Here is a 63,471-nt window from a genome sequence, read left to right as displayed (position 1 = left end):
CAGGCCAGAAAGTGATGTCATGAGAGTCCATGCTAATGCTGACTATATTAGCATGCTAACTTTAGTTGAACTCTACAAGCCAGGTTCTGGGGGCGGAGCTTTGTGTAAAGGAGTAAAAAAAATCATTCAAATATTCTTGAACCAGGCTACTTACCTATTAGACTTAATTTTGATAAATTGTACCTTTAAAGAAGTGCTTTATATTCTCTTTCAAAAACAAATACACAAAACCTAGCACTAAAATAATAATAAATCCATTAACAACTCTCAACTTGTGCTATTTTCTTGCTCTACTAACTCGCTGTACTAATTCCTCTCTAACAGAGTGTTAGCTTGATAATATTCTTAGGTGTTTGTAAGCAGTTGCTATCAGAAGTCACGTAATTGATTGAATATAGTGTGCAATTAAAGTGTCATGTGATCTCGATATAAATACACCTGTTCCTGGAAGAATCCAAAGGTTCAAAATGGTAGACTGTGTTAATATAAAAATGATTCTTCCCCAAAATCCTGACTTGAGTCTTTCCTCATTCATTCCACTCACACTAGACTTGAAACTTGACCAAAAGTGTCAAATTTAACCAGTTAAACGGGAGCACAGTACCATAATGTACCAGATTAATAATCTCTTACACAACACGTCACAGTTTGCTTACTGGGAGTCAAACTACAGCTGAATGGAAGTCTGAATTTGTCATTATTATTGAAAAGGATCTTTTTAGAAAAGTGACACTGGACGTGTGAAGTTATCCTTCAGTATCACAGCACTACACTGACCAGGAGATGGCCAGCCGTCATATAAACTGTGTCTGTAATCATATACAACAATGACAATTTCTACACATAATCTTCTGAATCCTGCAGTAGAGTTTCTGATTAGTGTCTTCTGACCGGAAATCCCAGAGATTGCCCCTGAGAGTGTGGGGTCACTGTGGCTTTGCCTCTTAATCGCCGTGTTTCAATAACAAGCCCAGCGTCCTCATGTTTGGGGTCTTTAATCTCATCGTCCATTAGGTCCACCAGTCAACAGCATTATGTAACTGATTTACATTTTGTCCCTCCTCATTTATCTCGTCTTGTTTGCGTTTCTGTCTTTTTTCCCTTCTTCTGTGATGTGGGTTTTTTTTCTACTTATTGGTTGGCTTTGCGTGATTTGTGTTTATTATTCCCCTTATGTATTCGGCCCCTGTGGTTCCTCTTGATGCCGTTTGGGGTCTTTGCTTGTGATTCCTTTGTATATTTCTTTGTATGATCTGTGTTTATTTTTTCTCTATTGCATTTTGTCTCTTTGTTTTCGTCTGTCTCACTGTTGATATTTGTTTTGCTTGTTCTCCTGTGATTGGTGATTTTTTTTTATTTGCTTTGCACAGTGTATGCATTGAACATATACTTCATTTTCCTTTGGTTTTCTTTTTCATTAGCGCCCCCTGGTGCATAGGCTAGTCAATTGCATGTAGCATCTTTGCTCGGTCATGTCTTTTGGCTCCTTACATTTGTTTTTTTTGTTCTTTTGTGATCATTTTTGCTTGTGTGTGTATGTGTACGTATTCATTTGTGTGTATTTCTGCTGTGTGTGCTTGATCCTGCTTAACCTGATCTTGTGTTTCATGTCTGTTTTGATGCCTTTGTGTTGCCTAAAATTTTAATGGTTATTTTCGATAATTTATTACCCCCTGTTTATGGAATCCACGCCTCCTACTTCATGGGATACTTCACACTCCACCAGCATTCGTTGCTTAGTGGCCCAGATCCCTTCCTTTCCATACAGAGCCACTGTAGCGTACTCGGACAGCTCCAATCTTAATCTCAGTTTTTCTTTTCCTTACCTTTCAGCTATACTTATTTCCTTATTTCCTTGTGCTCTGCACAGTTCACAGTTGAAGGGGTACATCCTCATGCAATTACGTTGATTTCTGTTATAGTTTCATATTCCATGTTGATTTTACAACTCAATCAGCAACAACTACAGTTTTCAGAGAAATTGTCCCTTTTTCTGTTTTAGTTTGTTTCCGTTTTCATTTTTGATTTACAGAGAAACACAAGTCTCTATTTTTGCATCTGCTTTTTGACAATAGAATAAAAAAAACACTTGTTTTTCATTTTTCCTGCCTGAATTAACCATTCATGTTTTGTTTTGTTTTTTATTTCTTCTTTATTTCAATAATAAAATATCCAGAAATTACATGGACCATTCTTTAGGTAGATACACCATAAACTATTTTAAGATTTTAAGACGTTTTCTATTCTTCTCTCTTACCATGACAAAGTTTGATTTTGGCTTTAGACCTTTTTTAAGCATTTGAATCTTTGGAACATCATTTTCTGTTCTGCTTTGGGCCTCACATTTGTTGATTGTTATGCTCTCTAATGATATTTACAGTAGCACATCATTTACCCATGGTGCATCACGTAGATTTTCAGTTAAACGGGGAAACTGTCAGGGATGTCTGATCTTGCCTTTATTATTTTTCTTAGCTGCTGAGTTAATAGCTCTTCATATACATAGCTCTTCATATACATAGCTCTTCATATACATAGCGACATAGAGGGTGTAGATATCTTAGGTAGAAAATTAATTCTAAGTCACTTTGCTGATGATACTGTTATATTTCTAAAGCAGAGCGATATGGATCCTGTAGTAACTGATAAGCTAATTAATTTCAAAGGAATTTGGTCTGACCTTAAATATGAAAAAGTGGTGCATTGTATGTGGTTCATAAGGAAAGGAAGGAAAGTGATGATAAATATCGTGGTGTGGTTATAATGAAAAATGTGAACAATAGGGAAAATCTGAACTTTATTCCTGAGGTTAGAAAATGTGTCTAAATCACTCAACCTCTGGCTAACCAGGGACCTGTCTACTACTGCTCATATTCTTTTGACAAAAGCAGAAGGTTCTACTTCTCCAAAAACAGCTAAATCAGCCGATTCCATCTTATCCTTAATCCCTAATAACTATCATGTTTTCCTGTAGGATTTCATTGTTTCCCTCAAAATTTGCTCCCCATATTAATGATCTAATTCTGTTACAATTGATTTATACTTATAATTTAAATAAAATAACAGACTAAGACTAAGAATAATCTTTATTTAGCACTTTTAAAACAAGGTTTACAAAGTGCTTCACATTAAAGTCATTAATAAAAACAATAATAAAAATAATCCAAAAATAAAATATGTGAAAACAGTCAGATAAAATTAAGTAAAATCAGAGAAAAAGTGTAAAAGATAACAGATAAATCTGGCATTTGATTACTGATTAAAAGTGGATTAAAAGTTATACTTTCTATACTGGTCTCTTGCGCCACCCAGTGGTCAGATTGAGAACAATTCAAGCTAAAATTCACTGTGGGCAAGTTTCATCTTTCACAAAGTGCAGTGCTGTGGGAAAGGGATCCGGTTTTAAATCTGTATTTTTAGAACTGATTCAGCACATGATTGTCACTTTAACTCACTTACACACACACACACACACACACATTTAGCTGAGTCACTGTAGATTAATATAAACTTCAGTAAAATGTATGTTTGTTATTATATAATGTTATTGTTATAATCCTCATACATAACATACAGAACCATGTTGAGAACCATGTGAAACTTTTAGGGTGCACCATGTTTGCATTTTTACTTTTCCAAATGGATTTTTCCTTTTTTTTTTTTTAATTTTTAAATTTTTAAATTTTATTTATTTTTTTTTTATTTTGATGTCCCATTTCAGATGATGCTAACACTTACTCTTCTCATTCATTTGGCTGTTATTAGCACTGCCACATTCTTGAAATAAATTCTTTAATAGAAGTTTATTGCTTCTTGATGCTGACATTGGCATCATTGAGGTATTACTCATTTTCATCAGAGATGGCACGATACCACTACGTCTTTTCTGATACCGATACTGAAATTCTGAGTACCAGCCGATATCGGTAGCATCCAATATCTTTTTTTTTTTTACATTAAAAAGCTACTAAGCTTTAAAATGTCATTTTTGAACTTAAGCACTTAAACTACAGGAAAAAATACACAGCTAAAATCCCAACTTACACAAACCACAGCTTTAACACAAATATTACAATTATAATAAATATAATACTGTATATATTTTTTAAAAATCAGTCTCTAACAAGGAAATACAATCAAGTCTCTTTATATATAAACAGTTGCCATTCCAAAAATCTTTTCCATTTGTCACAGAATCAAATCAAATTCATTCTTTTTTTTCCTCGGATATCTGATCCACCTTTTTTTGCTGGTATCAGACCGATGCTGATTCTGGATTCTGGATCAGTGCCATGTCTAGTTTCCATCTTTGGTGCTGCAGTGTACTGCTAATACAGATACAGAAAAAAAAATGTCATATGCACATTGCTTATATAACTTAAAGAGGGAATAAAAGAGTGATCCTGCAGTAACTAATTTTTAAACTCCAGTGTTAATTCCAGTTATCAGAACAGAGACAGTTATTATAACTATAATGATTTGAAAAATGAATAAAAGAAAAAGTGAATTTTTTGTGACCTGAGGGGGAAAAAATCAACTTTAGTCAAGCTTTGCTTCACATTTGAATTCATTTTTGAAGTTTTAGCTCAACTCTATTCTCAGACAGTGTCCTAGCATGAGGATGTGTTTTTGATGAAGACTACAAAGCACTTCTGTAAGTCGCTCTGGATAAAGGCATCTGCTGAACACTGTAAATGTAAATGTTTTAACCATATGTACTAGCTAACACCCTGGAAAGTGTCTCTCCACAAAGCAGTGAAGTTGATTAGAGACTTGAGGACTTCAGAAGGCTGACGTCAGGCTTTTCTAACAGTGTATTCCCATCATGAAGAAACACTGCTGCTTGGTGTTTGAAACACTGATTGTGTTTTAGCAGAGGTGTAAAGAGAACACACTGAGTCTGCTACTGTAGTAATAATCCACTCGAGTAAAAGGAAAAGTAGTCATCAAGAAAATAAATCAAGGTTAAATATGAAAAAAATACTTTCTAAATGACTTTTTTTAAACATGTGACACAACTAATCTGAAAATGTTCTATATCTGAGGAACACATTTTGAACAATGATGTAAACCAACACAGAGAGTTATACTGAAGTGAACACCACCTGCGCCATCAACACTGTATAAAGAAAGGTAACGTTAGCTGGCTTGCTAACTTAGCCAAATGCTGTTGAGTAGCTTGCTAGGTTTGATAGCTAGCTAACTAGCTCATGTTTATTCACACATATTTCTAGCTCTCTAGCAAAGTTTCTGCTTTCACACCATCCTGAGCGTTGCCTGTAGGCTGTAGCAGCACTATTACAGATCTATTTAACACAACAGGCGATCGCTACAGAACATTAAAGTGACATCTTAAGTTAAAACAGAGCTTTCATACTGTAAAGCACCAAAAGATCAGGCTAGCTAATGGTGTACCTGTACATGTTTTCTCAGGTTGGTGTTGTGAAGTGCAGGTCCACAGGTTTTTGATCTTCGCAGGTTACTTTATCGAGATAGCTGATAAACTGGGTCAGCGATGCTCATCTGTCTCCACTGTCTCAGACATTGCTGCTGCTGAATAAACATTCAGTCCCTGAAACTGCTTTCTCACTAGCAATTAAAGCTTTATTATTAACTTTACAGGGTCAGGGGTCCGTTTACAAATGGCGTATATGTGGCGTATGACAAATGGCGTATAATGGCGTATATATGGCGTATGACCATATGTTGTCAATAAACTCTAAAACATAGTGTGGAACTGTTTATATATGTGTTTCTTTATGGCTGTGTCCCTAAATTCAGACTACTATAGAGTACGCAGATGGATCGGTGGTACAGCAGGCAGTGTTGCTGTCTCACAGCTCCAGTTTCAATCCTGAGCTATCTGTATTACTCTTACTCTCTGTGTGGAGTTTCACACAGTCCTCCACATGCCTGTGTGGGTTTTCTCCAGGTTCTCCGGTTTCCTCTGACCTCCCAAAACCTGCCAGTAGGTGGACTTGATACTCTAAATTGACCCTAGCTGTGAATGAGTGTGTGAATGCAGGTGTACACGGTGCTCTGCGAAGGACCGGCTTCCCATCCAGGGTGTATTCACATCCGGCGTTCCCGGGATAGACTCCGGATCCTGGGAGAGATTCCACGACCCCGTACTTACTGAAAGTGAGTGAGTGCATTGTGTGCATGGATGTCTGGCCAAATCAATAATAAAACTTATATGATGAAACATTTAAATATTCAATCAAAAACTATTTTATAAATTCCAAACACTCTATTACCTGAAGCTAGTCGCTTATCTAAGCTGAACATTACGTTTGTTTTATCAGGAATGGGTAGTAGAGGCTCATGCAAGTGCAGATAAGCGTTTAACAAAGTGAAACCCTAACCCTAACCCTAACCCTAACCCAGATGGCATCAATTCAAATCCTGCTCAGTGACCAAAAGTTTAGAGCTAACCCTGAAGTCTGGGCCTTTTACAGTAATAAATGCCTGAGTTTTGGACTTGGTCCAAATAACACAGGGCCTAGTACACACCACACACATACACACACACACACACACACACACTGAGAAGGCCGGGGTATATTTAGCACTTACGGTGGTGTGCTGGAATGGATTAAGTGACATTTCTCATCATCAAGCAGAGAGTCACTGGAGAACCGGAATCACAAGTCCACCCAGTTTACTTTAATTTATTTATTTTAAAAAAATAGAAGTCTATTTCAGATATGAGAGGAAACATGCTGGCTGATGTGGGATGGTGTGTCACACTGATGACACAGATATGAGAGGAAAAACAACTGAGAAACTCTTCTTAATTGGAAGTATAGATAATGTGTTTAAAATCTTACTCAGTTTAAAATAGAAGCCAAAAATCTACTAAAAGTCAAAAAGTTTTAAATGTAGTCACTTATTTAAAAGTACCAATGAAATATTTTTAACTGGTGAAATGAAGCAAATGTCATGTTTTCATGTGAAAAGTAACTTTTTTTACTTATCTAAAAGATGATTTTCGTTGAGGTTGTTTTGTCTCTGTAAGTTTGCTGCTCGTTTACATGACTAGCACTACATCATTAAATATCCTGCAAATAATCAATATTTACCATTAGCTAGAATCTGACTCATTAGCCAGTTAATTACGTTAGCTACTGGATTTGATTCTAGTCTAACAATTAATTAATTTTAGCAGATTAGTGAAACTTACCTCAACATGCTTTTAGATGGAGTTCATGTCTTCTAGGGAGGTTAAAGGAGACGCCTCATTTTATACGAGTCTTTGTTTACTCCAGCGTACTGAAACATGTTACTGAGGTAGGGCCTGGACGCTCATCCTCAACTCCCACACTGCAGTGCGGTGGATTAACCGTCTTCAGACGAACACAGATAGCTACAGCGCTAACTACACTGTGTAGCATGAGAAGGTTTTTGACAGTTTTACAGTCTACATTTGTGAACTTGATTGAACTCTAAACTGAAATGATTGGACGCTATTGGACTGAGCGCGTGTGATTGATAGTGTACAGTCACTGGCTGGATGAGAGAAGAAGAGACCTTCGAGATTTGTAAAGAGTATATTGAAAGTCTAATTAAAAATGTAAAGAGTGAAAAAATGTTTTTTCTTTACAAATGTAATTAAATAAAAGTATTCAATTTCAATAACTGGTCAGTAAAGTATAAATACAACCAAAAGAATACCTAAGTAGAGTAACGAAGCACAATTACTCAGGTATTTTCCACCTACAGGTAAAGTCTTCCAGTGGTTGGATATTAGTCTCACACACTCGTGTGTGTGATATTTCTCTCAGACCTGTCTAGCACTAAGGCTCCATTTCCAGTAAAACGATTGTCTCCGTGCTGTAGCCACATGGAAACTTGCCCCGGTGTGGGTAGAGGCCTCACATTCTTTCTGTGGGGTTCTTTTTTTTCTCTCCTGCTTTCCAAACCCAGGGTCTGATTGGCTTCACAAAACGTTCCGGATGTGGAGTCCAGAGACGTGAACAATAACAGGACAGCTGGATGATTAAAGTGTGGTCCACTGATGCACAGATACAAAAGCCATATATTATGACTATTTTTGCTCCATCATAGAAATTAGTTCCCAAAACAGCCACGGCTGTATGAAGCGTTGTGTGTTGCGTGTAGTTCCATGTAATGAACTATTGCTAGAATTGGAATTTTATGTGACACACACAGCGCAATGTACCAGTGTGGTTATACTAAACTTCATCACTCTTGGAACGCTGCTTGTGCGATTAAATTAGTGGCCCAGAAATAACTGTTGTATAAAATTAGACATGGAGCCATCTAACTTTAGAATCGTCTTTTTGAGTTTAGCTGTACAGTTACATCTGGATTGTTCTTTGTACTTTGCTCAAGACAGATTTTCACACACATGAAACATTCTCTAATACATCTCTCACCCAAACACACATCAAACTAGCTTTGTACAGAGGAGATCGTGGACTGTATTCAACCCCTTTAAAAGACATCGGATTTGTCTGGATTACAAATGACACTTACACAGATTTTTCAGTCAGTGCTTTTTTTTTAAATTGCAAACCAATATGCGCTTAAAGTAAACTTTCAAGGTTATCTGTCAGCAGATCCTTTAAAAAAAAAGGAAAAATATTGCTCCAGGTTCTTCAGATTGGTTGGTTGTTGTTTTTTTTAATTGCAATTTTCAAACAGTGCTACAGAATCTCAGTGCAATTCAGATCTGGACTTTGACTTGGACACTGAAGAACATTCACCTTTTTGTCTTTTACCGCTCCTTCATCACTTTGGTCTTATGTTTGGGACTATTGTCCTGCTGAAAGGTGAAGTTTCTTCTTCAAGTATCTGCCTGTACTTTGCTCCATCCATTCACACTTCACTTTTGATAAGAAGACCAGGTTCTGAGGATCAAAAATGTTCCCAGACCATGATGCTACCACCACCGTATTTCACTGTAGAGATAGTGTCAGTTGAGGTGCGTTGGGTTTGCACCACACATAGCACTTTGAAACTTGCCCAAATACAGTATCTTGGTCTTGGTCTTGATCTCATTACACCATAAACCTTACCTATGTACTCTTGTGCATATGGACAATAACCTGGTGTATTGCACTAGTCTGCTGTCTTGCTGATGTTACTGTCCTTCATTATACATCATGCTGCTTATTCTATCTTTGCATATTTTTCATATACTGCACTTGTACTTCTGTATTTTGCACGCTCTTTAAACCCACATATCGTGCTGCTACATTTATTTTGTATATTCGTTATTCTGATAGTGCTAGCTTCTGTCATATTTATAGTTATTTTTCTACTTTACTATTCTTAATAACAAACTGCCCTAATGTTTACATTTCCCTGCGCAGGCTGAATATAGTTTGGCTTTATGGCGGTGCAACTCCAGTGTCTCTGGCTCGGTTCTGAGCTCGGGTTACTGTGCATGTTCTCCCTGTGTTCACATGGGTTTCATCTGGGTTCTCTGGTTTCCTCCCTAACATGCAGGTAGGTGGTTTGGCTACTCTAAAATTGCCCTTAGTGTGTGTGTGTGTGTGTGTGTGTGCATGATACCCTGCTATGTCCTGGAGTCCCATCCTGGGAGAATTGTCCCACTTTGTCCCCGCAGTAGACTCCAGTGCCACCTTGACCCTGACCAGGATAAAGTGCTTACTGAAGATGAATGAATGAACAGATTAATAAAAGTTGAGCTTGTTTTATCTCAGTGTGTTTGACCACATGATGAATGTACAATACTGTGCAAAATCTTAGGCACAAAGAAATGCTGTAAAGCAAAGATGCCTTCAAAAAATAATGAAATGAAACACTTTCTACATAATAAAATATACAAAAAGAGCAGTAAACAGCAAAAAACTAAACAAAGTCTATATTTAGTGTGACAACATTTTGTCTTTAAAAACGCATCAGTTTTTCTAGTAATCCTGGACAATCTGCTAGAGGAGATTCTCTTCCTGACACTTTGTCACACTGCTTCTGGTTTTTGCAGTTAATCCCTGAGAGAAAATCAGAAATTCATTTATTTTCTGAACATTTATTAACAGTGATCAGTAGTCAGTTTTTACTGACCCAATAATGTACAAGTCATAAAACAAACATCTTGGACAACATCTGTAGTTTATAAAATAGGGTGAACTAAGACTCTTGCATGGTGCTGAATATTGGAAATGATGTGGAGATTGGTGTACACACTGGATGATGGGAAAGTAATCAGAAACTATGAGTAATGTTACGCAGATTTTGACCGAATCGTTCCATTTTCTTTAATCTGAGAGAGAATGAAATGTGTTTGGTGTATTTCCTCCGTTTCACTGGTCAATGATCCTTTTTTGCGCGTTTTGCGCACACCGGAGGATTTGGGTCAGCGCTCTGCGTAATCAAATCAGAAGAGAAGGGCGGCGTTACGGTGAACACACACACACACACACACACACACAGAGAGAGAGAGAGAGAGAGCCCTGGGAGGGAACCGGAACCGGTGTGTTTCAGAAGGAGAGCCACTGTGCCAGGGGTTCTGGACTGACTCTGCGGAATGATGGAGGGTCTCATTACGGTCCTCGCACCGTCGCCATCGCCCTTTGAGCTCGAGCAGCCGAGTTACGACGCTTTAAAGCGGCTTTACTGCAGGAACGGAGGGCAGTTTTTACGCGTGTTAGCCGGCGGAGCGGTGGACGGCGTCCGGCAGGAGAGCGACGCGTACAGTAAGAGCAGAACATTCAGCTAGAATGAGACACGAACAACAACTAAACTACATCATTAACACTAACACAAGGCTTCATATTACACAACAACATGTCCAGTGGTGGATTAACACCTAGTGTCCTGTGTGTATCCATCTCCTGTTCATCATCTCAGTGTGTTCATGAGAATCTGAGCTCTTTACTGTCTACACTGTCAGGAAATCAGCTTCTAAACTCCACCTTTAGCTGTCACTGAGGTGCTGCTCTGATCTTCTCCTCATTCAGTGTGTAACCTCTCTTTCACCTGGGAAGGTCAATAACCTACTGTGTACCTTTATAAATGATTTAAATCAATTCCATTCCATTTAAAACTTTCAACAACGAACACTATCATAAAGCAGTTTTACAGAAATCTGGGAGGAGATTCAGATTTAATCTACATAACTAAACTTTATAATAACTTTATATAGAACTTTAGAGTTTCATAACTGCTGAATGTAAAATGTTAGATCATGGATCATAGCTGTGTCATTTCAGACTTTAACATTTCACATCATTCATTTTCTGATGAATTGAACTTTTGTTAACCTTGGAATATTGTGATTTGTGTTGTGAAAGGATTGATTTATTTATGGACTACTGTTGTACTTTTAATTAGCTTTTAGAGTAAAGCTATAAACATATACAATATGCACATTCCTAAAAGTGTTCACCAATAATGTGATTCTTCCACGTCTGTGTCTGCATTTATGTGTTTGGTCACACCATCTTAATTTATGATAATAATAATAATAATAATAATCGTCACATCATCACAGGTTACTACCCATTTACAGTCGTGATCACAGCTTTCTAATGTGTCATATCTACAAAATGGGTTCCGTTTTGAATAAAAGTAAAGAGACAGAGGCTAACAGAGCATGCTACAGCGTACAGCTCTAAGAGTCACCTCTTGATAAATCATTTGTTTGCTACACTTTTATTCCTCACAGCTGTGCTAAAGGTGAAAGCAGTGAGCACAGGTGTGGTGATCATCAGAGGTCACGAGGCGGGGCGTTACCTGGCCATGGACAGAAGCGGAAAGCTTTATGGCACTGTGAGTTTGGGCATGAGTTGCATTCACACTGATTTCAAGCTAAACAACAATAAACTGAACTGACGTGTGTCATATGTGTATAATTGTAACAGGGCGGTTCCTTTAAAACCCACACTGCAATGCTAAACAGGCAATTTCCAGTAAGCATAGTAGACCACAGAGACAGTAAAATGATGCAATATGCAACGTTCAAACTTGTTTTAATGATTCCCTGACTTGTAAGGCATCCATGTAGATGAAGTTTAAGCCACACACTTCACTTATCTGTCTTTCTGAATTTACGTCCCAGTCCCTGCTGAATGACGAGTGCTATTTCAAAGAGAAGATGGAGGAGAACCACTACAACACGTACAGTTCACACAAACATCAGGAGCACGGGGTCTGGTACGTGGGCATCAAGAAAAACGGGCAGATGAAAAGAGGTCCTAACACCCACAGAGGCCAGAATGCGATCTACTTCCTGCCTATTCCAGCACAGTGAACAGTGAATGTCATGTATTTTGGAATCTATAAAGTGTGATTAATGTCAAACGACCAAAAACAAACACTTACAAATAAGACTCTTGATAGACTCTAGAGCCAAGTTCAGAGTTTGGGTTTAGAGACCCTTGGTTTATAACTAGCATAACCACGGGGTCCACGATTTTCTAAAAGGTTTGTGCTCTAGAGTATAAAATAGGAAGCTTATCCTGAAAAGAATAATGCTATTTTATTAATTTATTGTTTTGATGTATATATTAATTTAAGTAAATAAAAAATAATAGTAATTTCATGTATAAGCTTACTAAATGACTTTTTGTGTACTATTGTGTATTTTACCTTTGTGCTATTGTGTATTTATCTTGTGATAAAAGTATTTTGACATTAATAAAACTCTTTGTTTGAATTCTTTTTTTTTTTAACTGATCATTCGAAAGATAACATACAACTGGATATGTTTTTGACTTGTGTAACCATAATGACTGAATTACTGAAATAAGTATTCAGATGATATTTAATGAACATACTGTTTAGAAATGGGTTTATTTTGCACCAGTTGTGTTGGCACAAGTAACATTATAATATTTCTTTGAAGAAAGAAATCATTGAAAAGCTAACAGTAGGACATCTTGAGACAATTACAAATAATGGGTGGAAAGTGCAATGGCAGAAAATGTTGTGCTTTCGATTAAATTCTGTTTCCCTTCACAAACATAGTATAAACATTTTGATGTCTAGAAACTGCACACTCACACTTTCACACACTTGTTCATACCTAGGGGTAATTAAGAGATGACAGTCCACCTATTGACATGATTTTGGGAGGTGTTAGGAACCCGGAGGACAGCCACATAGACACGTGGAGAACATGTGAAACTCCACACACAGTAACCCGAGCTCAGGATCCTGGAGCTGTGAGTTTAGCTTGTCAAGCTTGTTAAGATTTTCATACTTAAGTATCATCCATCCTGTTATTATTAATGTATATATTATTTTTGCTAGCAGGGTGTTAAGGTTAAACGGGCTGCATGTTATATATGTTATGACTATATGTTATGCTATACTTTATAGCTGCAAGGAACCTTAGTTTAAATAATAGTCTGTATTACGAGTGTAACAATGTGATGACTTAAAAGGCAACAATCATAAATTTATTTTTATTTATTATAATTAATTATACATTAGTTATTATCGAAAAATGACAGACAACTGGTGTGTAAAAACATATATATATACTTTAAAAACAGTACTTCTCTACATCATCATCATCATCATTCATAATTTAATGCTAGGCCTACTCCAGACTCTGAACAAAGCTGATCACATATCAATATTTTTATTACTAAACTTATAATTAATTAATCATCAGCACAGTTGCTTTGGGAAGTTTGAGTACTATCAGAAGCAACTGGGTTGTTATATAAAGTTTTTAAAATATGTTCTATTATGTACATAAGGACACAATGCTTTCTTTAAATATCCTGACTTTAAAGAAAGGACATAAGGTCAGAGTGCAGGGTCAGCCGTGGCATGGCTGTTAGGGTTAAGGGTCTTACTCAACACACAAGTGTGACTCTGTGGTGGTCCTGAGATTTGAAATCACAGCCCTTTCTTTACGACTGCAGAACCTTAACCACTAAGCTACCTCTGTCCACTCTTAAAAAGTGGTCCACAAGCTATATGATGACATCCGGCCTTTATAGAGGACAAATTCTTCCAGTAAATAAAATAATATAAGCAATAGTCCATTAGATGGCAGTGTTGTATCTGATCAATGCAATTGAAACCTTGATGTTCCAAAAAAATCTTCTCTCTCTTACAGGTAATCATTCAGACTGTTAGTCATCGCTTCAAAAGAGATTTGGGTGCTTCTTCTTCTTCTTCTTCTTCTTCATCTTCTTTCTAATCCATTTTATTATATATTTGTTATAAATTTCATTTAAAAATCCTAAGGCATGTGCATCTATTCAGGAATAAGACAGTCTCTTATCCAGGTGATCTATTTTGAATATTATTTCATTTTGAATTTTGAATATTATTTCGAAATGTCTTCATTTCGGTGATATAATTTAGAGTGAACTATTCAAAATGGCTTCACAATAATCATGTCCTCATTTAAGGTGGTGTGAAGCAGCTGAGGCAAATGGCCAACAGCAGCTGTGACTGTAGGAAATTAGGCCCCCTGCTGTGAACTAGTCACATCGGTGTGCTGAATCACAAGTAGGAGAAGCTCATTCCAAACCCATTAGCAGACATGTGTTGAGTTTTCAGCTTTACAGAGATACAAAAACCCCATAGACTCAAACAGATGTGCAAAATGCATATCCACCCACGCAGACATGAGGGACGACTAAACCATGCACAGATACGCACACACACACACACACACACACACACACTGTTCTGCACTCTGGCCTCCAGCCTCTAGGTCCACAGTCAGAGCAGGAAGAGAGCTATTCACTGTAAACTGAACAAGCAATAGCTTCCTCTGGGAGTCCCCAAACACAGCTGCAGCCAAGATACCAGCACCATAAAACACTTTGACAGACCCGTGTCAGGCCGGAAGACAAATCCCCTGTAAATTGCACAAACACTCCTCTGTTACCTCAGAGCACACACACACACACACACACACACTCACAGAGGCATCCTATAGGTAGAGGACCCTCTGGACCACCATCTCAGACTGAAAACGAAACTCTATCACTATCACACATGCTTGAACTTGTTCACTTCCATTCTGTCCATCCAGGGCTAAGATACATACTACATAACCACGACAATCAAGGTTCGAACTGGACTCATCATGTCCATGCTAACTGCCGCCATTGAGGTTCTGCTAGCTTCCGTTCACCATCAGCCATGTTAGAGTTCTTGGCCAAGCTATCTCTTTAAAGACAGAATGCCATCTGTTCAAGCGCTTACCATCAGCCCAGCTTCTACACAAAGCAGAAGGCTCACTGGAGAGTGAAGGGCAAGCCACTGACAGAACGGAGAAGTCCTCCCAATGTGCCTTGCATGCTTGGAGAAGAATCTACGTCTCTAACTTTAGTGATATATACTGCACAGACACATTCCTGAGATTAATACTGTGCTCTGGAGATACTGTTAAGTCATAATGACTTTTTATAATGTAGTCTAATATGATTAATTTAGCTAGTCAGCGTAAATGCCACCAGATTCCAGGGTTCCTAAGCAGGAATATCATTTAACTATTATATCTCACTATTAGGTCTGAAAAAGTAGTTCAAATGATAATTTTTTATATATAGAAAAACTATTTCCACTATTATATTTTCAGTCAAAAGGCCATTCAGTACTTATTGTTAATAAACTGATGGCAAATAATAATGATTGGGAAAATGTACAGTACATTAATTCCATTTTCAATCAACAGCCCTGCAGTGCGTATTTACACAGATCAGTATTAAACTTCCTTATTACAAAGAAAATATTTACAGATTTCATACTGTTTTTACTGTTGAAGATGTTTGTGTGATTTTCTGTTACATATTTTCACATCATTATTTTCTTTTATTGTTATTATCTATAAATAGCTATTAGCTATTCAGATTTCTAGCAGCTTGATCACATTTTCAGCATGATTTAGTACAAATCACAGCAACGATACAGTTTGTAAAAGAAGCGTGTAGTGACAGAGACAGGCACATACTGTAGTTACTCGATTTTCCTCACATCACACTGAGTACTGGCTCTTTTAGACGGACCTCCGTATGTGGAAGAGCAGTCTGTATTACATCTTAGGGCTGATATCCAGGAAGTCCAGCATGCCTCGTTTATCTTTCCTGTTTTTTAAAACTTTGGCAGGAGAGCAGGACTGGAATATGGCAAACCTTCATTCCTGCTGCAGTCCTGCTTTATTGTCACAGTGCATCCTCAGGATGCTGAAATTATCTACACACACCTAATGACTAAGTCCCTTTTTTTCTACAGGAGCTTGAGTCAGGTCGGAAATGCATACAATCTGTGATGGTGATACACATAGTTTTGGGGCTGATGTGGAAGATGTGTTTAAATTTTTTCCACAGTTTGGCTTGCCTTCACAGCTGTCTCACAGAATCTCACAGTCGTACTGTCCTCGATATAACGTGCAGACGTCGCTTCCTCCTTCACATTCCTGCTATTGTCTGAGATCCCACTGCCTTTCAAACAGCCTATTTTTTAACCTATTGACAAACAAACACTGCACATTCAGAGGCTCTGTTTTCAGCAAATGTTTCACATTCCAACTTGAAGCACTGCGTTTCCTCTCCTTTATGATGTCACTTTTGTACATTTTCTCCTGACAACCCTGCCACCCACCCCTCAAACTTCCTCTTTCCTTCATTCATTCTCTTTTTGGCCACATCCTCTCCTGTGAAAGAGCACGAGAGCTCCTATAATTATCCCTTTTATTCACAGGAACATCTAAATAGGTCACTTTTTTTTGAAGAAGTGACCCATTGTCTCAGTAAGGGGGTGGAGTGGGACTCGGCTTACTCAGTCTCCCACAGAGAGTCCTGAAAACTGACCCTTTCCAATAAGTTGATTTCCCCAATTTCCCCCAATCTCATTTTAATTCACAGAGTTAAAGTGTCTGATGATCGAAGGACTAATTTCAGAGTTTGGGCCAGAGAGACCACAGGCAACAGTGAGCAATTCCCTGAGTATAAGAGACGGCCAAAGCATATCAGGATTAGTTAGTAAGTCTACTTTATTTACCAAAAAAGGAAACAAAAACAGAACCAAATAAAGTCTGCACTGTTCTAGGCCTTTACAGTGATGCTATTACCATCCAGGGCCTCATCCTCATCTATTATGTTTGGGGTTATAATAGAATTGTTTTCTTGTCTTGTCTTGTATTTATACATTAAAGACAACAGATGCTGTTAATACTTATTATTTGCAAAGGGAAAATTGTAATTTTTTATTTTTTTGTGAAGCCTTTCAGCTCCAGGGGCCCCAGTTCGATCCTGAGCTCGTGTTACTGTCTGTGTGGAGTGTCACATGTTTTCTCCGTGTCCGCATGGGTTTCCTCCGGGGTCTCCGGTTTCCTTTCACTGTCCAAAAACATGACAGTAGAAAGACTGGGTGATGGGCTGGCGTCCCATCTAGGGTGTATTCCCATCTCACACCCAGTGCTCCTGGGATACGCTCCTGATCCACCGCCACCCTGACCAGGATAACGCAGTCACCCAATATGAATAAATAACAAAAACGCACAATTTACTAAAAGAACTACATACTGAAAAATACAACCAAATTTAAATTTTAATTCGACTACATCAGGATAACTCTTCTCACATTTCTACCCATGTGAATGTAAACTGCTTTGTCATTGTCTCAGCAGAGGAGTGGGCTGATCCGGAAAGTGTCAGGAATTGTTGGCTTTACATTGCCTCTGGTAGAAACGCTAATGTGATGGAGGCTCGGTTTGGGGCTTGGACGGGCGTGATGAGTGGTGTTTAGTGAGGATTTCAGGCTTGCAGGCTTTCTGCCAGAGTGGGGCTCTTTAAGGAGTCGTCCAGGGAAGACTCTGAGCTTCCGGACGGGAAGTGGCCAGAGAGCTCTAGGCTCAGAGGCAGATCTGCATGAGAGATGACCCTGTATCCTGCGAGCCTGATCTCTTGTTCCCTCTTTGTCCAACTATCTCCTTCCCTATCCTTCCAATCTAGACTTCCCGTCAATGACCTCGCTCCATTTATTCCCTCTCACTATCACGCTCTGTGCAGTCCATCTGAGTCCAGTTTTCTTCACAGCTAAGACCAGACGCAGACAGAGAGCGAGTTACCCATAAAGCCAGATAAAAGAAATTGTTCACTTTTTGCCCTTGTGTTAAGTCTTTTCTTTCCACTTCACTCCACAGCTATAGGAGGAAAGTGGGGGAATGGATTCAGTGTCATGATTTCTAATTGTGGGACACGTTGCAGATGGAAAGGAGCAGTGCCATGGTAGACTAGAGCAGAACAGCAGACCTTGAGGCCCAGCTGGCAGAGACGGACTCACACATCACTGCTCACCCCTTCAATTTGTATGCATAGGCAGTTGAAAGCACATGGGAGTCACATAGATTTTCTTCGTTTGCTCTTAAATCATGGCTAGTTTTTCAGCACGCTTCAGAGTCCATGAAAGGAGAGTGTGGAGCAGTTTGGAGCAAGATAGAAGGCAGAAAATCTGAATTAGTTGTGTCAAAACTGTAAATATGCAACATTGTTAGAAGCCCTGCTAAAACATAAAAGATCACAGTACAAAACTATAATACTTAAAATCATGAATAAAAGTAGTCTGATAGATGAAGCTACAGAAAGCAGGCATAGACAGAATAATGTAAAGCTTATTATTCAGTAATTAAGTGAAACTACTCAAAAAAAATATATGGTTAAAAGTCAAGCATGAGAGTCTAAACCCACCTACAAGTCCTAGAAGATGAGTGAATTAAATGCTTCAATAAAACAGAAGAATAGACAAGAACAACCTCAGCATGGTTATGAAAAGAACAGAAAGACCAAGTTAAACCCAGTTACCGAATTGCCAGTTTATTAGGCACACCAACCTTGTGTATACACTTTTTTTTTGCCATTTTGTGTTATATACACTTACATTGTAGGTCACTTTGTAGGTATACAATTCTCAACTGTAGCTATGCACAATCATAACTGCTTTATCCTGGTCAGGGTTTGCGGTGAGTCTGGAGTGTATCCTGAACACTGGGTGCAAGCCAGGAATACACCCAGGACTCGAGTAAGCGGATAGTTCAAGAATAAAAAAGCTCTGTGGTTCCAATGAATAGAAAAATATTATTGTACACATTTTGGTTCTTTAAGAAACCATAAAATTGTTCATTTTCTCTATGGCAGCACTCTAAAGAACATTTTCAGGCTCCTTTATGTTTAAGAATGTACACTGTACAATCTTTTAAAAAGAGTTTCCTTAAGACAGAGATGTTCACAAGTCACTTTTCACAAGTCTGAGTGAAGTCTCAAGTCTCAGAGTCTGTGCAGTGTGTGTCAGTCTCGGGTCTTCAGTTGTACACTTTTTCTTTAACGCTCTAATCATTAGGTGGAGATTATGATACAATTGCACATAAATATATTGCACAAAAGATATACATACTGCACATAAACACTTAAATCACCAAAAAAATAAATAAATCACCATGGTGCATGTTATACAGCCTTCCTGCTAAATGTCATGAAATTTTTCATGTTCTATAAATAAATAAAAAAACACTTTTATTTGCATGCATGTTTTAAAAGCATAAAAACTAACTTTTCATATCATAACTTCATTTGAAAGCTGTCAGGCTAGAGATATAGATATAGACATAGATAAGATATATAACACACATCTGCTGTCCAGACTAACCAACATTTCAGAGTTTGTTTTAATATCTCTTCATACCACAGTGCAGTTGATTTCTCGAATCTGAAGGTGTTGATTAATTTTCCAGAACAGCAGCTCTGACAGTAGTTCTGTCTGTAACACAAATCACAGGTTTACATTAATGCACTCGTTCTAATACGTTATCGTTTCTATAGTAACAGCTCGTTCACAAGGACTTGTACTACAGATATTCTACATAAACAGATTAAAAATCGTTGAGACATTTATTTTACATTTATAAAAGTCTGCAGATTCAGTGCTTTCTAACTGTAATGTCTTCAGGACAGAGAAATTTACACTTTGCAGTTTTTCAGCAACATGAATGACTTTATAGCTGCTATAATATAAGTGAGAACAGGAACTAACTTGGAAATCTCATGGTTATTGCACGACATAAACTACTGAAAAGTGTGATGTGTCATTCATTAATAAATTAAAAATTGTAATTGTTGTCAAATGGCTGTGGTATAAGTAAAAATAACACACAATGGGCCGCTTGGCATTGGGCCATATCACGCGACCTCGACATGGATTATTTTCGTATAACAGCATGGCCCATCATGTGTTATTCCTCACTTAGAAAACATTTTTCTCCATTTGAGATCACCATTGAGAACCTGACACCAGACTAATAGTTGTCTTTATTAACCAATTTGTTTGGGACAAAACCTAAGTACTTTAAACCATTCCATATGTCAATGAATCCTAAGATCCTGCACCTCAACCCGGATACAGCACGACTGAACCTAAGCATCAGAACAATATTCTCTGCCTAATAAAAATCTCAAGTATTGCTGCATTACTAAAAAAGTAGTATTCAACGCCAACAGCGTGCATAGGGATGGCTCTGATTCCGACAAGTCTAGTCCTTCTTCTTACTAATTTGTTTGACTCTTAAAATGTACTTCAAACAGGAAGGAAGCTATTGAAGAAAAACTATTTCGGATGTCTGACCTTGCTGTGACCTTCACCCTGTCTGGATTGATCCCAAAATCTAATCAGTTCATCTGCTGGTTACAATGAAAATTCCATAGAAATCCTACAAACATTCAACTGCTTGTTCTGGCAAACTCAAGCTAACAATTATCTCGCATGGACCAAGGGGTGGAGGCATAAAAACAGCTCAAACAAAAAAGACAGATCAACACACAGTGTATAAAAGTCTGACTTTACCTTTTTTTTTTTTTGGTTCAAACTAATAATCCTCAGGGGTGGAAAATATCCGAGTAATTTCAAAGTATTGAGTACTTTCAAAATACTTGTTAAAAATCTCAAATGCAATTTTTTTATCTTTTGCTGGATTTGCCAACAGTTTATAAAGAATGAGATGTTTCCTTTGCCTCCCAATATTCAAAACAGCATATCAACCTTGAAAGAGAGAACCGAGAACATCCTACAGAGATAAAGAGTGAATACAGGAGCTTCTGTAAATTTGGAAGTGTTATAAACAGATGATGAGTCAGGTACTCAATCATTATCGATCATATCTGATCTGATAAGAGAATGAAAGGGACGAGGAGGATTTTGTCTACAAGGGACTTCAATCACTGCAGAACTGGAAAAGTAAAGAAATGTGCACTTTTGATTGTTTTGCAAAATCAGTTACTCTGGAACTACAAATTTAAAAACAAAATAATTAGATATTAAGCAATCATATACCTTTAAGACTCCATATATCCTGGAACAAATGCTGGAAAACTGAGATGTGTTGTATTCGTGATTTGAGAATGAGGACATCATTAACTTTTTTAGAAATGTTCTGTGCTGTGTACAATAATTCTGGAGGTGGATGTGTGTGTGTGTGTGTGTGTGTGTGTGTGTGTATGACAAGCACACAGCACTTTTTATAGTTGCTCCCCTACCGTGCCCCTGAGCACAGCGTGTACAGTTACTCACATCCACAGGAAGTTTAGGAATGACATCAGCCTTATCAGCCACGAACCCTCCACTCCCCCTGGACCCTCAATCTGTGGAGAGAGAGAGAGAGAGAGAGAGAGAGAGAGAGAGAGAGAGAGAGAGTTTGGGGGGTTGCACACATGCAAGGAAGGAAGAAAAACATGGAATGTTGTTTTGAATTAGGTAACATGTTAAAGGTTAGTGAGCATCAGACGAATCACACAAACAAAATGTAGTGTGCTTGCATATGAGGCTGCATATATCGTATGTTTCATCATTGCATATAATTCCCCTAAATGGCAAAGCTAAACAAATAGATTAACTTTATAAAACAATTCACCCCAGGATAAGCATAATCCTAAAAAATGCCTACAGGAAATGATCAGGGCAAAAACTCAAAACAGCTCATCTGGATATTTTACATCAAGGTTCAGAGCATAGTACATACCTATGTGTCTTCATACTACATATTAAAGAGATGTTGAAATGGTCTACCATGGAGAAGGAAAGACAGAGAGAGAGAGAGAGAGAGAGAGGAATCTGGTTCACACATGTGGGATATATTACCCATTGCGTCCAGCTGAAGCTCTGTATTATCTGTTTTCCAAATGAGAATTTGAGGTTGGGCTGTAAGCGCTGTCTTCCAGCTGGGCCTAGCAAACAGCCAGGATGAAGTACAGCTCCATTTAGTCTCCAAGTGCTGATATCAGTCTCACACACACACACACACACATATCAGAGAGAGAGAGAGAGAGAGAGAGAGAGAGAGAGAGACGCTTTGGGAAAAGAGAAAGGTAAGCCAGAGTGCATCAACATCCTTTTTCTGCCGATGTCTTGGGATCAGTAAACTTACATGTGTGAAAAGAAAGGCAAAGAGGTGAGAGCAGATACTGGAGGAGAGGAGAGGAGAGGAGAGGCATTTTTCAGTGTGTATTAATCTGTAATTGTTTTTATAATTGACTGAAACAGTGTTATCTTGTTTGTTGTTGCATTACACATAAAAACACTTAAGTAGGAAGAACACATGATACCAGATCGTCAGAAAAAAATCTCAGTAAACACCTGCATTTGGCAAACAAAGGATTTAAGAATAGCCTTAGGTGATTCACTAATAAAGTCTGAACTTGTGAGGTCACTGTTAAAGACACACTGCATCTGTCCACATGAAACAATCAGAGGAAACTGTAGGAGGAATCTGGAGTTGTGTATGAGATATTTTTACAAAAACAGACACCAGTTCCACCTTAAAAAGCAGTAGCCCTATGATCACTATTACATCATGTGGACTTCTTTTACGTCAAATATTAGCAATAGTAATAGGAAATACAATTTCCATTTGAAGAAGGAGTGGATAGAACAATCAGGGACTGAGTCAGGGAGATTTGGAACATGAGACAGGAACAGGGCTGTGGTAGTGACACCCAGTCTATATTTCCTAAGAGATTAGTGTTCTTTAAAAACAGAAGGGAAAAATGTTGTTTCGTGTCTTAAAGTTTCCTGACATGCCTTGGACGTGCACTCTTGAAGAATGAACAACCAAAAACCATTTCCAGGGTTACTGTTGATCACAAGCTATTGATTAATCTAATCTACAAATGAACTAAAGCTCGTTAAAAATGTTAAATGTTTGCAAAAAAAAAAAAAACTGAAACGCTTCCTGAAGTTCTGAGTATGTCTGGATGATAAACGCTGCATCTACGTTCCGCCTTTCAGGCTTCACTTCCTGGCAGTGAGCAGCATGTTCTATAGAACACAGGAAGTCAGCCTGCTGTTCACCGCTGGTACATAACCCCAGGCCCAGAATAGCGGTCACACATTCTGTCCTGCCACCAATAGTGCCTCATGAACATCTAAACAGGCCCGGGAGGGGGTTAGGTTTAGGTATTATTTGAACTCAGCCCTGCTTCTTTTGTGAGCAGCTCATGGCATGAATGGGAGCGATCAGCCAACCATTACAGTCCATAATGCATTTTCTGCCTCATCCACAAGTCTAGAAGCGTGCCTCCGGTCCCTGTTTGGCCCCTCGGTCATCCCCATGCCCCAGTGAGCTGCTGGTCAGCATGGGACGAGAGCCAACATGAGAAAAAGCAGAAAGACATGATGACTTCTTGCAAATTTTGCCAACTTTATCAACAAAATCACATTGTAGAAAACAGTTTCCTTGGGCTTTATTTCTGTGAACTTATGCGACCAGTGTTTTAATTACAATTTGAAAGTAAGCTAACATGACTCAGATAACGCATATCTAATGTTTAGATCTTCAGCTCGCTCGCTATGACGGTGGTGGTTTTCATACACACTTCGTTGTGCACGTGGGTATGTTTGTACCCTTCCACAAGACGAGGCTGCCTTCCGCCTTCCATGTTTAGATTTTCTGCCTCCAGCTTTCCTCTCTGTGGTTCTTACAGGATTAGCATCCACCTTTCGGGGGAAGTTGGCAGGGGGGTTGGGGCAAATTATGTAGAAGGATCATTTTACAGGCCGAAGGGAAGGAGGAAAGGAGCCAGACAAATTACTAAATGAGCCAGCCAAGTAGGGAAGTGCTGAATTCTAATTAGGCCGGTCTCCTCCATTCAGTCCAGGTAAGAGGAGAGAGAATGTGGCCAGCACTGAGGAGCACGGAAAGGGACAGCATCAGGTTGCTCCAACAGATCCCTGGCATCCGTTTTACTCAGAATAAGAATAAACATGCTAAAATTCCCCAGGCTCTTAACTGAACAAATCAAGCAATCTCTCTCCCTTTGATAAAACTGATTTTTAAAAGAAAAAGAAATGTACGGTCCAAATGTGAAAATGAAAAAATTAATTTATTTAGAAATGATGCCTCTACATGAAAGTTATAACCTGTCATCCAAAACATCTTAAAGAGACATGGTCCTCTGCCTTACTTTATTACGTGATTTCATGACAGATCAAAGCAGTTTACAATTAAATCACAGTTAAGAAATTCATTTTTGCTGGGTCTGCTGGAAAGACCTGGCATTCTGAGCAGGAATGTTGCTCTTGAAAAGTAGTTACGACTTAATGAGAATTCCACTTGCAGCAGGAAGGAAGGGCTTAGAATGCATGTCCCTTAGCGAATTGGGCAAATGTTAATTATGATCCTTTTTGCACACATGGAAGGGTCTGGAACAGACTGAGGAGAGAAAGTCAAAACAGAGGGGGGAAAAGAAAAAAGAGATAAAAGCGATGGTACATTATTCAGTATTTTCTTCCCTGAATCAGTGCTTCTAGCTGAAAATATACATTTATGGACTTGGCAGACATTTTTATCCAAAGCAACAGAACATAATCCAAGCACATAGCTGAGCCTTTGGAGGTTAAAAGTTTTGCTCAAGGGCTTAATAGTGGATTTGACCTCACAACCTTCTGGGTTTTAGCACAGAACTTGCCTGAACACTGCCTGAAACGTTAAGCTGGATTGACGCTCATCTCCTTGACTTTACATCTAAATCATTTAATTCTTTTTTTTTCGTTGTCATTTCATGATTTGCTGATAGTTCCAGTCCAGTATGAACTCCAAACAAACAGATGGAATTAGTTTCCTGGGCCTGTTTTTATTAAGGCCTACATGAGTTCTCCAGACATGTATGTCACCGTTTACTTGCAGGCAGTCTCTCTCTCTCTCTCTCTCTCTCTCTCTCTTTTCTTGGATGTGAAGGACACCAGGCCTCCAGAGATCACGTCCCAGTGAGTTCTGCTCCTTTTTTTCATATTATGTCCGGCAGAACTCCTCAAGACAAATGGCTGCCATATGGAGAGAGGAAAAACTCATGGTGCTTTTCCACCGTCAAGCCTGCTGCATGATTCGCCTGGTCCTGCGCTTCCCCAGGGACAAACCCAGGAGATAACACCAGAAAACGAGGCTTCACTTCTTTCCTATTTTAAAAAACAACACAAATTTGTCACAGCAGTTGTACATTTTGTAAGAGGAGTGAGGATGTCATGCTGGTTCATGACTCTGACAAACAATTAGTACAAGTCCTTACTGTAGTCTGTAGTAAGAGCTTTTCAGATAACCAGCGTGTAAGTGTTCTTTAAGAATTACAGGAATACCTTCAAAACAAAAATAAATTAAATGTTTGCCTACCTGGAGCATAATTTTAGAGTTTAGAAAAAAACTACAGACTTTTAAACTTGGTAAAATTTTCTATAACTGATTTATTATTAAGCTTTCTTATCATTTGGACCAACAAAAACATTGTTATAGCAATAAAATAAATCCATAAAGACAATATACAGTAGATATTATACAGTGAAAACATGCACACACACACACGCACACACACACACACACACACTTCCTCTCTGGATCTTCTGATGAATACTATCACTTGTGTGGGCTCCGACAGATGCGCTTTGTGTGCTGCCTTATTGATCCACTCAGTCATATCTTCAGGAAACAATTCAAAGCCGATGACCTCCTGTTTACGAGGCCAAAATGATAACCCTGCATTTGCATTGGCATGGCATGAAGTGCAAAAACTCATAACCTGTCCCTCTTCCCACATGGACTTGTATCCTAAGTGTCCTTTATTGTAATATTTCCTGATATAAAAATGCCTCTCATATCTTGCCCCAAAGGGAGCAGCTGCACTAGCTAATCCCCCCTGGGGCACCCATTTCCCTCCTCCTCCTACCCTCGCTGAATCTCCCCTTCCTTCCTTCCTCCCTCCATCTCTCCTCTAATAGCTCCCTTGTTCCTGCTAGACAAAACTGGCCCTTTGTGGCTGCTCTCAGAGCAACATTAAAAACAGGAATAGGGAAATTGTAAACAGGAGGCTCTTGGCCTACAGGCTGAGGCATACACTAGGCCTCAGAGGCCTACTTCAGTCTAAGCAGAGAAACAGACCCTTGTTGCTAAGGGGATTAAGGGTTGAGGGATTTCAGGAGGCACTGCAGAGGCGCACAGCCACCCCCGGAGGGAGGGCTTTTTGTAAGGAGATACCTGCGTTATATATCACCAAGCGGAAATTAGACCTTTCTATTTATATAATGGCACGGGTGACCCGATACGGTTTCAGCCGTTGCATCAGCTGTTTAGTGGATCGGACTACTGCAGCCTGTGTAACCGATAACAAACTCAGTACTCTGAATTTTCAATGCTGTTCCCTTCTCTTAGCATTAACTGATAGATTTCATGTTATTTTATTGGCATATACTGTACGTGTATCAATAGTGCCTCACTGTTGTTCAACTATGACAGTATTTCAAATACAGAAGCTGTATTCAGTACTTTTTGTAGTGTCAATTATGAATCTGCAGATTTCTTATTTTAGTGATATTGTAAAATGCTCTATGAGAAAAGCATTTCAATGTATGTTTTAGTCTATTCTAATTTTATGAGTCTTAAGCTAATACACAAGCAACCTGTTCCTCCCACACCTTTCCCAGTGTATGTTTATTCAACTTATACTCATCAAGAAGCATGTAAATCTAGATGATTTTGTGTCTAAGATATAGCTCATACAACAAGGTTAAATAAAAGTTTTATTTTATTCTAATACAGCTACAGAAACATCTTTTGGTTGATGTTTACTGACGTTTGCTAGCTTGTAATGTCTGCATTACATTCTATCAAGGCAACATTAAACATTCATATAAGATTTATTTTTGTCAATATAAATTGTTATTCTTGTTTAAACCACTACTTGAAATCATCATTTGGAAATTCATGCACATTTTAATGAGTCCAGTTTCATTCATGTGACCATGCTGAGTTATAGTTATATACAGTATACAGTTACATACAGTCTACATATACTACATGTTAAGTTATAAAATATTCATAGGAGACATTTTCATATTCTTGCGTCTTTAGGGTATGCCTTGAGCAGTTCCATAATTTCCCAGTTTTTAGTATATTATAAAAGCCACCAAAATAAATATATCAGTTCTGCCAAGCCTATGTCAAGCCTAAGAAATTCCTTTAATAAATAACTTCAGTAGCTCAGAAGCAGTCTCTTGCAGTTATATTTCTGATATTATGACCTTCACTAAAAAATCCTTAAACACATTTGTCCTTGAAAAAGACCATTATTGTATTAAACAAAGCTTTATTTCACAATTAAAACATGATGTGTTGTTTATGCCAGATATATATAATGATTTCAGAAGTGTAACTACTGACCAGTAAGAGAATCCATGTTCCCAATAACACAATTACATTAAAATTAAAATAACAACAGATTATATATTTTACAGGGCTGTTTGTTTTTGAGCTCTTAATATCAGAAGGGTTCTAGTTACCAGGCTCAGAGACCCAGAGCTGGTGTCTATGTATAGTGCCTATAATATATATAAATACTGTATATTTCCAAAAATATGGCATGGCATATCTGGGTCTTGTGCACTTTTAAGAATCTTTACATTGTGGTTAGTACTGCTGGAGTGAGCTTTACAGCTTTTAAAGCAATCAGCTAATGAATAAATACAAGTAAGAAAAGGAAGGGTATACAATTATTATTATTATTATTAATATGAACATTATTATCCATATCAATGATTGATGTAAACGTTGTACTTATCTAAATTATAACATACAAACCTACACACAAAAATCAACACAAACTTAAGGACACATGTACCTACTGTGTTTTTTTCAGATGTTTTAGCACATGGTTTCTCAACTGCAGTGGCCATTACGGTCTCTCCTGATCCACTAATCAGCAAAAGATCAAGCCTTTCGTGAGCAGGATCAGGTGGATTTAAGAACATCTGATTTAAAAGAAGAATTTAGACACAGCAAACAATGATGAATGTCCATGTTATCTAAACTCGTTTCGTTTACGACCTCACTCTCTCACTTTCAGTAAGCACTTTATCCTGGACAGGGTCTCGGTGGATCTGGAGTCTATCCTGGGCGTGAAGCAGGAACACACCCTAGACGGGACACCAGTCCATTCCTGGGCACGATTCGCACACACATTCACACTTAAGGTCAAGTTATCTTAGCCAATTCACTTACTGGTATGTTTTTGGAGGTGGGAGAAAATCTGAATTCCTGGAGGACCTAGACCTCAGAGAACCTGAAGCAAACCTGCATGGACAAGGGAAAAACATGCACAGACAGTAACCTGAGCTCAGGTTCGAACCAGGAGCTCTGGAGCTATGATTGGGCAATGCTACCTGCTGCACCACCACACCTCCTGTTTTCTATTACATATTCATTGCAATTATTTGGTAAATTTACAACCTGTGAAGTGTGTGTCTTCTGTGAAGACGAGATTTTTTAATTAAAGGGTAACTTAAGCTTGTGGAAAGGTAGGACACTTTTTAAAAAATATGCTACCATTTGAAGACTCTGAGATGTGTATATTTAGTACATCAACAAGGTGATGGGTAAGTTCATGCAAATGATAACCTCATGCTGAAGATTTAGTGCTTGTGAGAGACAGCAGGTTGGAAAAGGCTTTTCATGAGTGATATTGAATCCCCTTTGAGGCCTTCCTCCCCCCATCCATGTCTCTGTCTCTCTGTCTCTCTCTCTCTCTCTCTCTCTCTCTCTCTCTCTCTCTCTTCCTCTCTCCATATGATTCTGAACTTTCCATCGACTCGTTCTCTCTGTGTGTGCTTTGAACTTCCAGTTGCTCTTTGAAGGAAAGTCATAAAAAGGTCTTTTATTCAAGCCGAGCTGCTTTGATGGGGTTGTCACTTTGTACGGCGCACTGAACCTTCCCAGGGAGACGGCCTTGTGCATCTGAGGAGCCAGACGATCCGGTGGGTCTCCCAAGGCAGAGCCTTGGCACTAATGGACACATAGTGGCCCCTACACACATGCTAGTCATTGCATGCCTTGTTGTGGTTTGGCGTTTTCTTACTCCTCTCTCCTGTTTTCTATTAATGGGCACAGTTTTTCCTGGTTATCATATCACTTTTAATAACATTAGTGCATATGCTTTTCACTATGAAGACTGAACAGAGGAGCAGTGCTTCCTCTGTTTTATTGACTTTCTGCTAAGTCGAACCTGTGTCTTTTTCTGCTGAAGCTTTTTAACCTCAGTGTAAGTAAAGACATGACAAGCAACAGTAAATAAAGCACGAAACTAGACACCTCTTGTTCAACAACATGAACAATGCCAGCAAATTAATCCCAGAAAATGTTTTTACATCTACAACAAAGTACATGCAGTGCCTGAGTGCCCCAGGGCATGGCAAAGAAGCCAAGTGCATGCAAGCTTTTCTTTCTTTCTTTTTTTTACAGAGAGAGTAAGTATAGTCCAGATTGAAACAAAATGAAATGAGTCCCAAGTCAGTTTGGCACAAAGGGGATGCAGGCTAGAGTGGAGCAATGCATAGGAACCGGCACGGAGAGATCTTTCCGGATAGGTTTTCTGTGACTGGGTACACAAAGGTGCCTCGTCGGGCCTGGCCTGGTGCCAACAGCGTAGCGCCACTGTCCCAGGTGTCGAGTGTCGGGGTGCTATTCAGCCCAGGAAGTGTTCCATGTCGCACTGTCCCCAAGTCCATCAAAGGGGCTGCTGTGTGCTCGCCATCAACCTCTACATGGCTTGGTGTTCAGAGGATGATTGGTGGAAAAAAACACAGCCGGTTAATTCTTTTCCCAGGACTGTGGGTATCTGAACTGGATTGGGTCAAAGAGAATTAAATGGGAAATGGAGCTTCTGAAGCCTGGTTGAGTTTCTATTTCAAACCTCTCCCACATTTACAAAAGGAGCGAGAAGGACACCCATCTGGGATTGGAGTTGAGGAGCGCATTGAGGATTTGGACGTTGTATAGCAAGTCTCGAATTTTCCAAAGGCTACTGTAGGAATAGACTTTGTTTCAGCCCTTCATTATCAGTTTATTTCATTCTGGAATGCAACTTATTTTAAAATATTTTCAAAGATCTTACTTTGTTATGTTGTGGTTGTCCTCTGTCTACACCCGGGATCTGATTAGAAACTTACATATTTGTATCAGTTTTATATTATCAAAAACCTACAGCCAAACTACAACAATATATTAATTCAGTCATTCTGGAAAAATTCAACAAGCTGAAGGCAGAGTTGCTGCAACTGACAGAAATTCTATTTAAAGAGAATGCCATGTCAGGGAGAACATCTATCAAACTGAATACTCTGACAGTATCAGCTCTCAATCGTGAATAAAGAGAGTGAATAAATGCACTGAGGACAAAAGGACACTGGGTGACTTCAGCCCACCTCTATCTCCAATTATCATTGAATGGCGAGAGACAGAGACTTAGCATTAAGGATGAATGGGGGAAGGGTGTCTGGAGGAGGAGGGGGCACTTAGGAAAAGGGAGACTACATGTTGTTTCAGGTGGCCTAACTCACAGGCCTCCAGCTGGCCCAGGAAGTGGCCCTTGAGGGCAGTATTGGCAGCTCATTAGCCCAGATCAAAGGCCTGCACTTCCTCCTGGGTAAACTTGCTTTACACTGCACTCTCCACTTAGATCCCCCAGCGCTAATCTGATTGATACACAGACAATATGTCCAATTAACAAAATAGGAGTCTCAGAATTAGACAGCTTGGTTCCTGAGCACACCAGGGAGTTCTTATCAATGTAATAATCATAATATAAAATTAGTAGAAAATGGCCAAATGGTGAGGATATCAGGATCACATCTATTGAACATCCTCTACACTTCTGCTTCCTTTCTTAATTTCCTCCTCATTGACTGACACTCACAGACCTTGTGATCATTAATCATTAATGGCAGGCAACAAAATACCCTGAGTCATGTCCGGAGGCAGACACTCTGTCATCAATCGGAAAATTGCTCTATCGCTGGAAGTGGACTACTTGGTGGCGATGTACGCCTCTTCCCAGCCGTAGCTTATTTTAGGCGTTAGCTTGTCAACAGAGGGTTAGATATTGCTGATCTGAAACGGCCCTCAAATGGCCATGCTGATTCAGGGCTTAAATTAAACCCCTGCTCGGTAGCAACTCTGGGAACCGCTGCTAACGAAGAGCACCTAACTCTTCTGTTCTCCCTGATGCTCCCTGGGACAACACTATGGTCATGCTGCTAAAAGCACATGAGTCACAGGATACACGTAAGATGAAATTAATATCCTCCTCACAACGTTTCCCTGAAAAGCACTGAAATTCTTGTGATGTTGCAAAAGTGTCAAGTGCTTAAACACACAATAAATGCACAGGGAGTCATGAATTTACTAGTGTAGCTATTTTCATAATTATTGTTAAACAGAAGGTAAAGGCCAAAATAAGAGATATAACATATAATTTCAGTTAAAATTAGTACCTAATTAGGACAAATGTGCCTGATTTAATTACAGTAGTCTGCTGAGCTTATTCACGGATTCACTGAAGCTGCTCTATGAGAGGAGCGGCGCGTGGAATGCCCAGAATGCCAGCTGGGTGAATGCTGGGTCCATGTCCCAACAACAGGTCACGCTTCATCACTAGTTTGTCCCACAGGTGAGAGTTCAGGGGCACTCCTGTCAGTTCTCTGAAGAAAGGTCAGGGGTCACCATCTCAGCAAGAGCTCAGCTTTCCCTTCAGTAATGGTGGTGGTGGTGGTGTCTTCTCCTTCTTCTTCCTACATGACTCAGATCACTAGAGGTTTGCATTCTCTGCAAACAAGTTCCTTCCTGTGGACTTGCTGCTTTGGAGCTCAGGGACTAGATCTTCTTCAAAACAGGCACAAACTGCTTTTTCAACCAGGTCACCATTTTAGCCAGGCACGATTTTAGTGCAAATCGAGGAAAAGCAGGTCAGCATGTCAGCATGTGTTACTCTTTAGATGAGGTGAAAACAATTGTAATATTGTAAATAATATGTAGTTAATTAGAGCTCCATTCAGTTGTATATCCAGGCTATTTACATCATTATTTTGCTGATTACCTTTTAAGTGAATAAAGAAACAGCTAAAAGAGAAAACGAGTGAGAGAAAGAGGAAAGATGTCATGCCCAAGCTTGTAAGCACTTAAATGATCTTGCTGACAGAAAAGCATTACATGAATCCTTTCACCAGTTTGACCTGTTAATATGTGTGAGAGCCTGCTGAGGGTCATTTCCATAGTAAAGTGTGACCTGCTGTGTATTGGAGCTGTGAAAGCTCGCTTATTTCCTCTGTGATAATCGTATTTCCAGTTTGCGCTCATTAGCACTGAATGAAAAGCATTATGTTTAAAGAGTAGCCAAGGGGGCTGTTTGCACCTTAGCATCATCCGTCTAGACTACAGCTTCAATCAGAACCGGAAATCACTGTTCTCTACGCTGCCTATGAGGCTAAAATAAAATCATGTATTAGTCACTATAAGTGTGGTTATGTAGGGTTAGAAATAATCTACTCAGACACAGATCCCAGGACCACAGAGGGGGTTTGAATCCCAACTAAAGGTTCATGGATGGTTAATAGCTGTCAAGCAAATATTAAATGAACTTGTCTTTTAGATTGTTTAATCACTTTTTTGCTACCAGCTGCTGTGATGAGAAACAGGATTAACCAATCAGAATCATGCATTTTCTGTTAAAAGGCTAGGAGTCAGTGTGGGCTGTAAGGAGGTTTAGGCTTCTGCAGGAGAAATACAGCAGGTTTTATAATATATAATGCCTATATTACTTTTCAGTGGCACTGTGATAAAGGTGTTGTGTGAATATGGTGAGACTGGTTGGTGGTAGATAGCGCCTTAAATGATTAAAAATAACAAATCTGTGCTCCTGCTGCTGTCTGACATCCAGTAAAAACGCCTGTGGATCAGTATACAGTACAGGTCACGTGGTGATTTTATTTCCTAATGAATTCCTGGCTATGGCGCAGGAGGCAACGTGAATATGAATCGAGGGTTTTGTGAATGAATTTAGCCTTAGTCAGGAAATCGAGGTCCGTGTTGTCATGGAAATGAGCAGGAACGCGGAGGCCGTCAATTAACCTGTGACAGCTTTGGTCCAGGCGCAGGCTGCGGGTTCACCCGCGGGGGCAGGGAGGACAGCAGGGCCGCTCAAAGGAAAAGTCACACTCATTTCCTCCTCGCGGTTTCGTTACAAATCAACAACATCCTGTTCTTTTGTGGATCCCGCATGCCCCGACGCCGCCTGCTCTTTTACTGCTGATCTACAGCTTTCCAGGCTGGTTTTTTGTTGTTGCTGTGATGATAAAACGCACAGGATGCAGTGTGTGCATTCCACAAACGAGGATAAAGTACACGATACACTCGAGCTAAAAATTAATCTGGATCCAGCTAATACAGCGACGACACACACACACACACACACACACACACACACGCTGCGTATCGTCACCATTCTGCATTGCGCGTAGGCAAACCAGTGACTCATGGACACTTGGAATAGATTTGTCAGGTCTTTGGACTCCTTTTTTATTTTCATAACGCGTTACCTCATTCTCCTCTTTCTCACTGTCTTGTTTGATTTTGAATCAAAGCTTCGTGGTTAAACGCCGGTGCGCTTTTTTATACTTATATTTTCATTTCTTCTCAACCAGAGGACACAATAAGAGCGCAGCATTAATGAGTGAAGCACAGCCGCGTTATTCGTGTAATCCACTCTGACATTGCCCTTGGTGACGAAAAGCTCCCCCTCCGCCATCTCTCTCTCTCTCTCTCTCCCTCTCACTCTCTGTCTTTCTCTCTCGCTCTGTCTCTTCCATTCATGAAACGCTCATATGCACGCATGCGCAGTGAAATCCGGAGCTCTCCCATTCATAAAAGTGTAACCCCCACGCATTTGCGTCCGGAGTCGTTATGCCCTCCCATTCACAAAAAAAAAAGCCTCAGCCTGAGCATCTGCGCAGTACGTCTCCTAACCCTCCCATTCATAAAAAGCCATTCCCCCCTTATGTAGTTGCAACATCGTGTCAGAAAGCCCGTGTCGTCTCTGCAGCGCGCACTGCGCTCATGCTGCTCCGGATTTTCAACCTGGGCTTTTTCTGGGCTTTTTGGTTTGTTTTTCTCGGAACTACTGCTTCAGTGTTGGAATATAGCTACTAACTGAACCGCCAGAGTCACCATGCGCTGCTCTCCAAAACAAGTAAGTCTTATTTCTGCTCAATCTAAAACATGCGCCATAAACTGTAAAATCAGACCCTGAGCTTGTTTGGTCCTGTTTTTGTTTCCACTGCAGATTATTTCTTTTTCTGCTCTTTCATGTACCTTGATGTGATTTTTCCAGCGCGCTCAGTGTCGCACTTTGGCAAAACGACGTCTCTGTACTTGCGCGTCGTGTCAATATTTAACTACAGTATAACCACAGTGGCAGGGTCGTGGACTATACAAGCACGGAATACACACACACACACACACACACACACACACACACACGCACACACACAGTGGGTGAAAACGTGAAGTTGAACACCACAGCTCAGATTAAGGTTCGAGATTTCCGCTTTGCGTAAACGGGTCGCGGTGGAGTTGAGGAGTTAAAGCGTGTAGTGGTGGTGGACTGGAGACGTTTGCCAGAGAGACACACTGTTCTCCTTGTAATCTGCTGCAGCTCTCGGATTTACTCCTGATTCTCGATTTTCCCACTGAAATGTAGACTTATGTACACGGAACAAAAGGCAGTGTGGAAAACAGACCCTTTCAGGTCCGTGGTTTCACTCCGCGAATCTGAAACTGAATTCAGCTGTAGTCTATTTTGATGAATTTGTAATGTTTAATTAATTAGCTCATTAATGAATACGAGCCCTGGCCTAGAGTGGAGAGCTCAGTCGGATCCAGTGGCTGCTGTGTGAGTGGCATGAAGCGCAGGAGAGGTAACAGGCAGCTGAACGTGATGCGCAAGGCTCTGGCTTTCTGCATCTGAGTGAAATGCTGCAACAGGTTCCATATTTATTCCCGTGTCTCGTTCATTCCTGAATCTTCGCTCAGGTGTGTAGTCTGGACCTGCTGTATGTTCTCCAGAACAGCGTCTTGCTGCTTTTTCAGCGCTGATGGGAGAGAAGCAGAGCCGTGGGCGGACAGACTGCAGCGGGTTAATGCCTTCAGCATGTTCGGCTGAAACTGTGGATGAGTTTCGTCTCCGCTTCTATATTTATCCTAAACCTTGTCGAGATCTGACATCGCAGTGCTTGTGGATGTTGTACTTTTATTCTCTTGGCATCGACGTAATCGCAGAATCTATTAACCTTGCTCTGGTTGCCATAGTGTTGGCTACAGACGAGTTCCTCGGCAGTAAGTGGGAATAAAATCTGCTGGTCTAATATTTATGTTAAATTTTTATGCTGCATTATTCTGAGATGACCACAAACGTTTTAATCAGATGGTTCCTTTACCCTAAACCCACACAAAGCTCAGAAATGTGATCTTTCTTTTTAAAAACGTTGTTTTTGGTTGTATTGGAGCACACTGTGCAGTTAGTGAACATGGCTGTCTAAAAGTGAGTTAAAATGTAAAATATACAGAGGGGTCAACATGAAGAGTGTGACCTCTATAAAAGCTGAGTGCTGTCCTAATGTCATGCTGGTGTCTTTACAGGGCTAGTAGATGCTGACCTGAGCTCTTTTTGGTGTATGAGGGACACAACCTACAGATGGAGTCGAGGGTTGCTCACCACATTCCTGGAGTCTCTTCGTCCATGATGGTGCAGCCTTTGCTGGACAGCAGGGTCCCTTACGGTCGGCTCCAGCACCCGTTGACCATCTATCCTATTGACCAGATGAAGTCCTTGCATGTGGAGAACGACTACATCGACAGCCCTGCAGTGGTGTCACAGCAGCCACCAAGCCACAAGGTGGCCACCAGGGGGCAGGAGGTCCTGCTTGGAGCTCAACACCATCCTCACCTGTCCCGCTGCGAGGCCCCAGATGCCACCACCCACCCCTGGATCTCCTTCAGCGGCCGACCTAGCTCCATCAGCAGTAGTAGTAGCACCTCTTCCGATCAGCGGTTGCTCGAGCATGCGGCACCCACCCCTTTGGTGGACTCTTATTCCAGCGGTGGAGGCCATGCCAGGATCCTGGGTACAGAGCAGCCAAAGCTTCCAGGGTCCAAACCCCAGCACTCAAAACCAGGGGTAGCCTTGCCGACTGAGAAAAACCATATGCCTTTGTGCGACAAGTGTGGAAAGTGCAGGTGCACGGAGTGTACGCTGCCCCGGACCCTTCCCTCATGTTGGGTGTGCAACCAGGAGTGTTTGTGCTCAGCCCAGAACCTGGTGGACTCAGCCACCTGCATGTGCCTAGTCAAAGGCGTGTTCTACCACTGCACCGAGGATGAGGACGAGGAAGGCTCCTGCGCCGACAAGCCGTGTTCCTGTTCACACTCAAACTGCTGTGCACGCTGGTCCTTCATGGCAGCCATTTCTCTCGTACTGCCATGCCTTATGTGCTATTTGCCTGCCGTGGGTTGTGCCAAGCTCTCACAGAAATGCTACGACAGCCTCAGGCGCCCGGGCTGCAGATGCAAAAGTGCTCAGGCCTGCAAGGTGGCAGAGGCCAAGAACTGTCCTCTGGAGAAGCAGGCCTCGTGATGTCATGTCCAAAAGAAATCTACAAAGAAGGACTTGGTGGACAGAAGGTGGCAGAACCTTCTCCAGTTCTTGCGTATTTCCCCCAAATCATGGTACTTAAAGGGTTCACGCTTGGTCCTTACTGTCGTAGTGTCATGCCACAATGCTCAGTCACGATGTTTGTTAGAATGACTGGCACAAGTCTTAAGTTTAACTACAAAGAGATAAGGCCTATTTTTTCCTGTTTTCTCTGTGGGATCAAAGCATTCTGCTATTTCACCCTCTAGTTAAAACACTTGCCATCACAGAATGCTGCAAAAATGTCTGTTTTCTCCTTTGGTGATTTTGCCTTTGGGTGGCTTGGAACAGTCAAAGTAAATATCACCTATTCAAGAGCATTCTATACTTTGGCAATCCCTCCCCGGATCTGGCACTGAGAAAAGGTTGCAGTGCATTCCAGGCTGATAACACGTTACAATCAAAATAACTAGACTTTATACCTCCATGCCCACTTATAAGCTTGTTATAGAGCTTTTCTTCCCTTTTTTTGAGGTGAGAACAGAAGGCATCATTGTTTTGGTCAAAGGACGTCGAGTTCCTTTGTTACCCAGAAATGCAATTTACTACTTTGGAAAATAAGCAAGAGCCCAGTATTCACCTCTGCAGAATAGCTCGCTGTCCATCATCTTAGGGACAGGTTTGTGGGGTTTTAATGACAAGTGACTTTCACATGTATTCAAATGCATGTCACCATACATGAACTTCCACAATATTTCTTCCAAATATTAGCAGTTTGATTTGTTATAGAAAAGATATCACCTCAGGGAGCACAATTTTCACATATTATGTATAGTATGTAACTACAACATGGTAGTCAATTTAATAGGAAACTGCTACACACAAATGAAACCATTTGATTAAAAACATCCATAAGCTACAGGACAAATGGGTCAGCAGGAGGGTTATCCCAAAATATTAAACTTTCACTAAGACACCTAAAGAACTAATGACAAGCACAGCATTATGTACAAATGCATGTACAATTATTGTAATTAGTGAAATTCTATTAGTTTGCCATGTACCAAACCCCTCCAGGTGTAATCTACTGCTCATAGGATTTGCTATTATGCAGTTTTGTGGTTTGTCTAGAATTAGGCTTACAGATAATTTGCCAAAGGAGTTCTAGTTTGTAAATTTTAGTTTATGTGGGTATAGCTATTTGTGAGCTAACAAACCAATCCCACAGCAAGGTACGATGTGTTTTGATTGCTCGGATTCTTGGACGTGAGGAACGAGTTTTCATATACTAAATTCCCACGCTCATTTATTCAAAACTTTTAACGTTATATATTCAGATGTTTGTACCCATCTTTGTTGCACAAATCAGAAAAGCAGAAGAAAAAAAAAACACTACTGTTCTTAGTCTTGAATGTATAAAGGCTAGGGTTTAAGTCTTTGCAATCTAATTCTTGGATAGGTGCCAAAGTAGAGACGAGCGCGGAGGCTTGCATAGTTGCATAGGTGAAACGTTGCAAATGTATCATTAATATTCTAGAATTAGAACTATGCAGGATACATGCTCTTGTAAATAGTGTCGAGAAACTAGCCGTCTTAAAGATGCATTTCAAATGTCCTAAAGAATTGCATGGTACAATTTAATTACAATTCAGTACAAAAGTATATATAGATGAATATTATATTTTTGGGAGGGCTGGGTGTGGGTGGGGGTCAGAATTATGTGGTTGTGCAGTAGAAGGCAAAGGTCTTTCTATTAAAAGCACTTCATTTAGAAAAGTGTGCCAGGCAATAAAAAATACCTCTGTTTATGCTAACCATGCCTCATTAGCACGAAAGGCATGGCTAAGGTTCCTCTGTGCCCCTGAAACTGTAGATTTAATTGAATCCACTGAAGGAATGCTGTTTCAGCGTAACCTGGTTCCATTTGTACGTGTTTGTTGTGGCCACAGCTCTTTTGCCTTCATCTTAAAATGGTGAAACATCTTCTGTGCTTGATTGACATATACAGCTGCTGTGCATGAACTTGTCTGGGAGGGATACGAAGCCCTCTCAAATAACATTCCATTCCATCTTATTCCAAGATTTCTAGCCTTTTACACCCCTCGTTCCCAAACACACAAAAAAACTGTGTTTGCATTGCTGCAATGTAATTTGACCTTTATAGAAATGATCTTCCTTTCCACAACACCAAGTAGAAGTGTTAAGGATGCTGTGACTATATTTTATTTTATTTTTATTTTTTCGAGGTACACTTTCTTGGCCACTAGTGTTTTCAAATGATTGGTTTTGCCCCAATTAAGCAACCTTCCAAACTGGGCTTGTACTCTCTGCATTTCTTTTGCTTTTGCATTCTTACTGTTGATAAAAGAGCAATGTGCTTTTGTTTTGTTTTAAACATGGCAAAAAAAGGAAAAAAAAATCTCCCACATATTAAAAAAAATGTCCCTTTATAGATATATTTATTTTGAAGTTCTATTTTATATAGTATTTATTTAGATGCCTACTTTTGTGTGTGAATAAAAGCTTATGTCAAAACAGAATGTACAATTGAAATGGAAAAATATATATTGTTAAATATAAAATGTTGTGGCGTCTTTTCTTCATGCTCCATCACACACAGATGTTAGCGAGTATAATTATCTTTAAACACTCCCAGGTTTTTTAAACAGTCCAAGATACGAGATATATTACATTTCAAATCAGTTACGGCTATAGACTAAGAGAAAACATATAATCGTATAATACAACCAGCTGGTCCTTAGCAAATTGACAATGTTTTTGCAGCTTGAAGTTCTGACCACTAAAACTTCTTGGTCTGTTTATAATTAGTACATCATGATGGTGCTTTTCTCAGTCAGTAAAATGGCTTCCAAACTAAAACAATTGGCTCTTTCTGCTGATCAATATTTTAAGTGCACTCGGTTGAGGAAGAAGCCTACAATCCAGTCAGTTAGTGCAGACTTCCCCTCTGTGTTTACGCGGTCACTTTCCTTCCGCTCTGTGTCTGTGTGGTCATGAGCTTCTAGCACAAACCTAGAATTCTGGTGAGCAATACTGTAATCTTAATTATATAAAACATAACTTTGCTACATCTGGATTTTAGGTTTCTCCTAAACATGACTTTTTATTGAATTCAGGATGTGGGCAGACCAAAGGAAATAAGAATTTGTACTGCACTATAATGATATTTCAGATTTTTCACAAGAGAATTTTCTCAATAAAAGACATCACTCTTTAGGATCTATCTGAAACAATTGTTGATTTTACCAAGAAATCATATTCATACGGTTCCCTGCGATGGACTGGCGTTCCAGCCTCGTCTCCAGTGTTCCCTGGATAAGCTCTGGATCCGCTGTGACTCTGTCAAGGATGAAGTGCTTACTGAAGCTAAATGAATGAATTATGGTTGTAGGATATGACAAAGTGACAAAGGGTGCCAAACTCGTAATGGAAGTTTTAACAATGGAAAACGAAAACACATACCTTGTTATTCACGTTCAGATTTGGAGTGGAATAAACAGGAGGTTGTATGTGGGTGGAGTGAACAGGGCTACAGCCTCAAAACAAATTAGTACAGGAAATTTAAATTAGGGTTTGAGTTTCATGTTCACAGCTTTTTTTTTAAATCTAGAAATAGAAATAATGATCTAATAATGATTCCTTATCTTATAGACGTGTACACTGTCCATTACATAACCCCCAATGTTCCAGTGTGACAAAGTAAACATTGCTGCTGATTATTTCCCCATCTCATAGCAGAATGTTCCTGTAGTAAGTTTTTGAACAAATTTTGGCCCACTCCTCTGTGCATAACTGCTTTATCTGTAGTAACAAATAACAAACGTTGGAGACAGTCTCGTTTTGGTCCTTCCAAAATATCTCAGTAGGAAACTAAGTTTGGAATGAGACCAGAATTTTGAAGAAAAAAAAAAAAACTTTTTCAATATCTTATTATGCTCATAAAAATCAAAGTCAGTAACAATTTTCTTCAACATTATAACAAAACACTTAAGCTTGACACGGCTCCATTTTGCCAATCACATTCTGCTCAGCTGCTTTGCTGCTCTACGATGGTGGACCCATGAACACTGGCCTCAGACTTTTGTGTTAAGGCCTTCAGATCCCAGGATGTTGGTGTACAACTTTAAGGTTTTGTAGAGAATTTGCTTTTGCACATTATCCACTCCTAGGATGATTCAATCATGTCCTGCACTTTCACAATTTGGGATAAAAATCATATCTGATTTGGAAGAAGACCATTACACTATAACCAGTGAGACACTTCTACCTTTTGTTTTCTTGTATTTTTCTCACTCCAAAACATTGGCATATAAGCCACCTTTGTCATTCCCTCTTACCTGTGCACCTGACTTCCATAGCTCCGCCCCTGCTGCGCTTCCACTTAACATCCTTACAATGGAGGGAGTCCTCGCTATTCAGCAGCAATGCTTGTCAGTGCCTGAGGCTGTTTTACACACACACACACACACACACACACACACACACACACACACCCTGTCTCCTGCCGAACCTGTTGTCCTGAAATATTCGCCTGCCTCACGTGCATTATAACACAGAGTGTCAACATCACACACTTTTGTACATATCAGTGACAAAAATATGATTCACTGGAAAGCAAATTATGACTCTGTGGTTCAGCTGTTAGCAAATTTCAAACTAAAAATGCATTTGATTGGGCATTAAAGAGACATTAATTATATTTCTCTGCTTTATCCAAGTAGAAACACACTGAAAATACGGTCATTAAACCCAATCTGGCTGCAATCTGCTTGTTTCACTTTTCTGCAGACACAAGCATATTTCTGTTCTAACTCTACACATTCTTTCCAATCACTTACATTACTGGAATATAATCCAACAAGTTATGCTATAAGGAATCAGGAAAATCTTATTTGTTCTTTGGATGCTTCTATTACATTTCAGGGGTTTTTTTAATTTTAAATGTAGGATGCATTAAACCAAATAAACACTGTATAACTTCCCAAATAAAATATGAACAGATTAAGAAAAATAAATATCTGATTGTGAAAGTGCTTTTTGACTGCATTCTCTCTGGCATTTCTAACGTGGTCTGATTCAGAACAATTAGTACCGTATGTAGAAAATCTGAAATTTTACTCCTGCGCCTGGCATCGGGCCTAACCGAGTCATGTGGGCGGCCATTTTGTACAATTTGGACTGCGTGGAAAGCTAGGCCAGCCATTGCATTTCCGAAGTGAACTCATCCATGTTGCCTCGGTTCAAGAAAACGTCTTCACACAGATGACATATTGCAAAACTCCTGAGCACATCTGGTGCTGTACTCATCTCCTCCTCCTCCTCCTCCTCCTCCTCCTCCTCCTCCTTCTTTTCCTCTCCCTCTCCCCCCCCCCTCCTTCTTGTTCCTTCTCTCCAACTGTCTTGAATATGAATGCAATGCACCAGAGAGACAAACACGAGTGCAGCTAAATGATTTGTGAGGCTAGGGGGATTTGGACAGCCAGCTTGTTCAAGAACTGGACTGTGTGTAGTGTGTGTGTGTGTGTGTGTGTGTGTGTGTGTGTGTGTGTGTGTGTGTGTGTGTGTGCGCGTGTGTCTGCACGCACTGGGGATGTGGAGACAGCAAGTGCATGGCTTTTGGAAATGCTATCTTGACATTTCTCCTGCGGTATTGAGAAAGCTTTTCCCCCTGCTCCCAAAAGTAAGTTAAAGTATCAAAAACACCGAGCTCGGGTGGAAATATGGATATCTCTTAGCTATAACAAAGCAAATTGGGTTTTAAAAATATAATAAAAGGTCTAGAAAAGAGGCATAGAATAAGAGACAGAAACACAGAGGCCCAGAAAACAGACTTGACAGTTGGCCAGAAGTTTTAGAGTAAACCAGCTCGACTTCTCTGTTCTCTAAAGTCCATGGCATGCACCCAAACGGCCAACTTTTTAAACAAAGGGACTACTGTCTTGCATCATTTCCCCTCTATGGCACAGCTCTGGAAAAGCACTGCTTATCACAGTTTACTGCCGGTCTATATCAGAGGACTACTCTGTGCTAACACCCGGCCCAAACGAATTCGCAGCGCTCCAAATGCAGCCGGTTGTAAAAAAGGCATAGCAGGGCCGATTTACAGGAGCACTTTTACTCGCACACATAAATATGTCATTTTCTAATGGAAAGATTCCTCTCTGTCACTATCACATGATGAAAGACCCTGCAGTCACCCTGCTCCAGAATTACAAAACTACAAGAAGTCTTTTGACGACAGTGGAATTTGTCACCCGAGAGTTTTCAGCACACAAACACTGGCTTAAAGTTTCAAGGTTGCAGGCCCTTTGCACTGTTATCCCTATTAGAAATCTTCAAACAACAATGTCTTAAAGATAGACGATGCATGCCAAACACACATACTCGAACAGGAAACACACACACACACACGCACTCACACACACATACAGGGCTTGCTTATCATCTCCAGGCTGCGTGAAAAACAGCCCCTTGGCTGAGTCCCCCGAGGTGCCGGAGGAGCCAGAGCCAGCTGAACTTGGCTTCCAATATCACAGGCATGTCACGCCCACTTGGCCTCAGCGGCAGTGCATTCCTGCAGAGCTCATTGTCAAAAGCCAAATGGTTTCTCTGGTGCACAGGCTGACACAACCGCAACGACATTTCATAAATGCGGCAAGCTCACACGGAGGACAGCTGCAATTCACTCAGCCAGTCCTTGTCCTTCCACTGCCTCTTCCTTTCGTAACTTCATACGCAAACAAGTCCAGAACTTTAGATTTTTCAAACAAAAACATGTTCACTGTTACTGCAAGAGGAATCTATTTCAAATCATTTCAAATCAAATTGTTTCTTTCATTAGAGTTCTAATGCTATCATGCTGTCACAAGACGAAATCATATCAGGCAAACATTTGTACACATAAAGAGTTGGCGCTGGACGACTGGTCCGTATCTGGTCAGTGGCAGCTTGATGTAAGTAGCAGTAAATACAAACCATGAACCAAAAGATTGGCGAATGTACACCAGTACATAAGGGATAAGGTTATTTTCGTGATAATTTTGAGATAACAATTTTTGGTTTTCGGTTTTCCAGCTTTTAACTTCTGTCTGTCATAGTTTTTTTTCTCTAGTAAGTTTAAAAACATCGATCCATATTAAAGTAATTTGAATAATTTAAACTTTCTGCTGCCGGTTAACTCTTAACATCATTCTGACAAGTTTAACTTCCCTCCAAAATCCCTACCATTAATCTACAACACAACGATACAACAAGAAGTTCAATACTGTTTTACGTTTTTAATAAACTTAACGTAAGTAGCAAACCATCAATGCTAAACACAGAAGATCCTCTCAAATGTGAAGTTATCAATGTCAGAAGAACAAACAGAATAAAAAAGAGAATTTATCAGCCTAAAAACAGATTTGTTAATAACAACAACAACATTAGAACCATCTAATTTGTAAAACTGACACTATTCAGAGATACACAATATATTAGTATTTGAATCACAAGATTCCTGAAGCCATTGTGTTTTTCCAATCCCATGGTTAAAATAACTTGAATAATACAGTGCTATCTATCTATCTATCTATCTAGCAACACACTGATAAAGTTATTTTTTAAAAGAATGAGAACGACAACACATCACTCAACACGATGTAAGCCAGATGTGATGGCAATGAGAGCACCTAGTGCACAGGAAGTCCACAAATAGCTGGCTGTGCAAGAGGAAATGGGTCATTTATGTACTGTTACACTTCCACAAGGCACTGAGGAAACGCTAGCATGAAGTGCCACTGTACATCTGATAGAGCTGCAGAAATCCCACTCGATGGTGTTGGTGTTGGACCAGTACAGCACTACATTACAATACTGCTTCGTGGCGTATACTAGGGACTTTTGAAAGCTTGGCGGGCATCGGGACCATGATCCCACAGTACACAACAAAAACACTGGAGATTTTTACTTTACTGTGTGTGCGAGCGAGAGGTCAGACTCTGGAGACTGCAAAGACCGTGTTTATTAACATGAAAATGCGGCACTGCGTATCTATCATACTTAGTATCTACCTGATCCAGGTCCCAGTGGTCTGAATCACGCTAGCAGTTTGTTTATGTTTTGGGAAACTAAATTTGAACATATCATGGGCTGCAAACAAAAATCACAACTGTGTGAGCAGGATTAAAAACATCTCTTGTGATGTAGCTGAGGCTGAGGAACTGTCAGAGCCAGAATTCACACACACGCAGGCACTGCTCTCTGGGTGATTTATAGTGTTTTCCAGGGTTTCTGGGAGCAGAGCAGTAGCATTCAATTTAAGTTCAAAATGAAACAAAACAGTTAAGTCAAAAGCATCAGAAATCTAAATACAGTTATGGATATTTGGAGTACTAAAGAGATACAAATAGTGTATCTGCATTATACACACCTAGTGTGTGTGTAGTTTTTAAATATGAAATAGGAAAATGAAAATGACGCAGGAATGACATGTAAATTACTACATTTAGGGACTTGAAGCGTTAACTTGGAAGTGAAATGTAATCCATAATGACATAATGTGACCTTGGTATTAAAACGTTTAGATTGAATAGAAGGTACAACCTTCTAGTCTGCATTTGATGAGTCTGTATTTCATGCTGAACAATGAGGGAAACACAACAGAGTGATCAAACTGTGCTCAGGCTTGGTATTAGGCAATACTGTTCACCAAGTATTTAATATGTTTACAAAGCAAAACTCTGACCATTTGTGGAAGTGGAAAATGGATTAAATGTTATCCTACTGCTGCACGTCTTGAATATGATGTATAAATGTAAAGAAAGAGAGTAGAATGCAGTGTAAGCACTTTCTTAATGTAAGCTTATTTCTACAAGGGTTCAGATGTCATCTTCAACCAAGAAACACCACATATCATCTAAAAAGGCACCAGGTCAGCGCAACAGGAAACTGCTTTTATGCAACAGGTACAAATTCATAGGAAATGAATGAGACAGATTTTTTTTTTCCGAATGCACTCAGCTCTGCAGATAATAGTTCACTGTAAGTCTGCTTCATGGTCACAAACATGCTTTGCTGCAACTCTTGGAAAAAGAATAAGAGGAAAAATGACAAGCAGATAGATCAGCTGTCCTCTTCACTCGAGCTTGGGTGGTTAATAAACAAACCCAGAGCCCATCTGATTAAAGGAACGTCCTGTTATTATATCTCAACTTATAGAGAGAACTAGTGATTTGTTCTGTCCCCGTAACCCCTAACAAGGAAAGAACGACGGCCCAGCTGCAGGAACATAGCTACAACAGCGATAAGAAAGCTGAACTTTGACTTTGAGCAAACGGAACTATGGATTACCACACTTGAGTAAACAGCAGGCGTGCTCGGTCTTGGTTTTACAAACATCCTCTGAGCCATACGTCGGCTTCCTGATTCCTGACACAATATATGAGATACGGCACGATAAAGTCTGAGGAGCTGTCAAGTTCGAATACACTTGTGTTTCTACGATGTCAGCTGTGTCACTGTCAGTGGTGTAAAGAGTAGAAAACACACTGAGATGAGTAAAAGTAAAAGTAAAAATAGTGATCAAGTAAAAGTAAATACTGTAGATAGTCTTCTGAAAAACTACTTGAGTAATTACTTTATAAATTACTTTTTTTTAAATGTCTACATCAGGAAATGTTCTATATCTGAGGAACACATTTTTTTGAACAATGATGTAAACTAACACTGAGCTGTGCTGAAGTGAACAACACCTCCATCATCAACACTATATAAAGAAAGGTAGCTTACATTAGCTGGCTAGCTGGCTAGCTAACTTAGTACTGTTGGGGTTTCAATAGCTTGCTAAATTTGTTAGCTAGCTAGCTCACATGTTTCTAGCTACATAAGTTAGATCTCAAGCAAAAACCCCCCTTACACATTACAGACGATCGCTACAGAACATCGAAGTTACATTTTAAGTTTAAAACAGAGCTTTCATACTGTAAAATAAACTGTAAAAGATCTGGCTAGCTAGGCTAGCTTACTTAGCTAGCTAACAGCTTACTTATAAATGTTTCTACAGGTTCGATGTTAAGCTGTGAAACGCTGAGATCTACTCGGGTTTTGGCTCGGGTAATATAGCTGATAAATTGGGTCAACGTTGCTCATCAGTCTTCACTGTCTCAGACATTTCTGCTGCTGAATAAACATTCGGCGTCTGAAGTGTAGACTTTCTGCAGGCTTTATTTTGCTCAAAAGTTTCATTATTTAAAATGCTGTCTTTTAATTGGCTTACAGTCTCCTGGAGTTAAATGCATTATTATATTTACTCTGTAACAGTGATCAGAAATAAACATAGTGAAGATGGATATTTAAATTTTTTAAAAACTCAAGTAAAAGTTAAAATAATATGATTTAATTATATTCAGAGCTCACACTAGAAGCAATGGTGATGCAGAGACTTCTGAACTAGTGTGGTAAAAGTGGAGATAGTTTTTGCCACCTTGGCGTTAAGAGATATTTGTCGTGTCACACTCGGGCTATAGATTACTGTCTAGAGTAGAGTTTGTGTGAGTTCCTTCCTCTGTATTACTGAACGTTTTCACAGTTCACACTAAAGACACCATTAAAGTGAACACAGCTTTGGCTCTTACTAAAGCTTTTAAATGAAAAAACTTCATAGTCTTAGTAAGATGACTCTATGAACAAAAATTGCACTTAAGTACTCCAGACACTTTTTGAAATAATGGAGTTGAGGTCAAACATGCAATGAATTATTAATACAGAATACAAGAACCAATAAAGTTCACAAATTTCAATACAGGCTATTGAACTTACATCAGCAACTCAAACAGATGATTAAAAATAAACATTTCGCAATCCCCAGAGGCAGGCTGGTCTTCCTGGGAAAACAACAATGTTTGGGACAGCAGTATTCAAAGTAAATGTGTGTGTGTGTGTGTGTGTGTGTGTGTGTGGAAGTAGTGACCTGGTTTAAATCCTGTCTGTTATGGAAGTTTCACTGTAAGGATGTGGAGGGTCACAGAGCTCTGCTTACAACAGGCATCACTCAACACTAACTCCACCAGCCAGGAGCATCGGATATTGGATTAGAGTGTTAATCTCTCCCTCTCTCTTTTCTCACGTTTTTTTCCACTTTCAGCTCCTTCCCTCTGACCAGCTTTGTTCCACCTCACTCGACGGTCAATGCTACGATTGTAAAAGCATATAAATAAATAAAATGTAAAATGTACAGGAAATTACTGGCAGCAGAGTTTACAGTAAATATTTACAGTAATATATTTCCTGTAATTTTTACAGAATGTTTTACAGTGACACTTTTATCTGAAGTGACTTACAGTTGAGGCAGAACGCAGATGAGCAGTCGAAGGTTAAAGGTCTTGTTCAAGGACCAAACTGTGGAAACTTGTCAGTGCTGGAATTTGAATTCACAACCTTCTGATTTGTAGCTCAAAGCCTTAACCACTAACCACCTCCCTGATCCACTTCCCTCTGAATTTCTCACTGAACTAACTCGCACTAAAAGATGAATTTCAGTGTCTTATTAAATCGCATATAAACTTAAACTCAAAGAGGATTTGTGTTATTGTTTGTATAGTAACAGCTCATTCACAGGGACTTGTACAATGGATGCTTCACATAATCTAAGACTAATAATAAACAGATTTTAAGAAGTGTTGGTTTTTTTTACATTTATGGAAGGAGTCTCCAGTGTCAGCATTCTGTAACAGTCAGTAAGTTTCTCAACATGGAGAAAAAAAAGAGAGGCTGATGAGGGAACCACTGTTTATAGCTGCTATAACATAACTGAGAACAGGAACTAACTTGTCTCTTAATGGTCCAGAACATTAAATGTAACCTTGAACAGTTAAAAAGTGTGAGCTGTTGCTGAATAATAAATTAAAAGTTGTAATTGTTAGCAAGTTGCTGTGGTAAGTGGAATAACACACTTTGGACTGTGCTGTGGATGTAAATAATCCGCTTAGCAACAGCTCATATCACGTCAGCCTGGTGTGGATTATTTTAGTATAACAGCATGGTCCTTTGTGTGTTTTTTCTTATCTTGCTGATTTTTGTTTTGGTACATTAAGGTTTCATTATACAATTTTAGCCATAGTTAGGCAAAGAAGAAGTCACCGGTCTTTATATAGCAAACTTTAGAGTCGCTTGGGAGCCAAAAGATTCGTCTCTTATTGGTGAGCTGAGCCAAATGAAAAGAGCCAGAATTCCCATCACTGGTATCTACCCTCCAACCCACTTACCCCCAGGGGGGCAGGACACTAAAGTCTTCTGGAGCATGGAAAGGAAGAAGGGGGGAAGTTAGAAAGCACCTGCTAGGCGGTGGCAGCCACCAGACAAAGGCACCTCTGTCCAATGCAAGTAACAGTGGCTAGAGCCCTTTCCTCCAGCCATGCCAGGCCCACAGCAAGCCTTTCTTACAGTCTTTAGTCTTCATCTTGCTGCACAATGGCTGACTGTTATTCCCAGGCACCCCTGCAAGACACTGTGGCTAAATAATATGGCCCTACTGGACCAAAGTTTGATTATGTGCAAAATGGTCCACTATGGCATTGCACTGTTCTAATTATATAATAGGAAAAGGGCTGCTACACTCATCACTGACCACACTGTCGTTCCCTCTTGTTTTGTCTAGACTAATCAATTTCACAGAAAGCATGCAAGGAGCAGTTTGTGGAAGCCATTTTGGAGGCACCTATCCATAAAACCTGTGAAGGAATTTCCATTACCTTCAGATCTGACTCCTTCTTTACCTCATGTGTTTCTTCCCTCTCTAAACAAGTGTCTGTCTTTCATTATGTCAAACTTTTCTTAAATGCTAGTGCTGTCTTCAACCCATCATTGCCTCTTTAAAAAAGAAAGTTAACATCCTATCAAAAACATACACACACACACACACACACAGGAGAAAAGCATATCTCAGATAACTCTCTACTCTGGAGGAGTGTGTGTATGTGTGTGTGCCTCCCACCCGAGTGCATTAGTGAATCTACATTAATCTTGCCTGACACAGGCCAGGAAGGGCCTCTAAGGGAGCTGGGGCTGTACGTGCTCACACTGCCTGCTCAAATATTTATCCAGGATGTTTTTTTTCGCTGGTGAAGAAGAGGCAGGTCGTAGGTTAACTAGATCAAAATTAAAAACTCATTTAGCAAAAAGCAGAGACACACATTTTGCTTGGAGTAGAACATTTACAGTGTGGTGCAAAAGTCTGAGACAACACTGAACATCTGGGAATTTCATTTCATTTAAAACTGGACATAAACAGAAAGAATTAGAATTAGAATTTTGAAAATATACAGTATTCAGCATTCTGCACAATTTTTTGGTCTCTATCTAAATTTAAGCAAATGTGTGATATTGATCATCTTCTTTGAATAAAAGGTCAGATATCCCTCAAGTCTCATCTCTTCCATTGAAGCACATGTTCAGACGATGGATTTGATCTAGGAAGTGGACGATGTGGCTGTTTAATAAAGTTTTAAGCTGTTTTTTAAAGTTGTAAGAACTTATTTTAAGGTGAGTTGTGGAGGTTCTGGGATGCTGTAAACTCACTTGATAAAAAATTCACACATTTGTTTTAGAGAATTTCTTTCTTTTTTTTTTTTTTTTACGATCAGCAGGGCTGTCTCATTCCAGTCAGCCTCTACTGGCCACTACAGCATGTTGCTGGCCTACAATCCACAGGCCTAGCCAATTAAACTCACCTACCTGACAGGTATGATGACATACCAGAGTTCAAATGCTTCCAAAATAGCCACTGTAAATCTCTCTACTCATCAGAAAGGCATTAGAAGTGCAGCTGCCCAGGAACAAGGCAGTGAAGAAACAACTTCCTATGACCAATTTATTTCTGAGAGCTTCTTCTCCTGACAAGAAAGAGAGTGGTGTGAAATTACTCAAGGGCACATCAAGGACTGACGCTCACTTTGCCTTTCACTTCAGCACATTCGCCTCTTCTAGCATTGCTGATAGAAGCTGCAAGGTGCACCCTGTACTGAAAACTCACAATGGGAAGAAGTACAGACTGAGCTGTCATGCAGCGACGAAGACGTTACACTCCCCAAACAACGTTCATCAAGTACTCAATCAAACACTACACTCCGGAGGTCCTCCACATCATCATCTGGAGAGGGTTGGACTTTATTTTTATTCTTAGGCTACCAAATATTTCCTGTTTCTAGTTACTGCCTCTCTTTGTCTCTCCTCCACACAGCAGGAACTCTGGAGCAGCAGGAAACTTCATGGCTAAGGATTTGGCAGTGCAGCTCAAAATTGTCTTTCATTCTTTTGAATCACGTATTTCAGTGCATGCTCTACACGGCAGACCTGTAGGAGCCAGGCATATCAAATGTACCATGTCAGCACTAGCCAAAACTGTACTTTTAATCAGCAGTGAATAAATTAAAACAATACTTAAGTTTAAATAATTTCTATCAAAAGTTAATCATAAATTTTATTATATTGACTGCTCCTCTTACACGCTACCACATAAGTTAGCACAGTCACAAGGTCGCAAGCTTTAAAGTCTCTTAAAGCAATGTTTTACATTTACTTCATGGCTTAGGATCCTGGCGTGTCTCTCCAATTCATAGTGAAATTGGAAGCTTGTATATCAATATCAACAAAGTGGTTAAGGTAGCCTTTTCTCACCGGACAAATGACCACAGAAGGTTTAACCCCAAACAAGCCAGCTGAACCCTCTTTTTTCTCATTTCAGTATTACTATTTCTTACTGGCCTGGGACAAATACATCAAAGTTGATGTTTTGTCATGTAAATATGAGGATTAATGTTCCCGCAAAGAAGATAGGTACTATTCTCCAAGAATCATGCATTATGGCAGCCATCATCTGATACAGAGCTCGAACTCATCCATCAAACTGCCGTGCTGAAATGTTCTCACTGAGCTCAAGGATGTTCATGAAGCACAATTCAAACTCCCATACAACAGTATTGCTGAAGCCCATCTTGGCTCAGGACCTTGAGAGTGTTTTGTCAGTTTATGCAGCACATGTATCACGACCACATTCCACTGGTAAGCTCATGCATTTACCTCGGTGACGAGGTCTCACTGATTTTACTACCTTATGCAGAAAATACACTATATGGCCAAAAGTTTGTGGACACCTGACCATCACACCCATATGAGGTTCTTCCCCAAACTGTTGCCACAAAGATGGAAGCACAGAATTGTATAGAATGTGTTTGTGTGCTGTAGCTTTACAGTTTCCCTTCACTGGAACTAAGAGGCTGAAACCTGTTCCAGCATGACAATGCTCCTGTGCACAAAGCGAGCTCCATGAAGACATGGTGTGTGAAGGTTGGAGTGGAAGAACTCGAGTGTCCTGCACAGAGTCCTGACCTCAACCCCACTGAACACCTTTGGGATGAACTGGAACTGGAGACTCCTTACCCAACATCAGAGCCTGATCTCACTAATGCTCTTGTAGAGGAATGAACACAAATCCCCACAGCCACGCTCCAACATCTAGTGGAAAGCTTCCCAGAAGAGCGGAGCTCATTATAACAGCAAAGGGGAATAAATCTGGAATGAGATGATCAAAAATCACATATTGATGTGATGGTCAGGTGTCCACAAACTTTTGACCGTATAGTGTACCATTATTGTTTATATTACATGAATTCTCTAAATCGTGCTATCTACCATCATTAACTACTCTTTCTAACGTCTCTTTGAGGAAATTATTACAGAGTCCAGAGCTTCCTCCTCCAGTGCACCTCCTCATTTCTTTCCTTGCTTCTTAGCTCCTCCCCCTGAGGAAGCAAGGAAAGGTTGTATGGAAAGGAAACAAATTATGGACAGACGTATTTACCAAACAAGACTGAAGCATCACTTTAAAGTTACTTTATTGAATTCTCTTCATTTTACAGTGATTAATCCTACACACTGGATTAACTTTAATTAAAAATTATTGCTCATCAGAGCATCATGCTAAAAAAAAATCATATATTTTATTATCATCTGACTTCTCATATTGTAATTACCTTGCATCCAATCATTTTTTTGTACCCATTTGTGTTTTTTTTTTTTTTTTTTTTGGGAGAGATGGAACATATGAAGCAACTTAATCTATCCTTAATCTAGAATCCTTGTTTCTCCTCAGGGTGTATTTTAAGAATTGATACTGAAGATTAATTTATTTCCATGTCATGGGCTGAAGGATGCAGGATCGAGCCAACAATTCGAGTTTTGGGATGTACGCCAGGCGTCACCTGCAGGCCAGCATTACAGCCTATAAAATTAATTTCATCATTCTGCAAAAATTCTCTACAATGTTGAGGCACCTAGACAGTGATTACAGCTTTAAGTCTTCTTAGGTATGATCCTGTCTTCTCTAAGAAACCAACTCTCAACGTCTGCTAGGTTTAATCGTGAGCGTCACTATTTAGCGTCGCTAATTTCAGTTATGTTCAACTGGGCTCACGTTTAGCCGTTATTTAATTATAACGTAGAAAAGGATGTAGAGTGGAAATGGGATGCAGGTTTTACTACAAATCAACAAATCTAAATCGTTAGTCAAACATGCACAGGACAAAACACTGACATACGGCACAGAGACGGAAGGCAGAATAACTAATCAGAGCTCAGAACTGCAAAGACAAATAAGTGGTATACTTTGCAATGTGAGTGTAATTAGAGCTTGTATATATAGTCTTCCTAATGAGAGTCATAAATGAGCAACAGCTGACTAGTAATCTGGTGACTGGGAGCAAAGTAATGGGTTTGTGCTTTGGGTGTAACGAGGTTCTGGATGTGGCAGATACACATTTGCTCAATTTTAAGAGTCATGGCAAAGCGTCTAAACATTTACGTATAGTGAATACTTGTGATATATTTCAGGTTTTTTTGTTTTCAATTAATTTAGTACAGAAGTAAATAAGTACAAAAGGTCAATAACACATGTATTGTTTATTTTTAAAAATATTTATCACAATCTAATCTTGCAGGTTCAAAACCACTGGCTTTTTATCGGTTTTGTGTGACTCTGTAAACTTTTCTGTATGCATGAATATGTTGATTAAACTCTTACAATACAAAGCTGATAAAATTCAGAGTAAAATTTTGTCGTAAGTGGCAAAAAATCTTAAAATAAAACAGCAAATTTACTGGGAGCAATGCACAAGAATTCTTTAGCTTTAAAAATAATCTTAAATAAGTGAGTATCTGTGACTGTTTCAGAGCGTCTCACACTGTTAAGAGTAGAGAAAGGTGGCAGCACTGAAATAAAATAACATCAATAAATATCAAATAAAACCAACTGGTTCATCAAAATTTACCCAATACGTTGCTCAGATATACCACAAAAAGACAAAAGTGTAGTTTTGTAATACTAACTTAAAAAAAACAAAAACAAGACATACTGTAGGATCTGTACAAAACAGCTAGCTATTCTGGATTTGTAGGTAAAGCTTACTTAGAAAATTGTACCAGCCACGTGTTAACTATACTGTATGTAATTTTCAAAAAGCTCAGATTAGCCATTAGGTAAACCAGCATTACATTACTGTATGATTCACTTCCACTCTATTGTTCCACTTAGCATCCAAACAGCCAGAGTAATCACTGTAACTGGCAATTAAACTCACGGCTTATCTGCCAGATCAAGTCACTAAAGGAGTCCACCTCCTCCCATCAGCAGGGTTGCCAGGTCTCAGCTTTAACTGCATCTCCGAAAACAAACACACCTGAAACTAGCCCAAACTTTTTGAACATTGGAAAAGGGAGATGAATTATTCCACATTTTCTCAGTTTTTGCGTTGGAAACAACTTCTGCATGTTGTGCACGAATCTTTGATTTTCAGTATCTGTAATACACCTACTTGTCATCGTCTTGTACAAACATTATCCACTCCATAATGCTCCTTTCCCTCTCCCAATCTTTACAATATATCTTACAACAGAACTGGGTCTGCACATCGTAGACACACCCTCTGCACTTACACTTTCATTTACACTTTAATGTTTAAATACACTTTTTTTAATTAATAATGTGACCCATGTGTGTTTATCTGAAGTTCCTCCCTCCACATGCACGCATTTCCAGAACGTCCTAATGTGTACAGGATTTTGTTTCACACGAACACAAACACACTTACACACCTGATCCCACAGTTAAACCTTTAGCCATGCTATCCTGAACTTGTAGAATTAGCTCAATATAAAAGTGCAAACCTCATCCAAGCAAATTAAACCCCATTAATGTTGTTTCTTTTTAATTTAGCTTACTAGCTCATGTACATTATAATGTTTGCAAGGATAATAAATTATACAAAGTACACTAGAACGTCCCAATTAAAATAATTACAGGCCAAGCATTCTTTTGTTTAGAAAGTTTTTGAACTGGTTTCTGCCACAAACTATTGAACAAAAGATCAGTTGACTACAACTTAAATCAGTTTAATTAGACGACTACCACTTCTTTAAAAGTAATTGGTGGGTATGTAGCGCCAGCATTATTTACTCCTACAAGTCCCAGAGTACTTTTGTTCTCAGTTTTAGTGATCTTTATCAGGATGTAAAACAGTGTTTCTGAACTGTTTTTAAAGATTTATTAAAGATGTTTCAGTGAAATTAGTTGCATTATATATTTTATATACTGTATTCACTATATCACAAACGAAAACACAAAAATGGCTCTCTTGAAAAACAGTTTGCATTAGATATTGCATTGATAAATAGAGGGCTGCATTTAGTGTTAGAGTCCTCCTCAAGCCCACAAGAACGTTGAGAACTTAACAGCTAATGCTACAAAATAGTGAGCTCCAGGGAGCAGTTGGATTATATGAGACGCTACTGAAGTGAGACACTGGATTATCCGTTTAGGGCTGGTATTATGTGACATTCTGAACTACCCTTCTGTTTTCATTTGTCAACTCCATATAGGCATTTAGCCTAGTGATTCTTTTCAGTTTGCCCATTTTGGCCTGATTCTTCCCCCCCTTTCTTCTTAGAAAGTGAGGGAGTGTGAGTGAGCGAGGGGAAGGAGCTGAGCGGTTAAAGAACGTGATTGTGTTTATTTGTGGGCTGTGTGTGGGACACAGGAAGCCTCAGGGGCCTAGCCCCTCGCTGTTTGTTATGGAGTGAGGAGGAAGCTGTTAGCGGTCTCTGTCCTCTATAACTGCCAGCGATGTAGCCCTTATGGAGCCAGCTCTGCTTTGCCTTAAATTATTTTCTTAAAAAAAGACATCTGCCATCTTTCAGACATGTGTATACACACACAAGCCAATTGAGAGCTCCTCTTGACCTATTTGGCCTGTTCATAATGTATTACAGATGAGTAAACACCCATCTAATTAATGAAACTGAAGTTTTTAATTCATGACATTCCAGCAAAGCTTCTCCATTCCTTCTATACACACTCCATTTTGAGACACAGCTCAGAAAAGCATGTTATGAAACAAATATGGCTTTCCTTTTCTATTTCTTTTCCAGTTCACCCTGAGGTTTCCCCCTCCGTTTCCGTAATTTGACTTATTCACCACATCCAGTTGAGTTTCTAGCTGGTGTCTTGGCTTGCAGTGGCCAGGCTTTTTCTGGAACATTCTACCCCCTGCTAGCTCTCTCTTGTGTGGTTTTCCTCTAAAGCACATGGCTTGTGTCCCAGAGGAGGATAGAACGGCTTGTGGATTGGGGCAAACACGGTCAGGCCTCTCTCACATGGGCATAAACATCAACCACTCTAAACAAGAGGCCAAGAGACTGCTTCATTGAGCAATTTGTTCTGTTTCCAAATCTTTTTTTTTTTTTTTTTTTTTTTGCCTGTGCCTTTTATTGCAAAATGGAGGGAGAAGGAAGGAAAAAGCAAAGAAAAACTCTGTCATTGTCGGCCATCCTTCCTTCACTATACCCTGTGCTTCCAATGGAGAAAAAAAAAAACACATTTTACTGCTCTGCGAGTGACTAATGTCCCAGAGCCAGGACAAGAAATAGTATTTCTTTGTTAATGAATAATTTCCGCAGTCACATCCGGCCCCTGTAGATTGTTACACTTTCACCACAAAATGCTGTATACAGACATAGGTTTAAGGAAAATTATACTCTGAGCAGCACAGAAAATCAGAAATGGACTTTCAGCTGTAAGATTCAAAAATAGAAACAGAGGCTTGAAGTGTGGTTAGTTTTGAAGCGGAGTCTAAATTACAAAAAGGCTTGATTGTGGTCTATTTTTGTAGCAGGAAAATTGGTTACAAACCCACACAAAACTGAGGCATGCTTCGAAAGAAAAATATTTTTGGCCATTGAGAGAGACTTAAAATATAGGTCCTAATTTAGAGTGAGCAGAGAAACTTATGAACACGATTTTCCACAACAACACAGAGTATGTGGAGGTGTGCGACCTTCACAATCAAACGCAGGACGTCAGCAGTTCAGTGTTTAGAGTGTGTTAAAATTAATACAAAATGTGCCCACAAAATGATAAATACTGCAGAGCAATGTTTTCTAAGCCATTATGTTTCTATCATAAAATTTCTGAACTTTTTAAAGGATCTATTCTTTTCCTTGCTCTTGGTAGCAAGGCAGCAGGGGGTTTCATTTAGTAGACAGCTCTTGCAGGGGAGCAGACAGCATCATTTAACACTTTATGGATCATACCTCCAGTAAAGATTTTTTGGCCGTGGCTGAGCAGTACTTGCCAACACCACCCAGCGATCACCAGTCGCCAGTGGCAGCTGCCCTCTGCACCTCACTCCCTCTTTATCAGACTTTTAGCACAAGGAGTGATTGTAAATAAGTCACAGGTGACCCTTGCTCCCAGGCTGGAAGAGAAAGAGAGAGCGAGAGAGAGAGAGAGGCAAAATTAAGGAAAATAATTAACCTAATCCGGGACCCGGACGGCTAGTTTACGGTCACCTAATAAAGCCAGCGGGACGTCTGGCTCCAGAGTGGTGGTGAAGTGTGTACTGCGATATTAGAGCTTATCTGTTTACTGCTCGTTTATGTGGGTATTTGGTTGTTCCCCCCTAGTTGTCTGGGTGATGTGGGTTTAGTGTGCATTTGACAAGCAACTCTCCTGTAATAAGTCCCTTTCATTCTCTTAGGTCGTTTACAGACTGTTTTTTTCCAGACTCGAGGCTGTTTGCCCTGAGAGTTAGTTACGATTGGTGAAGTGGTGAACGCTGAGGCCGGAAGCAGTCCAGAAACTGATCCCTGGTTCTGAGAAAATGGTGGTCTGGGGTTTCCTTTAACTGAACCGTGGTGCAGTCTGTAACGTGTGTGTGAAAGCTATCTCCACTCAGCACTGCATGCAGAGTAACATGATTGGGTCACCTTTCACCTGTTTATACTTTTGTGATGCCAGGGAAAGGATTGTTATGGTTATTGATATATAGACTTTCAGAGGACTGGAGCACTGTAATTAGTTCACCTTTGTGGTGTGAGTGCTTGAACTGAGAGCACTGTGAAAAATGTACGTCTCATGCTGGAATGCATATCTGAAAATCTTGTTATGTAAGAACAGCTACTTGTTTCCAGTGTAACTGCACGATGGCATGCCATGCATCCAAAGAGCTCTGTTCTTTACATGTTGGTACCACAAGAAAATAACTTTAAAAAAACAAATGAATGAACCTAGTGCCTACCATTTTGCAAACCTGCATTGGTCAGAATCAGTCCTGGGTGCGGACTCAGTGTGAAAGCAATTATAATTTTTTTTAAAAAGAGAAATGGTGTATGAAGCAGCTTTATTCCTTCACATACATTCTACATGGCCACCATTACCACACCATTTACTTGAAATGTGCCTAGAAGCAATCATGGCTATAACTAGCTAGGAGGACAATGAGGTCCAGACCACAGTAGTTTCGTCCTGATAACGTGGTGGCCAACTGTAGTATACTATGCAGAAAAACTTGCATTCCAAGAGCCAGTGATGATCGGTTCTCAACTGGCCTCAGAGCAGCTGAGGACTTACACTGAGGTTTTGCTAAACTGCCCATTATGTTTAACATCATGAGGCGCTATGCTACCAAATTTTTACTTCATGTTAAGAAGTATGCGATGCACATATTACAGGCGAACATCTGACATAGCTACGATATAAACGTTTGCGATTATGAAAGACGTGATATGAAATGTGAGTGTTTATGAAGACACTTGGTGAAGACACTATTATTTTTACTCATAATATCACTAACCAAATCAGTTTGCTAGTTGCAGTAATGTTTGCTGGTGATATTCTTAATGTATGCTTTTTTAGTAATTAGTGATTAGAAGCAAGAGGGAAAAGTACAAGCGCTCATACAGATCAAGAGAGAGATGACGATGATGATAAGAGAGATAATTGTAAACCAAAATACGTAACTCAATAAAATGTAACAGTCTAATTTGAAAGGAAGTATAACATAAGAGAGATTAGAAATTAGTGATTGGTGCAGTACACGTTACGCATTACGGTACATTAAATATGAATTGGGTCACATTTCTGCAATGTGGGCTTCACTAAAGCTTTTATCCTGGTTGCAGCCCTGGAGACAATGCTTTTGCAATCTACCACTTGCCAGAAGACAAGGATCTGAGATCTCGCATTCATAAGGGTAAAGAAAACATCCTGATAGATATCAGGAGAATGGAAAATACGTACAATTATACTTGGTGGAAAAGTATCCACCCACAAATATTCCATTATCTAAAAGTAAAAAGTATATTATTTTTAAATTATTTTGAAATTAGAAATAAGGGCACGTTTTTTAAATGTAGTTTCACGCTTAGAAATTCCTAACAATTTGCATGTGTCCTTACACAAAGGTTATTCACTGTGGTATCCATACAACGTTGTATGAGTTTGATTGGATGTTTTAAATAAACTTACATGCTTAACCTGGATTTGTAGAATTAGTCTTTGACTTTTCTAAGAATCTTTGTAAGGACCAAAAAGTATTTTCATTCGTTTACAAATACAAATTTTCAATTATACTGAGATAAAGCGCAAAAATCCTAGTACTCCTAAATACTTAAGTGTAGTTATAAAGTACAATTACATTTCAACACAACTACTTTCCCACCAGGAATCATCTTTTTTCATAAACATCCTTTGACTGATGGATAAAATCATATGGAAGCATAATGCCGTGCGTCATCATGTGGCTTTCTTCAGGAGAATGCAAATTTAGAAGGAAGCATTTGGCTGTGGCCTGACCTGACCTGCAGGCCTTTGAATCAACACTACAGATGCACACTGGTATAGCAGAAGATATCAGATGATTTCAGACAATAAGCAGGGTTGGTTCTACAATATAGCAGCAACTCAGAATGATGGCAGCTTCATTTGCTAGATAGAAATCCTCACTGACATAAGAACATAAGATTCTTCCTCCAGGATAATATAAGATATATTCCTCCAGGATAAAGAAAATGGCCACTGACAAACAGCAGAGGAGAAACTAAACCTTTTTAGCAACGGTGAGGTTGTCATGATGCTCACTTCTCCCTTCAGACCTTACACCAATAAACCCTGTTTGTTTTTCTTAGCTTGACAGGACAGTTTCAGCATTAAGAAATGCACACACCGAAAGCGTCCGGTGTAGAAAGGCAGCACAGTCTGGCAACTTCTGTGTCTTACACACACACACACACGCACACACACAGACCCTTCCTGGAACACTAACACAGTTCTGTATATGGTCACAGGTTTCCGATAATGCTCCAAGTATTTGTACCACTTCCCTTTGGCCTGGATTTTCACAGAGATGCAGTACCATTTTTCAAACCATGATTTACAATGCAAATTAGATTGATCTAAATATCGCTGTTATTCCAGGCTTCAGGCTTACCAGATTGAATACAACTATGGAGTTTGCAAGGACTCAGAAGCAGGGTGAGGATCCATGTGCAGAAGCCATTTATTAACAAAATCCAGGCATACAGGGCAAATAAACACAAATCCAAATCTCAAAGTAGTAGAGCAGAGAGGGATCAAACACAATAAGGCATGATTCAACAAACTAGGAGGATAATCCAAAAGGGCAATCAAAAGAAGCGGTTTTAAACACAGCAGGGCTAAAAACAAGGGTCTAAACATGGTAATAACAAGCAGAACACACAAAGAACACACACTTGACCTGGGTGTAGCTGAGGATGAGGTCAGGCTAAAACTTTGGTCATCTCACTGCTCGTATCCGGATGTGTGCTTCTTCCCAGGTTTTTTCCACTTCTCCTCATCCACTCATTTTTGGCAGGTATCTCAGGCAGTTCTCCAGACCATGGGAACAGTGCGGGTAGAGACCCCAAAATACACTGGAAAGAATTCTTCTGATTTGATTGATTCATCACCATTTGATTGTAGGTGATATCCCAAAGAGAGACTCATGCTGACATTTAACTATCGGCCAAAATGTCAGGAAAACCTCTGGATATAGACAGATCAGTAATGAAATCTATTGCGATGTGTGACCAGGGGTGGATAGATGTGGGAAATGGCTCTAGAGACCCTGTGGGCAGATGCTGGGTCTGTTCTGGACTGTGCACATACTTGAGAGAATCTTGCATGCTACATAATATAGCTGTTCGGTAAATGCCACCAAAACTTGTTGATGGCTAGAACTATGAGAACTCATTGAATGAGCTGTTCTCACACGGTGTTAGGGACAAATGTCTTGTCAGGTGGATGCTCTGGTGCTCTGTGGGTTTGTCATTCTGAGCCCTAGTAATGTTCATGATTTTCCAGAAACCTCTGCAGTTCTTTGACAGTTTGGGGTTAATGCCATGAGGATACAGCTTTTCTTCAGGCATCCAGAATGGATCCTAGGAACTTTTCCAAAGGTAACTCAAACTTGTCTATCTTGATGAACCGTTGATTCTCTAGTAGTTTTGTGTAAACTTGGCATACAATAGTCACATGCTCTTGTTCTGAGAAGATAAGAACATCGTCTGTATAAATAATTACAAAATGGTTCAAGAAGCGGAAGACTGAGGAGGCATCGACCAGTCTGTATGACATTACCAGATATTCATAGTGCTCGGAAGTGGTAATAAAGGCTGTTTTGCATTCATCCTCCTCTCTGGAGGTTGTAGTTCCTATGTAAATCTTGGTTGGTAAAGATTTATGTGCCTTGTTCCTGCTGTATAAGTGCTGAGGTGACCTGGGTAAAAGATATCTGCACTTTAAGGTGACTTTTCAGTCCTCTGTAGTCAATGCAAAACTGGGTTTTCAGTCCTTTTTCCACAAAGAAAAAAAAACAGGCAGGACATCTACATCTTCTTCCATCACCTGTGTTGCTGGGACTGATGGATGGATGCTATTATGTTGGATGAGGTTCCAGGTAGCCAGTCAATGGCGCAGTCCTACAGGCAATGAAGAGGCAGTTCCGATGCGTTTGTTTTAATTAAAACCTCAGCAAGGTCTTGATAAGGTTCTGGTGTCTGGTCACTTTGTTTCTTTCCACCTGGGTTGTGCAATATGGAATGTAAATACAGTCCCCTCCAAAACTATTGGTACAGCAAGGCCAGTTGTTTTGTTTTTGCTATATACTGAAGACATTTGGGTTTGAGATCAAAAGATGAATATGAGATGATAGATCAAAATTTCAGCCTGAAATTTACATCTAGACATGTTAAACAACTTAGAATGTGGCACCTTTGGTGGAAGACCACCCAATTTTTAGGTAAGCAAAAGTATTGGAACAGATAAAGGCTTAAAGTAAATGAATGTAAATAAGACTTACTGTTTGGGTGAATGTCCCTTGCTTGCAATAACTGCATCAAGTTGGCGAGCCACTGACATCACCAAACTGTTGCATTCTTCTTTTGTGCTGCTTTTCCAGGCTTGTAGCGCAGCTTCTTTCAGTTGTTTGTTTTGGGGGGTTTCTCCCTTCAGTCTCCTCTTCAGGAGGTGAAATGCTGCTCAATTGGATTAAAGTCTGCTGATGGACTTGGCCAGTCTAAAACCTTCCACTTTTTCCCCTGATGAAGTCCTTTGTTGAGTTGGCAGTGTGTCTTGGGTCGTTGTCTTGCTGCATGATGAAGTTCCTCCTAATTAGATTGGATGCATTTCTCTGTAAATTGGCAGACAGAATGTTTCTGTAGACTTCTGATTTCATTCTGCTGCCACCATGATGAGTTCCATCATCAATAAAGATTAGTGGCTTGCTCATTAGGAATAAATTTATAAATGTAAAATTTATATCCGGATTTTGGTAAAGCTGCTTTGTGACAATGTCCATTGTTAAAAGCGCTATACAAATCAAATTGAATTTAATTGAATTGAATAGTGAGTCCATTTCAGAAGCAGCCATGCAAGCCCAAACCATGGCACTACCTCCACCGGGCTTGAGCAATGAGATTGTATGTTTTGGATCATGACCAGATCTTTTCTTTCTTCACACTTTGGCCTTTTCATCACTTTGGTAGAGGTTAATCTTGGTCTCATCATTCCATAAAACTCTGTTCCAGAACTTTGTGGCTCATCTCTGTATTTCGTTGTGACTTCCAATCTGGCCTTCCAATTCTTACTGCTGATGAGAGGTTTGCATCTTGTGGTATGGCTTCTATA

The 63,471-nt window shown here is 39.6% G+C and overlaps 2 protein-coding genes and 1 long non-coding RNA gene across 3 annotated transcripts; 2 read left to right on the top strand and 1 right to left on the bottom strand.

Moving 5' to 3' along the window:
* The first annotated feature begins 10,405 nt into the window (after positions 1 to 10,405).
* fgf1b (fibroblast growth factor 1b) lies at positions 10,406 to 12,614 on the top strand. Its single transcript, XM_026938881.3, has 3 exons — positions 10,406 to 10,685; positions 11,657 to 11,760; positions 12,050 to 12,614. The coding sequence occupies exons 1-3, from the start codon at positions 10,517 to 10,519 to the stop codon at positions 12,239 to 12,241; spliced, it is 465 nt and encodes a 154-aa protein (XP_026794682.1). The 5' UTR covers positions 10,406 to 10,516; the 3' UTR covers positions 12,242 to 12,614.
* Positions 12,615 to 18,667: 6,053 nt separating this feature from the next.
* Positions 18,668 to 28,981, bottom strand: LOC117599193 (uncharacterized). The gene is made up of 3 exons (XR_004579637.2): positions 22,087 to 28,981; positions 21,520 to 21,590; positions 18,668 to 19,716 (listed from the first exon to the last, which is right to left on the bottom strand). It is a non-coding gene; the product is annotated as an uncharacterized LOC117599193 (long non-coding RNA).
* A 5,228-nt stretch (positions 28,982 to 34,209) lies between these two features.
* Positions 34,210 to 39,997, top strand: spry4 (sprouty homolog 4 (Drosophila)). The gene is made up of 2 exons (XM_026938957.3): positions 34,210 to 34,502; positions 35,951 to 39,997. Exon 2 carries the CDS (start codon positions 36,006 to 36,008, stop codon positions 36,942 to 36,944), a length of 939 nt encoding a protein of 312 aa, XP_026794758.2. The 5' UTR covers positions 34,210 to 34,502; positions 35,951 to 36,005; the 3' UTR covers positions 36,945 to 39,997.
* The last annotated feature ends 23,474 nt before the right edge of the window (positions 39,998 to 63,471 follow it).

Source organism: Pangasianodon hypophthalmus, chromosome 15 (assembly GCF_027358585.1).
Source record: "Pangasianodon hypophthalmus isolate fPanHyp1 chromosome 15, fPanHyp1.pri, whole genome shotgun sequence".
In the NCBI taxonomy this organism is placed as follows: domain Eukaryota; kingdom Metazoa; phylum Chordata; class Actinopteri; order Siluriformes; family Pangasiidae; genus Pangasianodon; species Pangasianodon hypophthalmus.
The sequence above is the reverse complement of the archived record's forward strand: the minus strand, read 5'-3'. Positions and strand labels throughout refer to the sequence as shown.

What these genes read in the sequence shown, in the direction of transcription:
- fgf1b (XM_026938881.3), top strand. Translation starts at nt 10,517, where the DNA reads ATGATGGAGGGTCTCATTACGGTCCTCGCACCGTCGCCATCGCCCTTT. An exon ending in GCAGGAGAGCGACGCGTACA is followed by an intron (nt 10,686 to 11,656) that starts GTAAGAGCAGAA and finishes TATTCCTCACAG; the next exon opens with CTGTGCTAAAGGTGAAAGCA. An exon ending in GCGGAAAGCTTTATGGCACT is followed by an intron (nt 11,761 to 12,049) that starts GTGAGTTTGGGC and finishes TTTACGTCCCAG; the next exon opens with TCCCTGCTGAATGACGAGTG.
- spry4 (XM_026938957.3), top strand. Translation starts at nt 36,006, where the DNA reads ATGGAGTCGAGGGTTGCTCACCACATTCCTGGAGTCTCTTCGTCCATG.